We start from the raw sequence: 66,418 nt of genomic DNA, 5'->3' as shown, positions 1-66,418 counted from the left end.
TACCTCATATTGAGTTGGTGGGCACAGGCACCCTGCTTTGCCCTGGGCATCAGAGAGACGCAAAGTCGGGGACCCTGCTCTGGGGGAGGGGATCAACTTCCTCTGGCTGGGCAGTTTGTTTTATCCCGTGGACTTTCACCGCAGTCCCAGCTCAACCTGCAGCTCCCTGCAGGACAGGCGGGCTGTCCCCCAGAAGGCTTTGGAGCCTTGCCTGGCTCATTCTCAAACTGGCCACCCTGCTGGGCCCCTTCTCTCCTACGTGAGCCTTCTTAGCAGGGAAGCAGCATAATGTGGTAAAATGAACTTGAGCTTTGCACACAGCCAACCATGTGTTCCAACCCCAGCTCTCCCACTGCCTGGCTCTGTGTCCTTTCAAGAGCCTTGATTTTGTTATCATTAAAATGAGTTGCATTAGCTACTGACACAGTTGGGGGTATTGAATAAAACCATCTATGCAAAGCCCATAGAGCCAGTAGGAGCTTAGGTCTGAAAGCAAGCAGGGTCTAAGGGACATGTCTTGAAGCTGTGTTTTCATACTGTTTGTAATATAAAGAAATATCAATAGCTTATATCAAAGATGGGCATGTGCAGTCCTTGGTACCTCCTCTGTCAGCCATAGAGTAGTTTTTTCTTCTTTTTAATGACTTGTCCCACCTTGATCCCCCCAATCATCTGCCTTCACGGGTCTACCTGCCCCCCCAACTCCCGCCGGCCATGGGAAGGAAGACAGCGTGACAACGGGAAATGCTAGGTCAGGGACCCTGGATGGGTTTTTTTTTTTTTTTTTGATATGTCTCTAGGTTGCTTTTTAAAGATTTTATTTATTTACTTTTAGAGAGAGGGAAAGGAAAGGAGAGAGAGAGGGAGAGAAACATTGAAGTGTGAGAGAAACACTGATTGGTTGCCTCTCACATGCCCCCAACTGGGGACCTGGCCCCAAACCCAGGTCCCCTTGACTTGGTTCGCGCAGGCTGGAGGCTCAGTCCACTGAGCCACACCAGCCAGGCTTGGATTTTAATGTGAACCTTGTTGCCCCTTAGCTGCAGAATCTTGGGCAACTTGTTTCAACAATCTAGTCTTCAGTTCCATATCCATAAAATTAGGTCTTCCTTCATGAAATAATAGGAAATACAAATCTCAGTCTTTATGTGTCTGTCTGCCCCTCATTTCTGATACAGAGGTCTTAAAACCCTTGTAAATAGGGTACTAGGAGACTCTTTTGTTCTAACATTTAGTCTTTGATCCCAGTTCCTGAGACGGATGTAAGGCCTTTCTAACTTCCTGAGTGACAGGGGTGTCTTCTGTTCTAATGAGGTGACTCTTGGATCCTGGATGGGGGCTAGTCCTCAGAAAGATGAAGCCATGGTCAGAAGCTGGAATGCACAGCTCCTTCCACCCATGCTCCTTTCTCTGGAGAGGGCCGGGGGCTGAAAACGAAGTTAATAATCAACCACGTCGACATGAAACTACCACAAGAATTCTAATAGTATGGCATTTGGAGAGCTACATCTGCTTGCTGGGAGGGTGCACCTTCAGCCCCACAGACACAGAAGCTCCCGCTTTATTATATACTTTATTTTTTAAAAAGATTTTATTTATTTTTTTAGAGAGAGGGGAAGGGAGGGAGAAAGACATCAATGTGTGGTTGCCTCTCACACACCCCCAACTGGGGACCTGGCCTGCAACCCAGGCATGTGCCCTGACTGGGAATTGAACAGGGCACCCTCAGGTCCGCAGGCCAGTGCTCAATCCATTGAGCCACACCGGCTAGGGTGTGGCTCATAAGTAAATATAATACTTATTATAAAGTATTATATACTTTATAATTAACCGGTAAACATGTTCCCTAATTTCTGCGAGCCCTTCTTGCAAGTCATTGAACCCAAAGAGGTGGTCGTGGGAACCCTGCCTTAGAGCTAGTTGGTCAGAAGTACAGGTGCCTGAAGTGGGGGTAGTCTCGTGGGACTGAGCCCCTAACCAGGGGGTCAGCTGTTAACTCCAGGGAAATAGCGTCAAAACTGAATCGAATTGTGCGACACCCAGCTGGCGTCAGATAATTTCTCTCTGTGAACTGTCAGAAGTGTTTTGAGCGTGGCAGCACTTTGATTTCACGATTCTGGGCAAATGCAAGGTTTCTTCACCTTGGGAAGAGACTGGGGGTTCTTTGTTTGAAGGCACACATGACATACCCCTCAGTGCACTGTGAGTGTGGAGGAGAGCCTCACCGGGGTGTGCAGAGTGGAGGCCTGCTGCCTGCGTGAACTCCCCTCAGTTCACGTCCTGGAGGTGAGGTTGACCTTTATTTTATACTGCTCACCAGCAATCCAAAGGGTGGCCAGAAGGTTCCTGTGCTGCTATTGGCAGTGCCCTCCTGGGATGCTCTAAGGTGAGAGGGGAAGTGGAGCTTCGAGGTTCACACTGGTGAGACCACCGAAAACTCTGTGCCAAATCCAGGAGAATCCGGAATTCCATAGTGCCAGGGAAAACCACAACTTTCAGACCGAGATCAGACCTCACCAGCTCTCCCACCTGGGAGGTAACATCTAACTAGAAAACCACCCTGCTGCCAACTTAGCCCCAGTCACTTTCTTTGAAGCTGACAAGCTGCAAACCCAGAAGCTAGTAGGGAAGAGTCCACAAGGGGGCCAGAAGGGGGGGGCCAGAATAGGGGGGCAGAATGGGGTACCAAAATGACCATCCCACATTTGCCAATAAACTTGAGAGCGGGCTGCGGGACAATGGAAGAAATGCCAATCCTGGAATTCTTACCCTTGTGTGTTCCCAGCCCCTGCTCCTTGCAGTATGGGAAGCTCTTCAGCAGCAGATAGGTAGTTTCCCAGCCACATTGTTGGGAGCACCCAGAGTAAATCACTTCCTTCTCCACCCCTGGGAAAAACATCTCCCCCTTGCTTGGATCATAATTCAAACAACCTGCCTCCAGCAAACTGAGACTGAGGTTAAGTATGGAGCACACCAGCACCCATGGTCTGAGCCCCAGCAATGTATGAGCAGTGAAAAGATAGGAGGAGGTGACTCTGGGGTAACGCAGTGCCTACTTCAGACAAACTTGATCCTGCAAACCCAGGAAGAGTACATTTGCATTCCTCTAAGCCTAAATGATTGTTTTAAGGAAAAATGCAAAAAAGAATTTAAAGTATGATTTTATTCATAAGATTTACATATAACTATACTGTAGCAAGTGTCGCTTTCTCATTAAAAGTAGAATATATACAGTGATTTTTGTAAAAACCACAGGGCAAGGTGATGAGATAAGTATTAGGACAGAAAGCCTCCCTGTAGAGTAGGGCGTCGACAAGCGTTTTGTGCAAAAGGCCAGACAGCCAGTATTTTAGACTTTTTGGACCATAAATCTCTGTCACAGTTACTCAGCTCTGTCCTTGTGACACAAAAGCAGCCATAGACATCACATTAGTGAGTGGATGTAGCTGTGTTCCAATAAAACTTTATTTATAAACACTGAAATTTGAATTTCATATCATTTTAACATATCATGAACTATTATTCTGCTTTTCTGTTTGTTTCTGCAACCATTACACAATTTAAACACCATTCTTAGCTCTCAGGTTGTACAACAACAGCTGGTGGGTTAATGTGGCCCACAGGCAATTCTTTCTTCGGTTTAGGAAATTTCCGAGGCATAAATGCACTGAGGGTAAAGCTTTGTTTCTGGTTAATGTAACCCTTTCCCTGTGGCTCTGGTACTTTAAAATAAGACAAGTGGGCAAGGAAAAGGAAAGCCAAAGGAATGCAACTTCAGGAAAGTCAAAATTCAGATTATTAACACACGAATTTCAAGAATAAGGGAAAATGTTTTGAAGAAGGTCCTTAACTGCCACCTTGTAAACAACTATTGACTTTGCCTTCAGGGGGAATAAGTTCACCTCCATCCAATTCAGCAGACTTTTACTGACTTCTATAACCATATATTCTAGGAACACACCAAGTGCAAAGATGATGAAAATAGCCCCTGCCCTCTCTCGGGCCGGGGCGGGGGGAATTGCCATTAAATAATGAAGGGTCCTTCCCATTTAGTAAGAGGAGTCAATCATTCATTGACCAAACATTTTTGAGCACTTACTACATGGTAGGTCCCGGGTTAGGTGCCAGATGTTCCCAGATCAATACATTCTGAAGATTTAAGTGGTTTCCTTTCTCACCTTCCCTTTGTTATCTGATCTTGAGGGGAAAACAGAGGCACAGAGGGTCAAGATGGAATATCAAAGAGGAAAACCAATGTCTTAGCAGGGCTGGGACTGGGGTGAGGTGAGTGAGGTCTCTGGGTACAAAGGTTAAGCAGGCATTCAGGTGCAAGTACCTGCATGACCTTGAGAATGAACACCTTAAATTTTGTAATTAGTGCTTTGCTGGCCTCTCTCTGGTTCTGGCTGGTGTCTTAGCTCCTCCCAAGTCCTGCTGTGGTGCTGGGAGGGCTAGAGTGGGCATTTGTGGGTTTGGGGTATCTTCCTAAGATGTCCCTACTTCCTGGTGAGGAATGACTTCTTTTTCACTGTCTAGTCTTCTGGAACTCTCTGGGCCTCACGCTCCCAGAACCTAGGCTGGTGAGGGCATCGCATGCTCCCTCCCTGGACTGGGACTCCTGAGCTGGATGAGCTGGTTTCTGTTTCTTCCCGCCACCCATGGGACAGCCCCAGTCTCCCTGAGTGGTGGCAGTGTCACATACCACATCAGCCCTCCCCCGGGAGCCTTGCTGCTCCAAGCGAGGCCAGGAGACCAGCAGGCCAGCACGGATGGGAGCTGGGGAGAAATGCGGAACTGCATCCTGGCCCCCACCGTGGTTGGAATTTGCATTTCGACAAGAATCCAGGCACTCGAGTGCTCACTCAAGTGTGGGAAGTTCAGATCTACACCCTTTGCCCACCGTCCCACCGCTGTATCTCCATCGCTGCTGCCCCCGAGCTCCACAACCACAGGATCCTGGCAGAGTGACCATCCCTGGAAATACATGACTTGCTGGAACCCAAGGAAACTCAGGCCTGGCTCTGCCCTTCCCAGGTGGGCCTCACGCCCTGGGGACACCTCAGGCACATTCCACCTGGTCACTAGCTGATGGCTGAAGCTAAAATAGAGGGAAAAATTAGGCACTGAATTTAGAAGATAGTAACAGCACCGCCCTTCGAAAAAGTCTCTCTGCAGAGAAGCCCCTTCTCTTAAAAGGTTTGGGCAGTGGAAGCAGGAGACTTAGGCGTCTACTCCAAAGCGTAAAGTTTCCCCACAAAGTCCCTCGGGCTACGATGGGATGGTCGTGGCTCCCTTTTTTCTTTTCTTTTTTCTTTTTGAAGAGAAGGGACCTGCTTTGTCTTCCTTTGAGAACAAGCCAGGAGTGAAGAAAGGGCATTGACAACACTAATACACACTGACAGCCTGCCATATGCCAGGCCCTGGATGTGTTTTGCCTTTTATTCTTTAACAACCATAAAGGACAGGCTTTTGCAGAGAGGGAACCTGGGATTCAGAGAGGCCACATAACTTGTCTCAAACTCCCCGAGTGTTAGCTGGGGAGCACCGGCGATTAAACCCAGGTTTCATCAGCGCTGCAGACTCACAAACACACAGGAAACATAACTCGTAGGATGTAACTGGTGCTGTGGACGTGGATGGATGTGTGTTGGTGAAAGCTGGGGTGAGGTCCTCAGGAGGGTCTGGGGCAGGGTGAGGGGCTTACCGAGGCGCCCAGCACTTTGCGGGGGTGGGCCTTGGCGCTGATGGGACAGGCAGACTGCTCAAGACACGCTTCACACGTTTGTAACTCAAAATAAAAATTAAAAATTCCCTATAAAATAAGGGGAAGTAGACCATGGATATTCAGATTTTTCCAGTGATGACTTCCTCAATATGTTTTTGGGAAATATAAAATAATAAATTCTATTATTTTTTTCTCATTCTTTTGGGTATCCTGCTCTTGCTGATGCACTCAGTACACTGCCCTGTAGGACCCATCATAATGCCAGCTGTGAGGCTGAGGGATGCCCGCCCAGCTACGTGGAGGTGGTGCCGGGACCCTCTTCCTGGAAGTGCAGGGGGGTGCGGTGCAGTCAGGAGGCGGGGAGGCGGAAAACTCCAGTGAGTCCCTGCTCTGAGGATTTCTGGAGCGCCTGCTATCCCCATTCCTGGGCTCTGAGTCAAGAATGTAATCGAAGCCTCAGGACAATAGAGTGTGAAAGGAAAGATGTTCCCTGGTGTCGGATACCCTGACCAACCAGACCCGAAAGCACACAGCAGGTGCCTGGCTTTTGTTCCTGGTGTTGGCTGGGTCCCTGTGCCTGGCCCCACACCCCAAACCTCTCTAGACAAAAGCCTCAGCTGCAAAGCTGGGCTCCTGCCGTGTCCAGGTCCCGCTCTGGCTGACAGTGGCCTGCTTCCTCCTGCTGATCCCTTGCCCAAGGCTGAAGGTTCCAGGGCAGGAGCACATTCCAAAAGAAGAAATCATGAAGCAGGCCCTCAGGTGCTAAGGATTTCACAGGAGGAAGACAAGGATATTGTCATTATCTGAAGAAAACTTCAAGTGCCCTAGGTAACTTTCCTGGGTCTGGGAATAGGATCAACAACCAGGTGAGCTGGGGTTTCATAGTGTCATCGAGAAGTCCCCAGGAAACCAAACCCAGAGGCCAACCCCCATCATGCCCTGGTGGGGACACAGGACCTGGGCACTCCAACCAGATGCCAGAAGGAGGCAGCTCCCAGACAGCTGGTGATGGCGGGTCATTACCTCTGTCATTCAGAGTCTGCTCAGGTCCCGCCCCACTGGCCTCCTTGTGGTCTCAGGAGGAAGATCCCACTGGGCTCTCCGGCCCTGAACCATCCTGATTCGAACATCAGAGGCAGCTCTGAAGGAGCAAAGAGAGCACCACATGGCAACCTCACGAGTGAGTATGGAAGTGACAAAGGGCAGCCTTTCCTTTGTAGCCTGGGGAGGAGTGGTCTAAGGGCCAATTTCAAGGACGGGGGACTCAGGTGTGTTGAAATCATTCCACCACTGGGAGTTTGCTGTGTCCGGTGCTCTGCTGACAGCTTTACATGCAGCAGCACCATGCCCTGAATGCAGGTCCTGTTTCTCATCACCCCCATGTTGCTGATGGAGTAAGGAAGGTAAGTAGCTCACTCAAAGTCAGGTCACCGGTGAGTGGCAGAGGTGGCTTTCAAATTCTGGTCTTATTGCAAAGCCTGGGATTTTAACCACTGCCTTAGACTGTGAGCAGTTTAAGCTTCTTGTATCTTCTCTTCCTTCTCTCACTGTTCACTACCACTAATTAAGGATCTTCCCAAAACTGAGGCAAGAAGGGCCCTGGAGTGCCTCTGAGCCCACACACCCATTATTCACTTTTACCTGCTCTGGGTCAAGACATGAGGTACAGGAGAGAGCTGGGCAGCTGCTGGGAAAGCATCTCTTCAAGTTCAAGTCTGTGTGTTTTGGTGGTGGAAGGGGGTAGGCAGAGCAACAGAGATAACATACTAGATTTCTTAGAGGCCTCTATTCCAACTAGTTCGGGGGAAGTATTTTGTTTCTCTTTTTAAAGAACCCAAAGCCTGGAAGTCAACTGGGTTATCGGTCCAGGCTGGAGCAGGAATCACTACAGAATTGAAGAGCTTAGCATGGTACAGGGCGGGGCAGAAGTAGGTCTACAGTTGTGGGTAAGTGAAACACAGGGTTTATTTTTGTATTATTATTTATTCATTATTATAGTATTTTCCATACAAATAGCTGTAAACTTACTTTTGCCCCACTCAGTATTTAGGGTATGCCTACACTTAAAAGGAAGAGCTTTTTTAAAAAAAAGTATATGTTTTCATTTCCTACGCATCAGAACATATTCGAATTACAAAGAATTCACATCAGTTCTAGTTATGAAAGCAACAAACCAGAAGTAATTCAAATGATCAAAAATGGAAGAATAATACTCTCTGGTTTCTCTTCAGATCGTATAAATCTTTGTTTTGGCCTTTTACAAAAACAGAAGGATAGATTGTGGCACAGTAACCGGGTGGAATATCACATAATGATACCACGAGGACTAACTTGGCAACATAGGAAGGGGCTTATGCAAAAGTTTTCAAACAAAAAACCAAGTTTCCATAAAAAGCTCGGCACACAGGCAAAATACATGGAAAGATTTTAAGTGGTGGAGAGATTACGAGTGACCTTGTACTCTGCAGATTTTCTTTATTGTTTTTGTAATGCTTTGTGACAAAAAAATGAAAATATATACAATTATACGGTGGCTTGTACCTTATGTGTACGTTTTGGCCTATTTACTTTGAAACTGTACACCAAATGTGGCAAAGAGCTTCTCATTTGAACTTGCAAAGGGCTGCATGAAATGTACGTCTTCCTTTAAGGTACAACACACACCTATTGCTTTTACACAAATTGGAATTAATCCTTCAAGTCAGTCTTTTTCCCCCAGATTTGACAATGCCATGTTCACCAGTAATACTTTCCCTTTCTTGGGTGGGGACCCAAACTAGAAAAGCAGAACTCACAACCCCCAGCAGTTCCTATCACACGGTCATGAAACCTGACTCTCTCTGGCACACCGCCTTACTTTTCATCTTCCCTGGAAGGCTGGAAAATGCAGGGCTCCGAGCCCATTAGGAAGGCTGAAGTCTGGCAACCCCAGCAGGTCAGGCCACTGTCTTCTCTAAGGACCACAAGAGCAAACACCAGGGCAACTCCCTGGAAGAAGTGTTAGTAGTAACTCTCATTCCCTCCCGACCTCCCTAATGGAGTGGGAAGCAGACTATAGTCTCTAAGGGTCTATGCAACTCTTTATTTATACTCTTTGTTGTGAAGGTTGAGAGATGCTCTAGGATAGAAGCAAAGGAAGGCCAAAAATTAAAAAAAAAAATTCAAAGGCATAAAACAAGGGGTGGACAGGGGGTAAGAGGGGAGAATTTTTGAGTCCATGAGAAGAAACCTACAATAAAGAACCAAAAGCCTGGTGACTATGGAGAAAGCCTGGTGACTACTTCTCTTAAATAGAGAAACCAAACTAGCAGAGATCCTGTTTCTAAGGTTTGATAGGTAAGGGTGAGTTGGGAACTGCCTGTGGCTGGGGACACTCCCCCGATGGTGGGTGGTTAGTAATCTTCCAGGAAGGAGGCGCAGGGTGTTCAGTGTGCTCCTGTTCCTCTCAATTTGCCCTGCAGTCGTATCCTGTTATTTGTTAATGTGTGTACATTCTTCCTCCAGATCACAGACTCCTTAGGGGCACTCCTGTGTGCTTTTCTACATTGCCCTGTATCCACCATGTCTTCATTTCCACATATGCTCTAGTGACTAGAAGACAATATGAAAGCCCTCCCTGTGTATAAGAGGAAGTGAGCAGAACAAGACGTTACAGAAGCAATTTTCAATTGGCATGCCACAAACATTGGTGTGCCACAAGAATTTTTAAACCATGCAGTACCTGACTATTCAGTCAGGGGCACTGACCTCTTTTCCCTTAGACTGTCAAATTAAAAAAAGGACAACAGCCAACGCAACAATACCCACCCAGTGTGGATGCCCTGTCTTGAACCATAAATATATAGGTCATATAACAGAGTCGCATCTTATTGGTCATGTGACATAATGAGGTTGCATTAGATTGGTTAATGATTTTTTAAAATAGGGAAGGCAGAGAGGGAAAGAAACATAGATATGCAAGAGAAACACTGATTGGCTGCACAGCCCCAGCTGGGCACCTGGCCTGCAACCCGGGCGTGTGTGTGCCCTAACGGGAACTGAACTGGCAATCTTTTTTTGGTTTGTAGGCCAGTGCTCGATCCACTGAGCCATACCAGCTGGGGCTGACTGGTTAATTCTTTTTTTTAAAGATTTTATTTATTTATCTTTAGAGAGGAAGGGAAGGAGAGAAGGAGAGAAATATCAATGTATGGTTGCCTCCAATGAGTCCCCTGCTGGGAACTGGCCTGCAACCCAGGCATATGCCCTGACTGGGAATCGAACCGTGATCGTGTGGTTCGCAGGCCCGCGCTCAATCTACTGAGCTACACCAGCCAGGGTGCTGACTGGTTAATTCTCAATACCAGAAATCCTTATATACAAGTATAGGCACCTAAGTTTTGGAGCAAAAAGAGCAGATAATTACTATTATTATTATTTTTTGTAAATCAGTAAAAATATAAATTTTTTTTTTCTTGCTGTGAAGAATTTTACTAATTAGTTTATGTGTGCCATGAGAGGAAAAAGGTTGAAAATCACTGGGTTAGAGTAATAAAAAAATATATAGCTGGAAGGGAAGGAGAGAGTAACAACAGAAATAGTGGACATTCCAGATACAAACTTTCAAGTACAGGATTAGTGTTTGAAGAGATGTGAGTTGTTTTTCTAGGATTTGAGACTAGCAACACTTCACTGAGGCACATTTACTTTATACTTAGTACATTTCTATTCCTGGGCAAATTATCCTACCTTGTTTCTTTTTAATTGCTTGGGACTGTGCTAACATGGACAATCTTGGAGTGTTCTAGAAAGGAGTGCTCTCCGAGACACAGCAGGAAGACAAATTGCAGAATGGCAACCTTGAAGTCGAGTGACCCAATGATTAATCATGCCCTGGCTGGGTTCTGAGACACAGACATGCCAGCCATCCCTACGAAGCCACCTTAAACACACACAAACAACCCTAGTGCCTGGGTGCCCGTTCACCTGTCTAACAGGCCGGTCACTGGGTTTTTAGCAACAATGCCGAACCATTCTGGGTCAGGTAAGGGATTCAGAAGAGGCCTCCCCAGGATGCGCCAATTTGGCACGTAAATTATTTTGAACTGAAGGTCATTGAGACCCTGTGGGCTCACGAAAAGCTTGTACCTCTCCCTTAAAGAATGTAAACTTGGGCCTTGCCCATAACAAGAGTGATTTCCAGAAATCACTTTTTCTGACCTGTTTACAGAGCAGGGCCAACGCCTAGTTACTGAACACCTGCGTTTCTTGCTGTCTGCAAACCACCCTTCTCCCCTCCGAAGCTCTGAAGCAGCTGATGGCATCCTTCCTCGGTCACACATACTTCGTTTTAACCTTCTATCCCCGAATCGCTCACGTACGTGAGGTTCCTTATATGAATGAATATATGCAACTACATTTGGTTATTTTCACTTGTTAATCTGTCTCATGCAGATGAGCTGAAAGAAACTTCAAGCTTCCTCCTCCAGAGCCCTTAGACCACAGCATGATCCAAGTAGTTACTTGGCCGTTTGTTTTATTGGGACACATGGCTTCCACAGAAGCGGGCCTGGGGTGGGACGGGGGGCTGGTGTGGGCTGCGGCCAGTATATCAGGCTCTTATTTCACTGCAAGTACCTGGGAGTTTAATATCTGATTTATGAGTGTAGGCAGCAAGTTCCACTGGAAAGAGTTCCGAATCCGGAGTGTTTCCTGAGTTGAAAGTAGATCAGGATTCTGCATCCTCCCATCCCCATCCCCACATGGCAGCCACCCAGAGGAGCTGACTCTTCCAGGCTCCCCGTCCGGCCAGGACCCTTGGGATACAGAATGAAGAATCATCTATCCCTCAGACCCTCTGTCTCACACACACAGGGCTTTTTACCGTCTGCCACTAGCTTTCCTCTGGAGACAGCAGATCCAGAGGCAGTCCAGCCAGGTGGTTCCTTAAGAATGCGGGAGGGCTGAACCACCCTCATCTGCATCTGCGCAAGGCCAGCGAGCAGGATGCTGGGTTCTGTCTCTCTCACTAAGCAACACGTCCCAATGCAGTTCACAGATGGAGCAACAGAAACTAATTTCCAAGGGCCAGTGCTTTGCTTAAAAATGAAATTCGAATCTATTACTCTGAGATATTCTTCACGTCCCGTGTACAGGTGATTAGTGACTGTTACTACTACTTCAGCACCTGTCTGGGCCACTTGTCCTATGAGCAAACGTATTTTGACTGTCTTTTATACGTGGGGTACCCTTACAATGCAATGAGTGGCCTCTGGAGATTTTCCTTTTAAAAGGAAAAAAAGCTACTTTCAGTTTCCCCAGGGACCCAATACAGTAGGAGAAAGGCTCAGGGCTGAGCAGAGAGGGAATAGAGGAAGAGGAAAAGGCACGCCTGCACACCTCGCCTCACCTTGTTTCCTCCTCAGCCCTGTGAAGGAGCGCACAGGCACGTGAAGAGGAAAAACATCTGTCTCCTCTAAGGACAAAGAAATTGCTACTCAAAGGGTAAAGTTAATTGACCAGATGTGTGGGACACACAGTGAGCGGTGGAGCAGGATTCAAAGCTGGCCCCTCTGCTTCCCAAGCCTCGCCCTGGCTGCCTGCCCCATGGGAGCTGAAGTCCATGGGGTGGACCCAGCTAGCTGAATGACCTTGAGCAAGCCACTAGACATCTCTACATCCTGATGAGTATGAGCCTTCTTCCCGCTCTGAATCAGCATTTCGGTTAGGGCATCAGCCCTGGCAGGCCCTGATAAGGCCTTGACTCAGCTCTTTGCTCTCCATGGCCTTGGTAACAGATGGAAATAAAACTCACAGGCAGCAGGAACCAGTTTCACCCTATGGGTCGATACCCATTGGTCAAAAATGTGGCCAAAGTTGCATCCCTATTAGTGAGAGCCCAGCACAGCTTCATTAACTGTTTGACACAGAGAATTCATGACTTCTGCTGGAGACCCGTGGCCCTGAAAACCTTCAACGTCAGAAAGTGTATATAATGCAAGGAGCACTTCTTGCACCACCGGACATTTCTTTCTAAACCCGCCTCCAATTCCAGAAATGATGGCTCCCCGAGCACCCCAGGACTTTTTTTTTAGTAGAGAATTCATATTTCTTTTTCGGACTGCAGATTGAAAAAAATCACATTTACAAATTGTGTTGCCAAGTAGAAAAAATGGCTAACATACACTCAAATATTTAAGTAAAAAAGATATCCCCCTTCCCCCCGGGAAAAAAAAAAGAAAAAAATCAGGCCCAAATTATTCAGCACACCAGCGCACACTACGGGTATCTCTAGGAGCAGAAAGTAGGGCAGCTGTTCTCTTCAATGTCAGCCTCCTAAAGTTCAGACTGTGTGCACAGAGTACTTGTCTTTCACCTTAATAACAGAGTGTAAAACTCTAATCAGAAATGCAAATGGAAAATACTTATATTCTCCTCAGCCGTTCTCTGCAGAGTCCCACCATCCTTTATGATGAACAAGGCAACTTTTCCAGCTGTTCGTTCTGAAATCTGGGCCTGCCGAGTTTCAGCAATGGAATTCAGAGTATGAATCTTGAATTCTTTCTCTGTACTTCAGTTTCCTAACTGGAGCTCTAATCAGCCTCCAGCCTCAGAGCTGCCACACGGAAGAACCCCAATCTCTCCCCCACAACCTCCCAAAACTGCGTTTTGTTTATCACACAGGGTCAGACCCAAGGTGTGTGTCTTGTGGAGACGGGGTGCTCTCCCTCTTCTATATATCAGAAAGATCAGGCATCAATTCTTTGAAATGGCATGACATTTCATTGATTTCTCCTAATCCCTGGGACTCAAGGAGGACATTAACCCACCCACTTGCAATCACCATCAGCTATGAGCTGGCTTAACCTACATCTTTCCAGTTTCCTCCTCTCCCAGCTACGCCTGCTGCTTCATCTGTTTCTACCTGCATGGCCGTTGTTTTGCTTCTGCTGAGAAAACATCTGAAACAAGCAGAGCAAGCATCCAAGCAGGGCTTTGCTGCCACACAGGACTGAGTGGGGAACCCAATCCCGCTCCTTGCGAGCTATGGAACTGAGCAGGTTCACTCTGCCTCCCTGAGCCCGCCAGTGAAAAGGAGATGGGCGTGACCCTGAAATAGCACTCTCAGGTACCTACTATGGGTTCTGGCCTATGGTGTCTGAGCACAGCATTCATAACCACCCTCCTTTGGGCCCAAGTTGGTGTCCTCCCAGCTTCAACAAGTGGAACACTGCACACCCTCTGTGCAGTGCCACGTGCCGCATTACAGAGCTTATACATTCGAATCCCACAGCAATCACCCGAGAGTGAGGTACTAACCTCCCCCTTTTACAGATGAAGAATCTCAGGTTCAGGGATCTGATGGGCCAGGCAGCCAGGAAAGCCGAAGCCAGGTGTGGCTCCCGAAGTGAAAGGGCACTGGGTTTAGGAAAGGCCCAGGACTAGGCAGGCTAAGCATTTGTCCGATGAGGACTGGCAGGGGTGAGGCCAGGGTGGTGAAGATGTGGGAAGGTTGATACCTTCCTCTCTGCCCTACACTCTTTCTGTGGAAACTACTTGATTGAAGGGCCTGGAAGAGCCATTCCAGAGATATTTGATACTTTTCAGTGAAAATATTACCCATGCATCCAAATGGAGTTTTCCTTTATTTCTATTCCACCATGTTTGCTTTTCATAAGGATGTCCGTCCTCCCCATCCACACCGCCCCCCCCCCCGCCCCGCAGCACAAATTTGGCCACCTAACATTGTTTGGAATCTTTTTCTATTTGCTTAAAGTCTTCAAGAGTAACCTATGGTATTTTCAGTTTCCAAGTCTGAAAAAATGAGCATGTATCGGAATTTCGAACTCACTGTCAGAAAGCAGGAAATCACCAAGTCTCTGGAAGCAATACCTCTACGTCGACTCGCACGACTGGGGAACGGTGCAGGTTTGGGGCCTTTACTCACAGTATGTTGACATGTGGATGCTACTGCTGAAGACTCAGAAAACCATACAAGTACTGCAAAAGGCTCTACATCTGTGCAGATATACGCCAATAATGGGGACGAAGGCTTTGGGAAAGAGTGTTTTCAGGGTGGTGGTAACCTGAACAGACCAAAGGGCATGCTGCTTTGGAGGCTTCTGGGGAGACTGCTGCACAAGACACAGTTTTCCCCTGAACTTGGGAGATGCTGTTTTAAGAAACCATTCATGAGGGCAGGTAGGTTAATCACACGATCTAAAGTTCACAAAGTAAAAACATACAAATGACACCAACTTTAGAAAATGTCCTACAATGTGCATTTTATTCCATACAATTATACAATGTTTATATATACAGGAGTTCCCCCCTTATCCATGGCTTCACGGTCCTCGGTTTCAGTTAACTGCAGTCAACCATGGTTGGAAACATGAAAAATTTCAGAAATAAGCAATTCCTAAGCTTTAAATTGCGCCCTGTTCTGAGTAGTGTGATGAAATCTCGAGTTGTCCCATTCTGTCCTGCCCAGGACGTGAACCCTCCCTTTGTCCAGCCTCGCCATCTCCACACTTAGTAGCCCTCTTGGTTATCAGACCCACTGTCTTAGTCTCCCAGTACTTGTGTTCAAGTAACCCTTATTTTTTAATGGCCCCAAGTGCAAGACTCGTGATGCTGGCAATTCAGATATGCCAAGGAGAAGCTGGAATGCACCCCCTTTGAGTGAAAAAGCATGTGTGCATAGGAGAAAACACACAGTAACTAAGGTTCAGTATCATCTGTGGTTTCAGGCATAAGCTGGGGGGGTCTTATGATGTATTCCCTGGGGATAAAAGGGGCTACTGTAGCTGTAACTCCTAAATGTTTTTTATCAGTTTAGTGTAGTGCCTAAATTTTCACTGTAACATGGAGACATGAAAGGAGTGGAAATCCACACGGAATGCTTTCCTGTGAGTTGAAATGAGCTCCAGGGGTGGCAACTGGAAGGAAACAAAAGTCGTAAACAAGCCGTGTGGCTAACATACCCTGGGCTTTAGGGAACTCAGACACATAGAATCCATAGTCTCATCTCGTAGTAAAACCCAAGAGAAAGTAGGTTAGTGTTGGACAGATTTCTAAATTGTACAATATTGAACAAAGACCACAGTGGGACCTTCTGTTTAAAGTAGCACCAAATCCACACCTGACTGCTTCCAACAGTCATCTTATCTTCCTGCTGAATGTACTGTTGGCACTTTGAGTGGAAATCTTTCTGCTTTGGTGAGGATTCCTGGATTGACTAAGCGTACTGTGTTGCTAAACCCTCTACAAAGTGTGGCAATGTCAACCTGGGGAAATGGCACATGTAAATCATCGTCGCTCCGACATGGGCTTGCCTTTGTGTGTGTGTGTGTGTGTGTTTCCCTCACCCCAATGTCGCTGGCATTTTGCGGAGGTTTCTGTGACAGTGGTAAAAGTAAATAAAAATGCATTTAAGGGGTTTCATGGTAAGCACGGTGTTGAAAAACAAAATAAAACAAACAAACAACAAAAACATGAAAGAATGTGGTCGCAGCTAAGGAGGTTTTCACATGTTGTTTAACTCCAGTAAAGTCTGATCCAACATCTGATGCATACTAAGGTTTTCTTCTTTGGCATGAGCCACTTTCTCTGTGGTGGGATTAGAAAATCAAGTCATGAATAGCTGCGCTTTGGACACGACGACCGTTTGTACATTCAGGCAGGCAACATCGATCACAAACACAGGATGAGACGATCAGGACTAGGCATGCTTGTCAGGCATCACTCATTTCTAGACAAGGACCTACAGAGAAGGCAGCTGCCTCTGGCCCGAAGGAACCACAGGCACAGCGGGTTCTCACGGAGCAGTCAGGCGAACCCTCACCAACACTGCACTCAGAGGGTAAGAGGCAGATGGGTTGGGTGAAGGTTCCCTGGTCGTGCGCAGTGGGAACAGGGAGAGGTGCCGGCAGCGCGGGAGTTAATGACAGCGGACACTTCGGGGTTACAGGCAGTTACCGGTCTGGGAGTTGTGCGGTAACACAATCTCACAGAAAACAGAGATGCCGTAAGTAGGTTTTCTGACAACTTTTCAAATAATTTATTTCTGTTGCTTATTAAAAAAATTATCAACATGTTTCATGCACACTTCAGTAGGACATTCTCTTACTATTCTTAACAGTGGTCTATTTGTTATCAGCATGACATTCTCACCAGATTCTTACAACACTGTCAGACTGAATAAAAGCATACCTTCCAGACAATCGGGGACTTCTGACATGAGCTCCTGTTCTCAAAGGCGATTTTGCCCAAGCATAGGTACATTTAGTCATATTTCGAACACTATACCAGGTATTAAGAAGGTAGGAATAGGCATATGTAATAGGAATATATATATTATATATTATACCCTATATATATAGTTATATATAATATATATATATATATATATAGTTATACAGAAACACACCCCTCTGCTTTGGCTTTCTAACTTAAAGTAGGACTCAGTTCTCTGTAGGAAATAGAAAACTTTTTTTTGAGATCTTCGTTATATACCAGCTCAAACAAGAGGACCTGCTGTAGCAAAGAGGAGTGCTATATTGTCACAAATATTTATTCATATACATAATGATTATATTTTACCATAAAAGTTATTTGGGGATTAGAGAGAACTGAATTATTCCAGATAGAAGAGGAAAATGCAGACGAGGCCAGCCTTTCGGCTGAGTCCTTTCATGTACATTTCTGCAGAACCCTATAGTTGAAGGTGTAACAGTCTTAGATTTCCTGACCATGGGCTCCATTCCTAGAATTCAGCCCAAGTTCTTTCCCACTTAAGTTTAATCCTCATTCAGGGCCAGCTTTAGTTGGTTAGTTAGGCGGCGGTTTTGCTCAAGTTGCTGGTAGAGTTGATCTGTACAGGTCAGCAAGCAGGTTAGCAGGAAAGAGGCAGAAGAAGAGAAGTTAGCTAGACTTGGAGAGAAGAAGTTGATAGAACACAGAGATACCTCCGACACTGGTTACTTGCTGAATGGGTTACCCGTACCCCACAGTCATCTGTCCTGTGCCCGGGAAGGTCGATGGAAAAGGTCTGGCAGACTTAGGAACAGCCAAGACTTCTCTCTCTTGGTGGGAGGGGATGGGAAGGAAAGGAAAGGGAGCAACAGGGTACAAAGAGGAGAGAGAGTGGGTGTCCCTCTTGCACCTCATGACCACCACTGCATGAATTTGGTCGAGTGCAGTTTCTGGCAACAGCCCGAGGAACCCAGGCAGGGCTGGAGGTGGGCCCAGCATGCCATCTACTCCTGGCTAGCGCTCAGTGGAGACTGACAGTGAAGCTTCAACCTGCCCACTTGTGCTCGCCCCTTCCTAGAACCCTTTTCATCCTCATTCTGGGGCTGACTTTCCTTTCAGGTGGTACCAAGAGGGGGTGGCTACCCCTGCTGCCTGAACACTTCCTGAAATGCAGAACTAAGCTCCCCGTCCCTGTGCCCCAATCACCAAGATACAGGGTGGAGATTCTGAATGCTCATCCAGTTTTGATACAGGTGTGTGTTGTCCTATTCAGAACAGCAAGAGAACAGGCACTTATCTCCACTGACTGAAAATTTACCTTTACTTCCTGAAGATGGCATGTACGTTTGGAACCAGATGCATGCATATAGAATGAATAAAACCTCAAACCTCCACATGGAGACGAGCGTGACATAAATTTTACACATTGGCATGCAATCTACTCAAATAGCAACGAAGCCAGACACAAGAATCAGTCTGCATCCGAAGGTCCAGGGGACACCCACACAATGAAAAAGCCGGGAACCTACTACAAAAACCTGGAGGACACAAGATTGTGTTGAGTCATGATGACACCCTGAATCCAGAAATTCTACTTAATGATCTTGAAAAGCTGATCCTACTGCTGGGGAAAATGAAAATGTCCAGCCTCTAGTCCCTAGGTCTATTGGGAAACTTATCAATTCTAACTTTCTCTAATAAATGGTGGGAGATGGGGAAGATGCTCTATTCATTGTGCTTTCTAGCTTGAGATATCTTCTGTTTTGTCTTCTCTGCTCATCCAAATTTTCTGAATATTTGAAACTCTGGCCAAATGTCACCTTCTCCAGGGAGCTCCCAGTCAGAAATTTCTTATCTTTCTCTCTGACTCTGAACACATACTGTTTATTAGACTCACTTCACTCCTCTATCTTCCCACCTGATGGTGAAGAGCATTTCTGATTCATCTCTTTACCATATCCTGACCACCTTCCACAGTATCTTGTGTATGGTAGATGCCTGGGGGTTTCAAAATCAAAACCCTGCTAGCCCATCCACACTCTCACATGGGGAAGGACGGCCAAGGGCAGGCGGACTGTCTGTTTGCTGAGCCAACGTTAAGCCAAGCTGGGATGGAAGAACTTTGGAGAAACCCTGGATCAATGTGAACTCAGCTTAAATGATCAGCTGTCCCTACCCCCATCCTCCTTGCGACTTGTTCCACTTCAGCTGCCATGGAGCTGGAAGGCCTGGGTGAGGGCAGGAACCAGAATTGGTTCTACACGTGAGTACCTTCCCCTCTTGTGCCACCTCCCAGATGTCTGGGGCCTCTAGTGCTCAGACTCAGCAGTGCTTTGGGTTTGGTCCAAGTGCTTTTGGTTCGTAGTATGGCCTGGTACTACGAACCAGAAGCCTAAGCTCTCACAACTTCTTGGTGAAACCAACTTACTATTTATCCTTTTGTGTACCCATACCTTCCTGGGCTATTCCAGGTTTGCCTTCCCAATCTATCAGTAGATAGATTTCCCCTGCAGAACATATAGGAAGGGCAAAGGTCTCTGGGAGGGTTTCAAAGCAACAGACGTGCCTTCAGATTCCCTGAGCACGTGCTCAGCAGAACTTGCGGACTTGTCCTTTTGTCTGCTGCAGGAAGCAGGGTCACTCAGAAAGGCCCACTTCTGTTACTCTGAATTTTAAAAAGCACAGGGCAGGAGTCACAGCCAAAAGCCTTAGGAAAAGGAAAACATGAAATCACAGAAGTCTTGATACTCTCCAGGGAGAGACACTGTCCAGAATCTAAATTTTAAAAAGCCTACTGTACCATTACTGAAGTACTTTGTGGCCCTCTTAAATACGTAGTATCTGCACTGAAGTCTCTGTAGAGAACTGGTATTTCAGTTTGTCCAAATTTACCCGAGTATTAACAGCAGTATATCAAACCTCATAGGCTAACAAAACTACACTCAAACAGACAGAGATCACTGGTATTTAAAACACAAGAGAAATACAGCCAGACTGCGGAGGATAGAGAAATGCTGGGAATTAGGAAACAAAAGTCCACATCATTATGAAGTTCTACAGTGTTTTTTAATTACTTGATTGCTGTTTTTGAAGGGAATAGTGAAGCCCAAATAAAATGTAATTGTATTCTGAACAATTTCCACTATTTTTATAGGAAAAAGAATCAGTGTTAATGACTATACTTTAAAAGTGCCCACAAATTTAAAAACAGCTCTTATTGCAGAGACTGCGTGTGTACAACCCTCCTAAAAAACGTGATGTACTCGAGAGCACAAAAGTCTCAACCTGAACGTAATCGCATTTAGAAAACTTGAGATGTTATTTCAGGATCCAAATGAAGGCGGCTAAGAATACTTTTAAGAGGCTTTAACTATTCCTTGTGCTGTAAAAGGAGGGTCAACTACAGCCTCCACTTACATACTTTGATCCAGTCCTTTTTCACCTTCCCCAACACGGAGATTCCCGGCAATGTGGGATGGCTGCGGAGACTTCATCACGAGCCTTCCATGAGTCAGCCGCGCCCTCTGAGGCAGGGCCACCTAACTACCAACAGAGAGGGCTCACCACATCCCCACCAAACCTCTGGCAGAGGAAGACACTGCCCCAGCTGCACCTCCTGACTCCCAACAAGAAGTGCGTCCTGGGCAGAGGTTCTAGCGCAGCCGCATCCCAGAACCATCACAGTCCCTAAAATCCCACGGACGTCCCGGGCCTCACTCTAACCTCTGGAAACAAAAAGTCTTGGGAGGGGCCCAGGCATGAGTATTTTCTTTCAGAAGTTCCACCAGGAACTACTGCCTTAGGAACTCTTGACATTAATGTACAATGTTCAGAATGCAAAATAAATAATAGAATAAAATGAAAAAGCAGAGCCAAAAATGAACCCTCGCATGTGTGAAGCATATTTGTGTTTATTCAGTGTTGAAACTAAAATGTGAAGTAAAAAGAATAGCAAACAGAAATAGCTTACACAGTGTTTATTTTACACTGAAATGAAGCGCTTCTGGACAACAGGAAGCGCGCTGTGCGCCTGGCCCTAGGGCAGGGTGCGAAAGGAAAGAACCAGGGTCAGCTGGAGGAGAGACAGACGGCAGAGCTCAGAGAGGTGGGACATCCAGCTTGATGAAGGGGTCTTGGGAGGAGTGAAGCAAAGAAACTTATCTGCATGAAGAGAAAAGGTGGGAGAAAAAGAGAAAAAAGTGGCACAATGGAAAAAAGGAGAACCAGACTGAGAGATGAGAGCAGCACCGGAAACGGAGGCGAGACGCGGACATGCAAACCTGCTGCCAGCTGCGCCTACGGGAGGTCGACCCCTGCCCGCCCGGGGCTGGGCCTGAGGCCTCGCATGGCCCCTGGGAAAGGGTCCATTTTAAGAAAACCCATGACCAGAATTTAAACTCAAATTCTGAGCTAAATCCATCTTTTAGAATAATCACTCACTTGATGATTCAAATTTTCCCCACAAAATCACCACATTTACAGTCTGATGGAAAAGACCTTGGGAGAGAGATAATCTGACCCACCCTCCAATTTACACAGGAGGGAAGAGAGGATGAAATTCTCTATGGTTTCCATGGTGACTCACATCTCTGAGGGTAACGGGGAGATTCTGTAAACTGTAAGGCAGCAGGCACATGCCACACCCTTCAAGCTACTATTTTTTCGGCACGGGTGAAATTAAATTTCCAGAGTACCTGGAATTCAGTGCCAGAACATTATGATGTAGGAGAACCCTCTGTGAAACATTCCAGGTTAGAATTTAAAGAGGCAGAACAAGTTTGCATTTAGGTTCGGTTAGTAATGTGTAAATTAGTTGTATGTGTTCAAGGTTCTCATGAAAACAAGGCCATTTACTCCATTTACTACCCAGTAAAAGCTGGGCCACTCGCTCCCAGAACTCATATTGTAATTATTTATGTCCCACTTCTTTGACACAAATTGTGGTGTTTTAGTTCCTTTGATAGAACCAGAAAAGCAAAGGCTTGGTTACTCAGCAGAGGGTTCACGTCTCTCTATAATTCTTAACAGTGAGGAAGAGATGACAGTTTACAGCTAAGCTACACTGGATCAATTTCCTTTCCCTCAGGCCCTCTGCAATCCGACACTTCAGGGCTCCTAAATTTATATTTCTTTTTGGAAGGTGATACTTTATTTAATTAAATCTCAGGAAATTAATTTTTAGTACTTCTTTGGGAAGTTCCTGTACAACTGCATGGCCTTCTAATTTTACTTGAACCCAGTTTAATTTCCTGAACGCATAGTGCTCAAGAGATTCATATACCAGTTCGGTGCTTGGTGGGGATGGTCTAGCTTAGAGATGGAGCAATGAATGGATTCTGAAGGGAAAGTGATCTGTACGGACAGACTTAATCGACTTGGCCTTTCTATTAGTAGAATGTGAAAAAACCCAACGACTACCCTAGGTTACGCAGAGAGAGTAAGCAGAGAGCTGTAAAGATGGAGATTCTGGAGGCACAGGAGGGAGCAGTGTTGAGTTTTATCACATTAGCATGAGCGCACGGGTGTGAGCAGGCAGGGTGGATGCACATTTACATGGAAGTCATATCGTTGAGAGCGTGGTCCAGCTCCTCGCTGATGGCTTTGTACTTCAGTTTCTGAGCATACAGCTCGTCTATGACCAGGAAGTGGAAGGCAGAGGTGCAAGGACATGGAGAGTGACCAAGAGATGGAGGGTGAGTGAGGGTGGCGCGGCGCCATCCCGACACAGCAGCAAGAAAAGGGCAATGCAGGAAGGAAGTGGTGCCGCAGCAGGTGGCCAATGCAGGAGGCGTGCGTTTTGTTTTTAAATGAATTGAAACAAAAACAAAAAGAACAAAACCCATTAGAAAATAAACCAAGGAGGACGCAATATGAAAATCATAACAAATATGGTAAGTATATCGGTAACTATGGTAAGCCCTAAACAAAAACCACAGGAGGATGTCTCCTGGGTGCGTGACAGAATGTCTTTCTTTTCTAGAGCTGTCTTTTAATTACACTGGAGTCGCCAGCCAACTGCAACTATAAACAGTGGAAAAAATATACAAGGGCAGTGTTTTGGAAGAACAGTTCGTGACTACAGTCTATAACCCTTATCTGGCTCCACCTTCAAACCACTGACTTCCTGACCAGACTAGACCACTGGGACATGGACTTCTCTGTGCCCTGTATGCTGCTCATGGTCTTCACATTCCAGCTGCCCTGCTGGTGGCCCAGAAGGCCTGACAAGTGAGGAGAGCCACACTTTTCATGGTGCTGCTGTGCCAAGTCTGCAATCTACTGTTTGTGGTAATGGCTTCACACTTGGCTGTGGCAGGACAGACTGTTTCACAGCCATTTGTTACTCTCTCCTCTCTACGAGTTCAGTGATCGTCTGCACTGACCTCCAGTCCCTTCTCCAGCTCCTTCTGCCTTGGACGTGTGTATTTTATATATTTTGTTCATTCTTTCTTTTTATTGCTGATCTTCACAAGACTTTGAGCTCAACATTCAGGATTTGAGACACAGTGGGTGTTACAATAAAACCTACATATCTTAGGGGACAAATGCTTAAATCTGGAATTGCAGTATCCGGCCCCCACTCCTCCTTCAGTAAGTACACAGAGCACTTCGAGATAACTAACGACAAACTCCCAACCCCTCACACTGATTTCACACTTGGAAGAAGATGGGTTGTATCTAAGGAGAAATCCACACCATTCTGATAAGTAAGAGGTATCACTAATAAGAAAATATACTGGAGTCATTCTCACCTACAACCACCTTACCCACAATGAAAAATAACCTTGCCACACACCTGAGAATGTGAGGCAACACTGGGTGGCATCTGCCATATAAAAAAAAACACGTGCCCGCCTGGTGGCTGAGAGTGAGTTGGTGAGCAAAGGACTCAGGTCCAAGAGTTGAAGAGCCACAGAATGAAACCCCAAGGACAGACAGGAGGAATGTGCAAGAGCAAAGGAATGTATCAGGGTGAGTGCACTTGGATGAGACCATCGTTTTGCCAATACTCAAACATAAGGATCGAATGAAAAACACAACTCAAGACCTTACCTTCTAGGTCATCAATGCTCTTCTCCAATTTTGTTACTGACCTCTCTGCAAACTCAGCCCGAGTCTCAGCCTGCAATGATTCGATTTGTTTTGGTCAACACTGGGATGTCTTAGATTTCCACAGGGAAAACGAGAAAACGGAAATCAAAATGGGTTTGAAACTACTTGTCAGTCAGTCACTACAGGGAGGGGTGGTGGCTTGCACAGCTGGGAACGATGGGACTATCTCTGAATATTCCTGAGATGCGGTGTCACAACTTTGAAATGAAAAAGCCCTGGGCTGCTCCATAAAACAAATGCATTTATAATCCAGGTGGCTCTGCCCAAAGCATTCAGAACATTACCTCCTTCAGCTTGTCAGAAAGGACCTTGATCTCTTCTTCATATTTGTCTTCCTTCTGAGAGTACTGTAATTAGAAAGAATGTTCCAGATGTCAGAGCACAGCTCACTTTATACTCATGTCTTCTGATACAAAGAAAGTGCCAGCCCAGCAAACAGATGTTGGGGATCTCTCGGGAGGTAATGGAGCCTCCGGGATCAAATGGCACACGACAATGCAGTCTCTGTTTTCCTGCCTATTGTTTTACATGGGATGAGAACAAGATAACATCCACTTGGCACTTGGTTCAAATTAAATTGTTACAGATGACTCATATACTCAACATAAAACATATTCTCTACTAAAAAAAAAAAGAACCTGTTATTCAGTAACCATCACAAAATCACCGCAACACGATGCCATTTACTAAAATGCCCAATGGACTTAGGGCTTTCAGCAGGAGGGCCTCAGGAGAGGAAATGCGGTGACTTTTGAGCAGCTTGGAAAGACGCCTTCCCCCACACCATGCTCCTGGCCTACCTTCTCAGCCTGAGCCTCCAGTGACTTCAAGTTGTTCGTCACAGTTTTCAACTCTTCTTCAAGCTCGGCACATTTGCTAATGTTTTCGATCAGAGGCAGAAAGGGTGGGAGACAAGCCAAAGGAAGGAGGAGAGAAAAAGGAGAGGGATGGGAACACATGAAAACCAAGTCCTAGAGAACAAGGGGCTGCCTCAAAGTAGCCAAATCATCAGGCAGTGAAGCGCTCGATTTTGCCGTGGACAATGCCCTCCAACCTTATAAAAGCAGAAAGGCAGGGTGACAAACTCCAACAACTTTGAAATGTGATAATTTGGCTCCTTTTTTGGCTGCACCAAAGAGCATTTACGAAGGAAAAACAAAGGAGTATAAAGAACCCAAAGAAAGCACTTAAAGCAAGATATAAGACAGCAGAGGGCGCAGTGAAGGTGCAGTTGTTACACCAAACGAACCAGTAGGTAGTGGAAGCTGAAAGACGTCTGGGCTGGAGTTTTTAGTTAAACCTAAAAACCACACATGAGCCATCAGTACCTTATCCTCTGCAGCCATTAATGCTTTCAAGGTCTGATCCATTATTCTTAATTGTTCTTCCAGCTGTCGAACTTGGCTGTTAGTGAACACAGGAAATGCACAAGGCCATTCTCAAAATCAGTGTGCAGGTAAGGCATGCAGTGATACACGCATTCACACACAGATACCCCACACATGTCCTCCATGTTCTAGACTCATGGCTCATCAATGTCAAATGAGCACACAAGGAGCCCGGAGCTGAAACAGGTCAATGTGCAGCTGCCAGAAGGTCATGCCGTTTAGTCACTGTTCTGCAGCACCCCACACACAGCATCCTGGCGCCGGGCCTGCTTACCCTTCTGAGAGCTCGGCCCGCTCCTCTGCACGTTCCAGGTCACTCTCAATGATGACCAGCTTACGGGCCACCTGCAGCAGGCCAAACACAACACACACAAACACTGTGGGCTTGCCAGGTTTGAGTAAGGGGGTGTTGGGGTGGGGATTGCATCCATCAGTCTCCAGAAGATCTTGTCTACAAAGAAGATGATCCTGTTTCTTGTGGACTGGAGATGCTTCTCTCCATCAGGAGTGCCAATGGAGAGGAGACCAAAGACCCAGAATGGCTAGTTATGGATGGACAGTCTCATTTAAGTGTGACCCATGGGAAGTCTGTATAATTACATAGCAGCCAAACCAAAGTGTGGAAGAAGGGAGGAATATGAAATTCACAACCTCAAAAATAGCAGTATGATGAGACACGATGCATTTTATGCCAAAAGGTAGAAGCTGCCAAGAATACACTGTATACTTCAATCTCCTTTTTGTGGTGAAGATTAAAAATGCCAACAGAATAGCAAGAGAACCTAACAGGAAATGAGCTGGTGAGATGACTAAGGACGTCAGCTCTGTATTCAGCGAAAGAACTAACAAGAGAAAGGATCCTCTGATCCCTTTCAAAATTAGTGGGCATAATGTGATCTGGAATAATAATGATAGTCATAATAAAAAGGAGAGTCATGCTGTTTCAAAACAGCCATGGTACAATGAGGGCAAAACTTAAACCTTAACAGCTATGTTGCTCTGCTGTCACAGGAAGCTGTTTCCATGGGGACATGATTTAACGGCAGACCTATGTTGATAATGGAATTCTACCACCTTGGAGCGAGAGGAGGGCAAATTGAAAATGTCCTCCGTGAATCAATCACCTACGCCAAGTGCATGGCCCATGGTAGGCGAATTACTCCGAGAACTGCTTGCACAGTGCCCGACAGGCTCCTTCCACAGACACAGGGGCCCAACTCTTCCTTCCCTGAGCCAAATACCCTTTGTCCTAGTCTTTTGGGGGTTGGGGGAGGGGCAGGAGAAGCAGCTTTGGTCTTTCCCAGTGTTTATTGATTGGCTTCAGGATGAAGCTTGGGATCCCTTAGCCAGACCAAAAAGAACCATGTTCCTCAAAGGAACTCTGCTTCTCCAAACCACCCATTTCTGCTGAAGAAGCTGACTGTTTCACTTAAGAACGCAAGGCAGTATACCCTGCTCCACCCGCCCACCCACCCCGGCCACTGGTGGGGTTCCACAAGGCTTTGGGCCCTAGGATCTGACCTCTTCATACTTGCGGTCAGCATCTTCAGCAATGTGCTTGGCCTCTTTCAGTTGGATCTCCTGGATTTCCATTTTCTCCTCATCCTTTTGGGCTCGACTTTCAATGACTTTCATGCCTCTGAAAAGGAAGACAAGCAACAAGACCCAAGATGCAGAGCGGACCTCCGCAAACCCACATAAGGCACTGCAGAAGTTTGTGAGGCTTAGTGTCACTGGCAGATCAAAGCAGAGCACAGAGCTACTTTTATTTTCCAAGCCATGAAGCAAGAGTTTCCAATGCTGAAGGCAGAAAGATATACACTTCTGTGCCTTGCAAATGAAACCTCACACTCCCAGCACCAGTGAAACTGTCCAGGAATCTAATGTGAAATAAAAGACATCATGTCAGAATCCTGCTTGAAAGTGGGCAGCAGGGAGACAGGAGAGCCAACACGCTTTACTTGCTACATAAATAGTAGGATATCTTTTCCTGGTGGGCAGCTCCAGCTTGAAAATGGACCAAAGTTCGAACAAAAGCATATTTATCTTTGTATACTTCCTACCACAAAGAAGGTGGTTGTTCTTACCTCATCAGCCACAAACGTAAATACCAGATTGAACCATATGAAATTGCTGGTATTTGACCATGCCAGACCTGTACAAACAGCAGTTTCCTATGGGTCAACCTAACACTTTAGATAAGAAACTGAGTTTTGCCTTCAATGGAACTCTTTAACAACAGAGGGGCTGAGAGGGCTGATACCATCTTCTGTGCCGACATGTATGTTTGGATCCTATCGCATGGTATTAAGTTTGGGGCAATGTTAAGTGATTTATAATATATTACAGACCGATGGTGTAACAATTTATGTTAAAATGGGATTCATGACCAAAATCTAAGTAGGCAGTAACATAAATAAGCCATTATTTTTTGATGAAGCACTGCAGTGTTTTAGGAGACTTGAGTTCTAGCCTGGGCCCAGCCATAAGCTGGCTGGGAGAGACCCTGGGCAGGCCACACCAGTCTCTGGGCCCCAATGTTCTCACTGGAAAATCAGGGACTAAGAGTAAATGATCTTGCAATTCCTTTTTACTACAAAGTCTAACATTGCCAGATTCAGATCGCCTTTTGGGTTCATTACCAAGTATATATCAGGAAGAAGTCGGCCACAAAACCACTGGTATGTGTACACTGCTAGAGATGAGTCATCTTCAAGTAATTCCAAAACTCTTGGTTAGAGAAGAAACAATAATGAGTTATGAGCTGACAACATCAGCTAGAAAGCTTCTTTAATCCTCAAGTCTGAAATCATTCTTTATCCTCGGTGGCAGGGAGCAGAAAGTCACTCGAAGATGGAGAAATGAACAAAATCACTGATGGCATTCACCTGCCCAGCTCACAGCAGAGACCTACACATCCTGCGTCCTGAGCCACCACACACACTGCTCTGCCGCCCCTTGTGCAGCTGAACTCCCTCTAGCATCATGGAGTCTTTCTAGGAGTGTCCCTGTGCGATGTGAGTATGTTAACGTCAACAGTTGGGCGTAAGAGAAAATGCCTTCTAGAGTAAGCAAAGTTGTGCAGGTCTACACGGCTACGGTTTGCCTTTACTGCCACAGAGCTCCACCTCGGCGCAATAAGTCCGGGAGAGCCAGGCTGCAGTGGGGGCAGGCTCGGCAGACGCAAGTGCCTGCCTGCATTTACGTGTATGTGTGTCTTACTAGCATTACAAAGTCCAAAACCATTTACTTTCGCAGATCACATTTCTGTTTTATGTGTGTTTGTTGGGCTATTTGACAATGACAGCCCATTTTCATCTAAGTCTAAGCCTCCATGGTATGCTTTAAAACAGTTATCTTTTAAAAAATACGCAATTGCTTCAGGGTCAGCAGGGATGGAGGAACCGTTATGCACCCCTAGAACTTCTGGTCTGTCTCCCTCGTTGGACAGTGGGCTCTATGAGGACAGGAATAGGATCTTTTTCTTCTTTGTAACGTCTTCTTCTTTGGGGTTTAAAGCCCTCATGTGCTTTGTCTAAAAGCACCCATGTTAAATGAACAAAACCAATAAATCAACCACTATTGTTAAATGAACAAAATCAATAGTTACACTTGGGATCAAATAAGGAAATGATCCCACTAAGGAACTGCAAAACTCTTAAAGCCCAAGATCAGAGAAGCCCTCCTGCTCCACCAAGAGGAAAGGCCTACGCTAGGAAGTGGGCCGAGTGAAGCGCCCTTACCTCTCGCTCTCATCTGCTGCCTTCTCAGCCTCTTCCAGCTTCTGCAAAGCTGTCGCCAGACGCTCCTGGGCTCGATCCAACTCTTCCTCAACCAGCTGGATGCGTCTGTTCAGAGAAGCTACGTCGGCTTCAGCCTAGGCAGAGAGAGTGAAAGGCATTTTAGAGCTGGGGGAAGTGAGAGCAGCGCTTTAGAGAAGTGGCCGAGACGCAAACACTGATTTCACATAGGAAGCCTGGGCCTGTGATGAGCTCCCCTTAAAGGCATCAGAAGCCCTGGTCAGCTTTGGAGTTCTCCGGTCCGTTCACACATTTATTTATATAGAGAATGTCCATATTTGTGTATACGCAAATCCATAAATACCATTCTCGTTGGAAAGATGAGCCATTACCAAATGCTCTCTCGCGTAGTCCTTTTCTCCCACAGATTTCAGCACACTGGCTTTACCTCACTGCAGCCACCTGACCCACTGGGGGCCTGAAGTGTGGGCAGGGACAGCATGGCTCATCCAGGCTCAGCCACGGAAGGCAAGGGCGGTCCAGCCAGAACTCAGATTCTGGAGTCTCAATTCTTCTTTCTCCAGACCATTTTTCTCAAGGGGCTTCATAAAGGAAGTAAAATATTTCAAAACTCAGGGGTTCTAACACACATACCATACAGACACAACTAAATCCAGTAACCCTCGCCCTGCCTGCTTTCCGGTGACTCTGGAACACGGTGACACAAATTTCCCAAGTGTTTCCGACAAAGCCTACTGGAATGTCTAAGTCAAGGTTACTATAAGAAAAGTTTCAGACTCTTTATGAGAAAAGCAGTACAGACACTGTTTTTATTTGTATCCATCTCCGAAATAAGATGTTTCTTTTCTGGGGATGTGATGATTACCTGCTGTTGTAAGCATTGTTACTATGGGCCTCAAAACACTGGGGAGACGGAGAGTCTGTTAGATACATTTGCCCCGGTAGCTGTTTAAATATTATGCCCTCAAGTGAGATAAGGAATTTATCAATCAGGTTCTGTTTCTTCATCCTCATCCACTTTGAACATCTAGTTATCTGGGGTGATGTGGTTTTCACGACATACGGAGAGTTTTCTAAAAATCACAGTGCACACTTTGGGACCTAGGCTAGTTCTCTATCTACATCCCTTTCTTCTTTACTCAACCGCAAGCTTCTTATGTGCAGGGAATCTTGGTTCTTTGCACAGCGTATGAGCTCAGTAAATGTCTACTGAGTAAAATGAGTAAAACCAAGCTAATTTAAATAAAAGCAACTTTCTTAGCTCAACTTTCTTATCAGGACCATCCTGATACATCCAGTCTGAAGTGCACATACAGTTTAGAGGGAGGCTGTGAGGATGACCTTGAGTCAGAGGAATTACAAGTACCTTCAGCTCTTTGCTCAACTGTGCCAAGTTTTATTCGGGAAAGGGAAGTGATTAGGGCATTTGGTGAAGGATGCTTTATAAAAAACACTCAAATACATTTTTATCTTGTCAAAAGTGAACTATGTAGTAAAAACTGGTTGACGGAGGCGGGGGGGGGGGAACTGGATCTGAGGGGCACAGTTCACAGCTGGACTAGCCCCCCCGAAGGAAATCATCACTGATGCACCGTGAGGAACGGGCCCCACTGAGTCTGACTGGCAGGCGGCGGGTAGTTTTTTTGGAGGAGGGGTGACTGGAATAGGAATAATGTATTTCTTCATTACAGGGAACTGTCTTTTTAAAGTCTTTAGCCCTATTTTTAAAAACTGGAAGGAATATACATTAAGTATACTTTGGGGCCAGGTCAGCTTTCTTCACTTTTCTGTTTTTCCCATGTCCAGTATAATTCAATTCTTTTACAAATGGGAGAAACACATAAGCAACTCTGAAGGTTAAAAACAAAAATGAAGAGCAAAAACCAACCAGCCAACCCTCGATAGAGTGTGTAGATCATATATACAAAAGTACCCCCCTTTCTGTCCTTATTATTATTAATATAAAGGCAAGTATCCTGTTACAGGTGGTGTGGCCAGAGAAATATCAACACTATTTTTTAAACTATTTTTTTGTAGCCACCACATTATTATGTCCCTCCTCTGCTTTCAGTCTGGGTCCCAGCCTCCAGGACTTTGTGCCCATAGAAAGGAGAGTGCTTGTGATCTGGGAACAGAAACTTCTGGGTGACAGGCCAGGCTAGGTCAGCTTCCCACACAGCTGGGGCACCAGAGTGTAAGGGCACAGGCCCGCACATTTGTTTCCGCCTCTGCACACAAGATCCCCCAACCCGAGATGCCCCCTATCAATCTGTATCATCCTTCTTATTCTACCCCCCCACCCCCAATTTGTTCCTTTAGTTTTGGACACTGTTTTTATAAATGTCACTACCTCTTTTCTCCCAGGAACACTTTGTAGGATCTCGTACTTCCTGACATTACGGGTTGTAACCTATGGAATGCCAGCCAATGCAGCCGCATAAAGGGCACAGAGCAATGACTGGGAGTGGAGATAGCGGCCAGCGCTGGCGCACACAGAGACCTCTAGGTGGTCTGCAAAACAGAGGCTTCAACTGATCAGCTGGAAGGACGAGCTAAACAGCTAGCTAGGCATCTTCCAGCAGTCCCCACAACTGGCTGAGTGTCAGAACCCACTAGGAGATATGTATTAAAAATACAAACTTCCAGCCCCCATCCCTAGAGCCTCTGATTCAGGCCAGAGGGGAGGGCAAGAATGTTCACAATAAATAAGCAACCGGTTCCATTCCTGCGCCGTCCCCCGCCCACCACCTAAAAGCTGGCGAATCCTGTGGGAACGGGAACCACTCTCTAGCTCTTCCTGCAGAAGAAAATAGGAGGAGGGTGGGGTCTTCGACCCAGCATGCTGAAGTACACCCAGGTCAGCAGCTGTCAGTGGGAGACAGGACTCAAATCCAGGTGGTCTAGCTCCTTGCGTGCTGGCTCTGTCTCTTCCCTCACGGCCTCTGGAACCTCAGGGAAGACCTGAACTGGTGGTTCTCTCCCTTGGAGGCTTTGCTCTTTCTAAGTCATGGGGGGGGGGACGGTCCTCTACATCCGTCCCCACCCACACACATGGCCTTTAGTGACAGATACTAGCCAGGACTAGGAGAACAAGTCCTGGTTACTGTTTTAAGTAGTGGCCACTAAACAAGACCTCTCGATCCCTTTTGAAATAAGTTGTGGAATAAAATTGAAAACCGTCAAGTAACACTCCTAATAGCTCACACAGGGACACAGGGTTCTTGCTCTCAAACCCAGAAGCCAGTGCCCGCTGCCCCAGAGGTTTCAGAGCAGCACAAAGGTACCTGCAGGTCACCTCTGTCCAGGGTACAGCTAACTTTGTAAGGGCCCCCTGGGAAAAACCTGGGATCTCGCTGGCTTCTCAGGCCCTACTACCCTGGTCTGATTGCTATTTTGTTTGGTTCCCTAGAATTGATCTTTCTTTCTCTTATTTTCCCTTTTTTTTGGACGAGGGATAGAATTATGTTCTGTGTTCAAAAGGTCCACATAACTTACCTTCACTAGCTTTCACTGCCACTATGGGCTTTCTAAGTTCTGAGTTAGACACTGTCTAAGGTTCCTTCCATTACCGCACCTGGGCAGTCTGCTTAAGACTTCACCTGCTGTTGCCTCTGCCAGTACAAGCCCGCAGCCACTTGACCATCTGTCATTTACAAAGCAGATATAAATAACAAGGCCTTGGGGAAGGGTCAAGACCCCAGATGCAAATTATTTCCGGGCATGGAAATTACCCTTAGTGTGCTGGGTTAGCTGCTCTAACAGCAGCCCTTGTGTTGATGCTGCTGGCGAGTCTTTCAGTTTGGGATGCTACTTTCTTTTATTTCAAAAGTGCTATTGTAACCCAGCATGTAATGAGCTACTCGGAAGCGAGACTGCTACATTAGCAAAGGCTACCAACTGTCCTCCTGTAGTTTTGTCGTCATACAACTGCCAGGAACCCCGCACTGCACTTGCCAAGTACCTCAGAGTTAGTTGCACACTCAGTCTTGTCTCCTCTGTGCCGCCCCCTGGCCCCGCCCCCCAAGATATTAGCTGGGCGGGCACATCACTTCCCCTCCCCCGGCCACTCCAACAAGGTACTACACTGCATTCAAGGGCATGCCTGACCTAATATAGCAAAATATTATCCCCAAATCAGATTTTAAAGAAAACTCTTACAAGACCTGTATTTTCAGGGCATCCAGATGTTTTAGCCAACACAACTAACACAAAAGTTAAAAATATCAATAAAGAATTAACTGTAGGAGAATATTATTACACCCTAAAAATCTGGAATATGTTTTCAAAGTCCTGCCTGAACCAGAGTGCAGCAAGGGATGATCAAAGGTCAGGCCTTTTTATCCCAGGCAAACTGAAGTTACACAGGAGTTTCACCCGGCTTGCTGTGTCAGACCAAGTGACTAGAGCCAAGTTAAACTTCTGCCCTTATATGGTAAGGAAAGGGGGGGAAACACTGATGACATTAAGGGGCACTCCCATGGATCACAGATAAACACAACCTCCTCTATCGGTGCCAAGGCCTGTAATTTACGAGGCATGTTTGTATAACGAGGGAGAACGGACGTGAGCGGGGCATTGTCGTGTCTCTGCCCTCCCTACATATGAGAGCAGAAACTGAGAAACCATTCCAGTCACTGCCCCCCTGGGGGTGCCAGTGTGTACACAAAATGCACCCTCAGTTTCCTCGTCTTGGAAATGTCTGCCAGCTCTGAAGAAGGAAAGGGCTCGGAATTTTGTAAATCGGTTATTTCTACGATTTAATATAGTTACCAATGAAGAACCTTCAGGTGGCAATTTTAAAGTCTCCTTGTTCGCTGGGTAGTATCTGGAAAGGAGGAAGGACTGACTCCCCCTTGCTACTTGTTCCTTTGATGAGAAAACCCAGCAAACAGAACGCTCTTGAGTCACAACAGGTAGCAGCAACCATTACATCAAGCCAAGCAGCTACATTCCAACAATTTGAAGGGCCCATACACCTTGGAAAAGCAAACCAGCAGGAAATAAGGAATGGCTTATTTTTCCAAGGTAAGTGCTGGTGTAACAGTGCCAACTAATTACAGCCTCTCTAAATGTCTGAGAATTTGAATTTAAGCCCAACTCTCCACTCAAGTAATTCTTCTTCTTCTTCTTTTTTTTTCTTGCAGTGGTTAAGGCTTTGTCCCTAAACCTCCACTTTCACTGCCAAGAGAAACTGACTACCAGCTTAACTCACAGCTATGTCTGACCAAGAAACCACCTTGCATCAGCTATCTTTAAGTTCCAGTTTCAGAGGTGAGGAATCACTCTCAATCAGAAATTCAATGGCTTGACCCAGTCCTCAAGTTGTTATCTTAAAAGGTTCTGTGTCTAATCACCCAGACAGACTGTTTTCAAAAATTACTTAAATAACTGAAGCTATTTAAGCCACTCTTACTGTAAAGCATTGAAAAGAATGAAGGCATCACCTTTAGCAAACTGGCACAGGAAGATCACTTATAAAGAACACACAGAAAAGGTGAGTATAAAAGTAACAATGTGCCCTTCATACGATTTATCTTGTGTCTAACATCAATCACTAGGCCAGGAGTCAATAAAAGGCTCTCTTGTACAGGACCACACATTCCCTTTCTTAGCAGGGTGAGGGGAGTTCTACTGATTTCTACCACCAAGTACTGCGTCAACCCTCCCAACATTCCTTTTCCGTTGCCCATGTCCTTGGAGTCTCCAAGTACCAAAAAAAGAGAAAAATTGTATTAAAAGCATTTAAATGTATCGGTTTTTTTGAACTGATTTTTTAACATTTTTAAAAAAATTTATTTATCTTTAGAGGGGAAGGGAAAGAGAGAGGGGGAGAAATATCAATGTATGGTTGCCTCCCATGCGTCCGCCGCTGGTAACTGGCCTGCAACCCAGGCATGTGCCCTGACTGGGAATCGAACCGCAATCCTCTGGTTCACAGGCCCGCGCTCAATCTACTGAGCTACACCAGCCAGGGCTTAAATGTACTGTTTTAAGATACAATGCAATGAGCAGGCTCTTTCCAAGACCCTCTGATAGGTGGGGAGTTGAAGGTGAAAGAGCGATGAGCTCTGGGCTGTGTCATTTTAACACTGGCTGACACACAGCACCCGCCCTGTGGTGCCCAGAAGCACTGCAATTCCTCTATACACACGAACTCCTTGCACCCTCACAACAGGCAGGTGCCGGGATTATCTCCATTTACAACGAGGGAACTGAGAGACTAGGGAGGTAATTAGTCCAAGGTCTCACAGGTTATAAGCAGTGGAAGATTCAAATCTGGGCCCTGAGCTTTTGTTCTTACCCATCCATTAGTTCTCATGGTTCGAGGACAGCTGCTAGCCAGCCAGAGAGGCAGCTGGAACCAATTCACAGCCCAGTTAAATTCAGAGACATCCACGGGACCATTTCTAATGAGTCCTCTAGAGATAACTGTCTTTTGCTTACTGATTTTGATTCCTGTCTGTATTTTACCTGAAATTTCCTCTAGTTAGGCCTTCCTCATAGGTGGGGTTGTTTGCTTTTATGTATTTTATGCAAAACAAGTCTTGTAGTTTTTGCAGCCAGCCTTGTAGTTTTTGCAGCCAGCTGTACACTTAACCAACAACGATTTACTCAACTGAGAATAGGCCGGTATTAAGCACAGCTGGACACCATATTATCACGTGTCATAAAATTCCCAAGGTGTTATGAATATCCTGATAAAATACACACACTCACTCACTCACCAATCAACAAACAGCAAATGCCTAAACTACCTGAGATCCTGTTCCTGTTTGCTGGATACATTTGCCTTAGCAGAAAGAAGGCAAGCCAGGCATTACATTCAACATGGGGGAGGGGGAAACCGGCAAGAGACTACACCCAATAATCACTAACATTTAGCCAACTTTCCCCAAGATTTAGTAACAGAGGAATATCTATCTGTATTAAAAAAACTGGGTGGTTAGAGAAAGGGAAAGGTCAAAGGGCCACCAACTACACGAGCCAGAACCAGGCGTTGTTAATGCCTCAAGCATCACAGAGAAACAGGCTTCCAGAAAACCAAGGGTCAACGGGGATGGTGGAGGTTAGCATCCCCGGGTCCCAAAGCCCAGAAGGGCCTCAGACTTGACCTGTGGGCGCCCGTTCGCAAAGGAAGGGATTTCCCTCTATCCTTCCCACCGTCAAGTAAATAATGCCAGCAGCGCAAAGTGCACATCCCGGAGCACCCGGGGCACTCGGGCCAAACGCAAACACCCCAGAAATGGAGCCCTTTCTGGGAAAAGCTGCTTCCAGACCCTTCTCAACACCACTCCTGCTTCCTTCCTCTTGGAGCTTTTAGGTTAGACCCGAGAGCTGGAATGGAGGAACAGAGAAAAATAGGGAGGGCCCCTACGCAAAGTCCGACACCAGCAGCCCAGGTGCGCACCGGGGCGTGGGGGCAGGGACAGGTGGGCTCCAAAGGGCTCTGCGGCGCGCGGTGGGGCCGATTAGGGAGGAGGCGCTTCTGGGTGGGGAGCTGGGGTGGGTGATGGGTGGATCCCTTACGGTTTCCCTGAGCTTCCTCTCGTAGTCCAGCTCGCGCTGCAAGCTGCCTGCGCGCTCCTCCGCGGCATCCGCCTGCTCTTGCAGGCTCCGGATCTTCCTCCGCACCGCCTCCAGCGAGCTGCTCCCCGCCATGGTGCGAGGTGGCGGCGGGAGGGCTACGATGGGAGAGGCCGGCTGCGGCGCCTCTCGAACGCCCGGCCGCCCCGCCCAGACCTCGCCGCACGACGGCGGCGCCCCCTGCGGCCCAGGACCAGCCCGGAAGTCGCGGTCTCCCGGGCAGCGCAGGAGAACCGCAGGCGAGTGCGCGAGCGCCAGGGGCGGGCACAGCCGGCGAAGACGGGCGCGCGCCGAGGACCCCGGGAATTTGCAAACCGCGGGAGGTGCTGCGCATGCTCGCTGAAAAGGGGATGGTAGGCGTTGGAGGCGCACTACAGACCTCTAGGCGGATTGGGTGGGCCCTGCAGGAAAGGAGGCCACCGCTCCAGGGATTTTACTTCAATTCCCACCGCCCCTCCCCGGCTTCAAGACGTCCAGCGGTAACGGGCCTGGTTGCCAAGGGGTACAGTGCCGCCTATTGGCGGCGGGCGCTCCTCTCCGGATCCCGTATTCCCAGGCTCAAAAGGGAGACCTGAGCTAGGGGTTTGAGGCCTTAATGTATCCCAAAGTGACTGTCTGTTCCTCCTTGTGAAGAACCCCAGAATACACGACTCTAACAATAATAGCCTCTTCAAAACTCACGAAGTGAAAACCACTAACATATTACAAAACGATTAAACCTATTCTAAATGCAGTCTTCTTAGATTAGAATCTGGCTCCTAGTTTTTTCCTGGCTGTGTGACTTTGGACAAATAGCTTGATTGCTTTGGGCTTCTGTGAAAGTGGCGTTAATGGCAGTACTTTTCTCACTGAGCTGATGTGAAGGTTTTGCAATAATTAATATAAAGCACTTAGCTTGTACATACGTTTGTTAAGAACTCAGATGATAACTTTAGTTAAAATATAGGCTGATACTATTTTAAGAGCCAGGTTGGGGCCCATAATGAGCTATTTATCCCAGCCTCTCTGGGGCTCAGTTTCCTGTCCATAAAAACAGCCATCTCAAGGGTCCCTTCTGGTCACAACCTTCTCTGATTTTAGATTAACCTCCGAGACCATCTGGAATTTGACCAATTCTGGGACCGATTGGCTTGCTTTTAAAAGGCACACCAAGGAAGGCTATGGAACCCTACGAGAGCATCTGGGTACAGCTGGACGAAAACCACCATGGACACAATCTCTGGGAACTGGCCTCTGCAAATTTGCCCCTTGGGCTGTGTTTTTAAATGCCTGCTAAGTCTCCCAACTTTCAATTCTCACCTTTCTCGAAAGAGGCCCTTCAAGTCAGTTCCTGAATGGAATAAGTGTGGGAATAATGAAGAAAAAGAAAACAAACCTGACATCCCTTTCCTCCTCCAGAGCCCTAACCAAGAACCTCCTTAGCCTCCTGACTCATTTTCTATGGATTTTTTCACAGCCTCTACCGAGATGTCCCAAACCCCGACATGGGCCCTCTTATCCTGTAGGTGGAGCCTGCGGCTTTGTTTCCACACAGTTCATCTGGTCTGGAGGGAGGTTACAACACCTCCCCTAAAGGAGTACAGACCATGGGCCTCCAACGTTGATGAGGAGGGGGGAATGAATGTCTGAGAGCCTCCAGGAGGAGCCTGGGAAACTGCTGGACTTGCAAGTGCTTTAAGCAGACAACTAAGGTTCTGTCTTTTCAACTGCCTCAGAAAGTCCGTTTCAGGTGAATTAATTTTCATGCTGATGTCATTATACAAGTGAGTAGGACAGTTCTCAGCCTTGGCTGCACATTGGAATCACCTGGGTATTTTTAAAAAATACTAATGCCTGGGTTCCGCTCCCAGAGGTTCTGATTTAATTGGCCTGGATTTGGGGTTTTTAAAACTCCCTAGGTGATTCTGCTTAGATCGGGTTGAGAATCACTGATTTAGAAATCAAAGACCTACAGGGAATAAGCATCAGATACATACAGTTATTGGGGCAGAGGTCGAGGGCCAGAGCCTTCTACCCCTTTCAGCCTCACTCTGGTGGAATGGCTACAAAATATTCAAAACAAAACCACTGGTGATGCTGCCCGATGAATTACCTCTTTTTAAGCTAGGCAGAGCCCACTTCTGAAATAGGATGTGTAAGTATGGGTAAATTAGAAAAATGTCCTCAGTAGTAGTAATAGTGCAAAAATATCAAACTGCTTTACAGGTCTTAACTAGGGATGGACAAGGTAATGACACTGAAATGTCCTAGTCATAGATGTCATATAATACCATCTCAGGGAGCTGACCTCTCTCCCACCTCCCCCTTTCTCTAGAGACATCTAGTCCCTGCTTCAGAATCACTCTAAATACGGCATTTCTTCACAAACTTTTTCAGCATCCCTACAGGTAGGTTCCAAACAACCTAAAATGTCTTAAAGGGGATGCCGGCCAATTTATACTACCAAAATAAATAAATACATAAATAATAAAAGAATCAAAACAGGGTTGCAAAAATCTCCCTCCCCTGCTGGCCCTGCCCTGCCTCCCCCCCACCCCCCCCTCGCTTTAAATATCCTCTCTCCCACTTCTGGCCCACCTCATTCCTAAGGCTCCCTTAAACAGCTTTTCAATGAAGACCTGTAGCACTACATGGTCCCCAAAATTATCATCTATTTTTCCGTAAGAACTGTAGTATCTTTCCCCCCTTCTCTTGCCTTCAGCTTTCCTGAGCTATTTTAAAATTCTCTGCATTCTTTACCTTATAAGGAATATCTCTCCTTGATCTATCAGCGGCTCTTTTGAAAAAGCTAAATAAACGTCCTGCTGGAGAATTTTNTCTCTCCCACTTCTGGCCCACCTCATTCCTAGGCTCCCTTAAACAGCTTTTCAATGAAGACCTGTAGCACTACATGGTCCCCAAAATTATCATCTATTTTTCTGTAAGAACTGTAGTATCTTTCCCCCCTTCTCTTGCCTTCAGCTTTCCTGAGCTATTTTAAAATTCTCTGCATTCTTTACCTTATAAGGAATATCTCTCCTTGATCTATCAGCGGCTCTTTTGAAAAAGCTAAATAAACGTCCTGCTGGAGAATTTTGGGGAGACAGACATCCTCCATTTAGTCTTATACGCAGCAGACATCTGATCTACATTATACAAAGCAGACAGTTATGTGTTCTCTGGCTCTTTTCTAAAGCCAGGTAGTTTGTAATTTAAATATTTTAGTTAAATCAGTGCTTCCCTGAACCCCCTTTCTAGAAATCTTGATTTTCACTGAAAAAAAAAATTTTGTCAGCTTCTAAATGTCCCAAGTCTGGATTTTCACTCCAAAGCACACTTGGAGATGACATTACAAGCCTTTTTCATACCACAAAAAGCCTTTCCTGATTTCAAGACCCAAGACTCTCCAGCCATTTGCATTTTACTTTCAGACAAAACAGTCTACCAGTTCAACTTCTGGGCATAGCTTTTCCCTGGTGCTCACACATTCTTGGAATAGTTCCCAAGGAATTCTTTCCTAATTGGGCCTCTAGGCTTAATTAGCTTCTAGAATGGAATCCAACGGTGTGACAAGAAGTCCTTTGGAAATCTAATGCGTAGCTTGACTTATGCAGCAGAAGGGGCAAGCTCCTCGGCTAGAAAGAGTCCTCCAAAGGGCAGTGAACAGAATGCTGGTTGAGCTTTTAGTGTGTGTACCACCCCTGAAACTGCCTGGTGGTTGTCCGAGGCTGACAGGTGGGGGTGGGGAGAGCAGGAGGGGCCGGGGGCAGCCAGCTCACTCTACCATATAAAGCACTGAGCTATATATAGTCCCCAGCTTACTTTTTGGACGTAGTGCCCTTAGTCTGCAGACCCAAGCAAGTATCATCTTCCCAGGCAGATCCTAAGGGCTGAATTAAGGCTTTCTTGGTGAGAAAGGAAGCCTCGAGGGCCGCACCATCCAGCTCAGCCTTCTAAGTAAGAGTAGCTCCAACTACTCCTTCAGTCTAGAGGCCAGGCCCCCTGGACCCTGACTAGACCCACCACTGAAAACCAGGCCTTTCTACCCACCAGAGTTGGCAGAAGGAAAGAAAGTGAAGAAATTAGGCATTCTGCCTGCACAAACCTTGGTGAGGACACTTCAGAGGTTTTCTGCCACATGGGAGGCAAGGTTCACCCTAGCATCCAATTTCAGCTGCTCTGTCCTCCCAGTTTCTCACCCTCCGCCCCCGCCCCGGGGGTGGGGGTAGAGAAGGAGAAAAAGAGAGAGGAGTGGATGAAATATGAATGAATGTGTGCCGAAGCCATCGGGGGCAGACTCCAGTGCTCTGGGCCAGGGCAGGGCTATGTGCAGGTGTCCAGACGGAGGAAGCGACCCTCCTCCACTGCTCTCTGGCCCCTGTGGTGACTCCAGAGTGGCGATGCGACGCGGCAGGAGGTGAGGGAGGCAATGTGTGCATGCACTTACGTCGGTGGCCTTTTTCTCCGCCAGCTCCAGCTTCTCCTGGGCATCTTTAAGAGCCTCGGAGTATTTGTCCAGTTCATCTTCGGTGCCCTTGAGTTTCTTTTGCAGCGACACCAGCTCATCTTCCAGCTGGGAGTTGGCCGTGGGGGATGGGGAGTGGGGGTGCAGCAGGCAGCGTGATCCCGCAGGGGAGGGGTGTGGGTGCACAGAACCAAAAGGACAGGGACAGCGGGACAGACAGAGGGACAGACAGGGAGGGAGAGAGAGAGACAGAGAGAGAGAGAGAGAGAGACAGAGTTAGCCATCCGTGAGCTGAGCCGCGCGATGCCCGGGTACCTTGGCGGCGGTCTCATTGGCGGCCAGGAGGCTGTCCTCCGCCTTGTGCAGCTCCTCCAGCACCCGGTCCCGCTCGTCCTCCGACGCCCGCAGCAGTTTCTCCTTTGCCGCGATGTCCTCCTCCAGCTGGGGGGCAGAGGCGGGCGGGCGCGGGCAGCCGGCACGGACCGGGTGTGAGACACACACACACAACACATGGGCGCCGGGTTGGCTGGGGCCCCTCCGGCACGGGGTGGTGCCGAGTTGGGGTTCGAGGGTCCCCAGGTAACCTCTCGCCGGGGCTGGAGGCACACGGTGGCCCACCCTGTACCCCGACCTCCCCCAGGACGAGACTCCTGCCGAGACTCCTGCCGGGGTCTCAGCGGGCTTAAGTCCGCAACTTGGTGCAGAAAAACGCCCCTCTCTTCCTGGCCTTTGGGCCGTACTCTCTATTCCAGCCCATCTTTGTTCTTAGGGGAAAACTCCATGACCCTCACCCCCACTCCCCAGCCTCCGTCCCAGTTGAAGGGTGTATTCTCCCCAGGCAAATGAGGCCAGAAGAACGTATGGCACTTTCTGGACTTCAATCCCTTCAACCACCCCCCCTCGCCCCCGCCCCATCCTCACCCCGACGGATCCAGAGAATCAAGTGCCTCTAGGGCTTGAATGGACTTCGAGGGCTCTGGGAACCAGGGAAGGCGGGTTCCCATCCTCAGACGGGACCAAAAAGTTAGAATAAGCCTGAGTCTGGCTCTTTCCCTCCAGCCCTCGCAGACGCGGGTCCCTGGCCATGCTGGGAAGGGGGTGGCTCCCCCAGTCTCCTTGGTGAGGGGCTGGGAAGGGGTGTCAGCCCCGGTCCCAAGGCTCGGGGACACCCAGGTGGGCAGGCGGAGCGCCGGCGCCCAGTGGGCGCAGCGGGAGGTGCAGACCTGCTTGCTCCTGTCCTCCGCCGCCTTCTTATCGGCCTCCGCCTGCTCCGCTCGATCCAAGGCGTTCTCCTTGTCGAGCTTCAGCATCTGCATCTTCTTCTTGATGGCGTCCATGGTGGCGGCGGCGAGGGGCCCGAGGGCGGCGGCGAGAGCGGCGAAGCGCGAGCGCGGTGGGGCGGCCGAGCCGGAGTGCGAGCGCGGAGCCGCCTGCTGCTCCCAGATATGTACTTTCCCAAGGGGACGACCGCATTCCTCAAGACAGCCAATACTTTTTTGGAAAAGCTTTTTTCCCCTGCCCCCTTTCCCCTCTCCTCCCTCCGCCCCCTGCGCCCTCCCCGCTCCTCCCGCGGGGGCTGCTCGCCCATTCGCTGCCGCCTGCCGGCCTCCCAGTTGACGGTGGATTTGACTATATATGGGGACCGGAGCCGCCGAGGCGGCGGTCGGCCCGGCCGCCCAGTTTCCAAACCCGCACGCCAGTGAGAGGGCGTCGGGGTTTCGCTGGGGCCGAGCTGGGGGCCAGGGACGAACCTCTGCCCTCTGCGCTCTCTCCCCCGGGAGCCAGCGCCCCGCCATCAGGGTCACCAGCGGAGCCCGCCCGAGTCACAGGAGTCCGTGGGAGCGGAACAGGTGGTGGGTGCGCGGGACCCCAGACCACCCAGCATCGGGCCCCCGAGGTCCCCAGCAGCCGCCGCCGCACCCGGCGCCCAGACCAGCCGCTCAGGGCATCCGCCCAGCGCTTCCCAAGCAGCATTCAGCTTGCCAGGTGTCATTCCAGGCGCTCACCTTCCGGAAACTAAACTGGAGCAGAGAAAGGGAGAGCTGAGAGCAGGATCTGGGGGCCAAGGCTGAGACTTTCTCCGCTGGTGCCGGCCGGAGTGTCGGGAATCTATCTGCTGCGTGCCCCTCCTCTCAGGAAAGGCTAGTTAGATACTTTAGGGACGCAGGACCCAGGTAGCTTCGTTCTGTGTGTGCCTATGCAGTGCTTTGGTAAAGGGTAGGGTAGGTGGGTGGGTGAAGTTGAAGATGAAAGAACATTGACTGTAGACCCAGGCAACCTGGTCTCTGAGCTCCGTCCCTGGCAGCCTCCCATAGGAGGAGTTATCCTCCGTGGGGCAGTTTCCTCGTCTTTAAATCCAGAAGGTAGATGATCCCCGAGGTGCCTCCAGATCTAACTTTTTACAGCTTTTCTTGCACTGATTTTAGGGATTTGGCCTCTTGCCGTGTTAGACACTCAGGTACCAGGTTGCCAAAACGTGGGATAAATATTAACCCGGCTAAGTCATTGTATCCACAGTCTTAACTCTGAGGAGGGAGCAGGCCCAGCTCTGTGTAGTGATCTCAGCTTGGAGGCAACAGGACTTCCCTTACATCTCTTGCTCCTCCCAGCCCCCAGTGGGGCAAAGCCTGCTCTTTTCAGAGCTCTGGTGGGAGGGGAAGAAAGGGAGCTGGACAAGGCCCTGCCTGAGACTGGTGGACTGCAGTGTTGGTGAGGGTCTTGTTAATAATCCCCACAGAATAATTCACAACCTGTACTACATGGATACCGAATATTCCCTGGACGGTATCTGAGCAGATTAGGCAGGCCAAACAACTTGTAAGTCCTTCAGAGAAAGATCAAGTTCCTCTCCAGGATTTTTATCAGGTTTCTTCCACTAGCCCAACTGCCCAGGAGGGAAAAATATACCCTGACCTAATGGTCAGAACAGTAGATCTGTGTGCACAGGGGCTGCATGGCATTGAAACTCACTGGAACCCTTTAATCACCATATGACAACCCAACCACTGGACCACTGACAAAGTTCAAGGCCTACGAGCAATATACAGATGTGTGGACCACAAGGAGCTGATTGCCCAGCCTGGAGCTCAGCACAGAGGGCAAGAGTGGGACCTCAAGGGTCCCTCTGGGATCAGAACCTGGCCTAGCCTCTTCCTTGCAATGTGGCCTTAGCGGTGTTACAACCTCTTTTGTAAAGTAGGTGTAAAAATTCATCCCTCTTAAAGTTGTTACAAGGAAAATTAAATAAAGAATGAAAAGCATTTTGTCTAGCACATAGCAAAATGCTCAGTAAATTCTGGCCTGCTTGGGTGGCAGAGGGTCATTTCTCTTCTCTGGGTTTTAGTTTTCTCATCTATGAAACGAGGTAACTAAACTAGAGAAACTCTTGGAGGGACCATACATTACTGCCTTTTCTTCACTATGCTGAACGTAGCAGAGGGACCCGTTCAAGTCTCTTTAAGTGAACAGGCTCTACAGACAGTTCATCAAACACACCATTGGTGAGCACCTGCTACAGGAGCCATATATTGCAGTTGCCCAGCTGATGGACCATGACTCAAGGACAGATCCACAGGCTAAACAGGGACCTAGTATTGTGGCCTGTCAGGCAGAGATGGACTGGGACCCTCTTTCACCGCAGTTTAAACTAAAGGATGTGGAAAGTGTGGGTCATGAGCTGAGGCTGCAGAAACAAAAAGGGTTTGCAGTCCTGGGCTAGAGATGCCTGTGGAGGAGTGGTTCGGGCCATTCAGAGATGGTTAGATCTCCTCTCCATCAGGGCCTGGGTAGGACTGCATATCTCCACCCACCCTTCCCCAGTGAAGTTTGGTATGGTCATTTGATTTACTTTGGCCAAGGAAATGTGAGCAGAGATGATTTATGGTGGACACTTAGAGAGCACATGCCTCACCACGTTTATTTTTAAGGTTGTTGCTGCTCTGTCATTCTGGGTTCCCAAGTGGCTACGATCAGCAGAACATCCTTTTCTCCCCTCAACTAACCATCAGCGGACATGTAGCAAGAGAGAGCTATAAACCTTTGCTATTTTAGGTCACCGAAATCTGGGGGTTGCTTGTTACTGAAGCATTAACTAGCTTTTCCTGACTAATATACCACAATAGGCCATGCACCAACTAAGCTACGGGGAAGCAGAGAAGCCTGGTTATGAAAGAAGGAGAATGGAGCAGACACAGCAAGATAAACAGAAGCACCATTGAGAGAAAAACTGGCAGACTATGATCACATTTCAGTTCTAGGGGTTCTTATAATAACCCATTTCCTTCCTGAGGTGACAGGAGAGCGTCTGTGTTCCATGGGAGCCTGCACAACGTCCTTGGCCCTGAGGTTCTGTGTGCACATGAAGAATGCTTGTGGAATTTCCAGGAGATCGCTCCTAGTGCTTGGCATTTAGTCATTTCTCAATAAATGATTGTTGAGTGATTGTTTATTGGCTATCAGCCATCAAATAAATAGGAGAAACACACCAGTGTCTGGGAAGGAAAGATTTAAGAACTAGGCTCAAAAGACTATTTCAATTAAAAATACAGGGTCTATGTTTTATTTTCTGAAGAATGAACACAAATACTGTGACAGGGTGGGACGAATGTCCCATCAATGTGTACTGAACGCCTTCCGTGTGCCAGGCATTGCACTGGACTTCACGGGATCCGGAAGGTGGATAAGACACATGATTTTTTTTCTCTAGGAAAAGTGTTTGTCTATATAGGTTGTGGGGTAAAACTTTCCCTCTGGGGGTCATTTAATGTGTATTTCCAACCACATTCCCATTGTCCCAAATGCTGCCTGGGCTCCCCCGTAGCTGTAGGGATCCCACAGCTCAGGTGCCCTAGCAGAACTGTAACAGTCCATGTGCTGCCCTCCCCCATGTGCAAACACCCAGGCCTGCCGCGCTCCATTTCCCCGTATCTGTGTAGAAAAGAGTCAGCACTCACTGGAACGTGTACTTCGAGGTTGTTGATTCAATCTGAAAAAAAAAAAAAGCAGAACATAACAAAAAGCTCCTTATAGGATAGTCACACCTTGTTTAACAGCAAGAGCTCTACCTGTGCTGGTGACCTCCCTAGAGTCAACAGTATTGACTCAGGCAATTCAGGGAAAGTGAAGAATCTATAATTAGACCGGAGACAATCGCTTCTCTGCTGGATTCTGGAATGCAGCCTGTTATGCTCAGGGCTCCTTGGCCCACGGAGCAAGATACAGCATGTTCTCCTCCTATACAATACGAGAGAGTTTTCCGTCTCAGGGATTTGTGATACTACCATCAGAACCCCAGGAAAATGTGCCCTGCTTCCAGGGAGGGCTTGGCACTCCGGGAAAGGATGTGGCACTCCACTTCAGGCCACTGCGGATGCCTTTCTCCATTGCTTAGTGACGCCCAGCTTGTTTTCACTCAGCTGTGCGGCCCTGAGTACACTTGCTACCTGGGCAGTTGGCACAGGCAAATGGTTCTCCCAGTCCCAAAAAGGCGGTGATTTTTCCGGCCTGACATCTCATAATTTTTAAAGAGATTTTATTATTTTTATTTTTAGAGAGAGGGGAAAGGAAGGAGAACGAGAGGGAGAGAAACATTGGAGTGTGAGAGATACACTGGTGGGTTGCCTCCCACAAACCTCTGACCGGACGCCCCCAACCATGGCCTTGGCCCACAACCCAGACGTGTACTCTGTCTGACCAGGAATCACACTGGCAACCTCTCACTTTGCAGATGAGACTCAACCAACTGAGCTGCGCTGGTCAGGGCTGGCATCTCATCTTCTGTCCTTCAACCACAGCAACTATGTGGAGATTCAATCAGGCCGACGTGTGGCCTCGAGAATGGCAATGTTGCCTATGTGTGTAAAGTTTAAAAACCACTTTCAAGTTCATTATCACCTCACAACCTCTTATGACAGCACCAGGATGAGTGCAATATTCCAACTTTATAAATTAGGAAACTAAGAGCAGTAACTGGCTCAAGGTCCCCCAGCTGAGAGGTGGCAGTCGAGGGACAAGAGTGGGGGTGTCCCAGGTCCCACAGCATCCCCACCCCAGGCTTCACAGTGCAGCATCTGAGCCAGGCTCGGGGGCCACATCCAAACTTTGAAATGGTTTTCATCATTACTTCCCAGCAAACCCTGCATTCTTTTCGTATTGGAGGCCACCTGTTCATTTTTATGTTTTTATACTTGGTTCTCAAGTTTCCAGTGATGTCCTTAACAGGAACACATGTAAACGTGACCTCTGCAGACTGCTGAGTGGTGAGCAGAGCTGTGTGGACCGTGAAACCTGATGCAAAAACGCCCGTGGAGGCGGGCAAGCCGGGTGCCTGCTGATGCCCACTCGCTGCTCCTCTGGGCTCTAGGGGAGGCACTGTGTGGGGGAAATTCAATATGGTGATTTCTGATATTTTGGCCCTGCACCCATACCATTCCTGATGCCAAAAGCTTAATTTTCAGTTGCTGCTACTTGGTTTGGAGGACTGTGGGTGGGCCCAGGTTACTGAAAACAGGCAATGGGCCCCCTTGTTTTTTGTAAAGACCCCCAGTCGGCTGACCAGCAAAACCTTTCTTCCCAACTACCTTCTACCGGGACCCAGGCCTCACCCTAAGAGAGGCTGTTTTCTTTTTCTTAATTGTTAAATGTATTGGAGGCAATAACATTGGTTGATAACATTATATGATTTTCAGGTGTATGAAATTCTAATTTGACATCTGTGTACGCTCCTGTACGCACATCACCCGAAGTCTAGTTTCCTCTGTGACCATGTATGTGTGCCCACTTTGAGCTCCTCCCTTTTCCCCTGGGGACCACCGCCGTCTGTATCTACTGTTTCCTGATTTGGTGGAAATTGCTGTTTCTCCATAGAAAGGCTTCTTTGAGTATGTTTTCCCCAGAGGACTCTTTCTCCCTCAGCAGCTTCAGCAGAGATGGGAGTGAGGCCTTTCTCACTGTGTGAGTCAGAGGAGACTGTCCGGTCTTTTTTCCAAGGCCCTACTGCTCAAGGAGGGAGCTCCGGGCCACCGGCAGAGTTCCAGAAGGGGCTGGGTATTTTTAGCGTGGCCTTCTTTCCTTACCAGCACCTGCCATGGTCTGTAACCCAAGGGGCTACTTAAATGCCAGCGAGATGACTGAGGACAAGGCAGCCTGAGCTAACATCCCAAAATACCACCCAAGGGACGCTTTTCTTGAGGGAGTCATCTCATTACTAGCTCTGTTCCTTTTCTTATTCTTAGTTCCCCCCAAACCGTGGGGCTGGTTTGGATCCTGGCTGAGAGGTGTGGCATCTGCTGTGGGAAGAGGTTGGAGAAAACCTCTTGGTCTGTGTCCCTCGATGCCAGATAATTTTGTTACATGGATTCTGCTCTTGGCTCCCCAGCTCAGTCTTCCCCTCTACTGCCCATGCCAGATGGAAGCAACCAGAGAGTATCTATGCAGCTTTCCCTGAAGCAACAGCTTCTCTTGATACCCATAAAAATACATGCAGAGGAGAAACAGAGTCCAGCAAACGGTCTAGCTCAGATGATGGTAGTGGGGATGCAGATGTCTTTCTCTTGGCGGATGTAACTCATTGAACTCACTATCCTCTGACGGTGGGACAAGCTGGAAATAGAAATATGTTCTGGAGAAGCCCGACACATTTGCAGAGGGCAGATGCACCATGGGTCATGAAGGATAAGGAGAGCGTCTCAGGATGTCTCTAATCCTGGCGCTTGACATCAGCCCCTCTTATCCGTCGCATTCCTCGGTGCTGCTGTCAGACGTACAGCGCCGGGCTGGTGCATTCTGGGGCCCGCCTGCTGTGGAAATTTTTATGTGCCGCTGGTAATTTTCTCTGGCTACTCTGAATTCTCCCAATGCCCTGAAAGCCTTGGCTATGAAGTTAGCGGCTTATTTCAAAAGGGAATGAAGCAGAACTTGGACATTTAAATGGGTTTTGTGCCCTTTAATGTGGTCAGTTCTCATTGAGTGAAGTGGAAAATGCAAGCAGTAAGTCATACAGTGATACAAGGTAGTAAAAATTGTATGTGTGATATAGAATACATATTGTATACAGGTATAATGTATATGTATACGCACACAAACAAAAAATTTGAAAAGTTACACATCAATCTCTCAGTCCACTTCCTCTGGGGATGTAGGAAGGGAAAAGGAATTGAATATGGTGGTCAAAGGAAAGTATGGCCATATCTTTCAGGCTAAATTTGCATAAGTAGAATATTTTTATGAATTCTATAATAAAAGTTCTGGAGAGCTTGTATTTGTCTGAAGTTCACTTTGGTGTGTACACTACTCAAAGCCACATAGCAATTAAAGACCAATTAAAAAATAAAGTGTTTGGTTTCCTCTAGGGCACCTTTTGGTTTTTTTTCAAGTACCTATTATTTGCCAGGTTATGCCATTGGGCACCGGATATTTAACAAGCACCCCAGCATTCTGGCCTTCCATGAGATCTTTATTTCTGAGTCACTGCCTATGGCAAACTCAAAATGCTAAGCCACTGACTGGAATTGCCTCACTGCTGTGCTACAGCTTGCCCAGTGAAATTAGTTTCCTTGCTTTGCTGTCCTGTGTTTGCACCAAAAGCAACAGGCACCCAGATCAATCCCTCTATCAGATTTATGGCACCTGCTTCCTGCGAACGAATGGATGTTTCCCAAGTGCCTACCAGCCGACCTTTGACTCGTGAGACAAAGTTAGAAAAAAATGTGCTGGAGTCCAAGGGAATAGAAGCTGCAAGTGTGGAGCTCAAAAACACTTTTGGAAATACACTAAAATAAAAAAACCCATACAGCCAAATATTGATTACAGTTTTCTTAGATGATAGAATTATGAGGCGTTTCTGAAAACCTTTTTGTGGTTTCCAAAGTTTCAAAAATGAACGTGTTTTACTATCATAATAATAAATTAATAAACATTCAAAAGCTCCTTTAACCATCAACAACAATGTAAATACGAGGCCTCCCAAGAAGACAATTTTGAAAGAGAGAGGCCCATGGCTCTGAATTAACCATTAGGTCATATTCTGCATGTTCCCTATTTCACAATCATGGGCTGTTTGTGTGGATGTCTTAATGCCTCTCCCAGCACGAACACTCCTTGAGTATTGCCCACTCCTCACCAGAACCCAGCTTGGGATTTCCACAGGACTTACACCACAAGTAACAACAGCAGTGGACTCTCACTAAACCAGGCCTGAACAGGACTATGAGTTGACCCTGATTTAGACGGGCTCACCTTCCTGACCACTAGACTGCATCGGTCCCCCTGGTGCTTGATGGGAATAGACCTACACCAGGTGTTTATTGAGTAAACAGATATTCCACATGTACAGTCAAAGTCAGTTGTATAGAAAGCAGATTTCTAAAATGTTATTTGAAATTGCATTAAACCCATGTAAATCTGTAGGAAGAAAGCTAATAAAATATGTGCAAGGCCTCTGTACTCAAAACTGTCACATATTATTCAATAAAATTAAAGGAGACCCAAATACAGAGAGTGACCACATTCCTACATTGGAAGCCTCAATATTGCGAAGATGTCATTTCTCCCTAAATTAAATCCATATTCAATTAATCTAAAAAAATTACAGTTGTAATATATTGTAGTTACATATTGTTAATAGCAATAGGAAAGCCAGCAGCCAGAGAAGAGAGAAGGCAGAGGTCACTCCAGCCTGTTTTCCTCTCCTTCTCTCACCCTCAGCCTTGAGTCTGAGCAAGAACAGTGAGCTCCTACTGTGAATGCTGTGCTTTTCCCGGGTGTGAGGTCAGTGCAGCAGCTGTTACTCACGTCCTTCTCTCCCCCGGGGAAGCCCTGTGGTTTGTGACTTCTCAGGCATCCACAAACTCAGGGTGGGTTTGCCCCTCAGCGTCATCCCTTCTTGGTGCTTGCCAAGCTGGTGAACCTGGGCACCTGAGTATTTCCAGAGACCAAGGGAAACCCTGAGAAGTAACAGCATAGTCCCTGAACACACCTGGTCCAGTGCAAGGCCAGGCCACATTCGAGCCCTCCTGTCCAACTCAACAGGCAAGTGGATCCAGGATCAGAAGTCAACATCAGGGTGTAGATTGCCTTGTTTGAGGGTAAAGATGCCTTCTTAAGCTTTGGAGTCACCCAGGCTAGAGCCTGAGTAGGCCCTTAATCTCTCCCATCCTCTTTCTCCTTCTGTAAACTGAAGACAATAATACCCACCTCATAGAATTGCTAGGAGGATTAAGTGTGATACCAGAATCACTGCATCTGCCACTTTTCTAATAACATTTGGGAGAATAATCTGCAAATTAATTAGAGCATGAATGAGATTTCAGAGCATGAATGAGATTCAGGAAAATATGTCAGGGCAGCTGATGGTGATGGGGAGAACTGCATGAGGCCCCAAGGTGCCTACTTTGAAGGGCACTAAGGCAGCATTGTCCTGTGTACAATGTTTCTTGTATCTTATTTCTTTTTCAATATATGTCTCTGTTTTTCATATTACATAGCTGGATACCTTCTGGACAGACCTTGTATGTCTTCAGTATAATCCACTGATGAATGAAACCAAACGTTCTTTGTCTTGTATTTCACAAAGAAGAATCAAGGATACACACTTCTGTTTGTACAGTTTTGGGGAGTTGGAAAGTGCTATTTTGAAAGTATAGGCTTTGAAATTAGAACAACTCAATTTGCCATTTATTAGCTGTGTGGCATTAGCCAAATCACTAACCCTCTCTGTGCCTCAGTTTCCTCATCTGAAAAATGAGAATAAATAATAGTACCCATTTCATCAGGTTGTTGAAATAATTGAGCTATTTAACAAATGTAAATCACAATGCCTTCCATGTAGAAAGGCTCAATAAATATCGCTTTCATAATTATTATGACTTTGTCAAAAGGTCCAAAGCAGGAGAACGTGTGCACACACACGCGTGTGTTTGTGGGTCTATGTATAAAAACATAAGCCCAAACCATCATCACCACACCATTTGGGGTTGTCTTCTGGGCAATGAGCTCTTTTCTACCCCAAACTCTCTTCCCAGAGCACGGCTGCTCTTCTGTGAGTCGATCCCCTGATCCCTATTCTCTTCTGGGCCACATTAAATTTTTATTTTAAGCAGATATCTCTTCTGTAAAAATTCTAGGGAGGTGGGAGCTTGAGGTTCTGCCAGGATTGTATCAGGTGGGCTCTGGGGTCAAGTTAAGACCTGACCCTTGTTTATTTTTAAACTTTTTATTGACAGGTACCATGCACATGGCGATGTACACACATCTATCATGCACATATGGCTCACGGAGTTTTGAAAATGCAATAGACCCATGTAACCAGCACCCACAGTGAGAATCAGAACATTCCAGAGGCCTCCTATGACTCCAATGATATACTATCTCCCTAAGAGGAACTACCCTGTCTCCTATTTTTGAACTTTGTATAAATCTGGTCCCTGATTTTGAACAGCTCATTGCACATTAGTTTCTCTCCCCAATATATACTGTGATTAGGTCGCCATCTGTTTTTGGTTATTAATTCAAGTGTCAACAACCTTTTTCCAGCAGCAGCCGTGTGCAAGGCACTGTGTTAATTAAGTAAAGCAATGAGATAAAAGAAGTTTGGTGTCTTGGGTGAGTGTGTTTTGAAAGCTTTTTCACATGGAGCCACCTCCTTCCACTGTTTCTCTCTGGAATGAGGTCCAAGTCTCCCGTATTCTCTCTCTTGTCAGGCTTCCATTCTGTGGCTCACGTGTGAAATTGAGTCTCCCTGGGTAAAGACCCCAACCGAAACCTACCAGTGTATCTGATTTCCAATTCCCCAATCCCAGGAGGGAGTATATGGACTGGCCTGGCTTGGTTCACTCTTGGTCATGTCAACTATGGCTGGAGGGATAAGAACACATGATGCCAGAAGGCTATGTATCCCCAAACTCCACCCTACAAATGAGGGGTGCTGCTGAGGAAAGGGTGAGGCATGGCTTGAGGCTGTCAGCAAGGACTGTGGTCCACATTGGCCCCTTGCAGCTCTGTGGTTTCCTTTTCTTTTCAGAGTCAATCCTTGACCTAAAGTCTAAACTGACTTAGCCACCCTCTGCACCAAACGTGAACTGAAGTAGTTAGATAATAAATATGGCTCCTGGAGGACTAGGGACAATGCTCCCCAAACTGCCATTAGAGGGGCATTTCCGACTCACATGCAACAGCCAGCCACTTGGGATGGTCATTCTTTCGCTTTGCTCTGAGAATCAGCTGTGGTTTTATAGATGTTCATACTCTGTCTGCAGTTTCTCCCTCCGAGGGAGCAGTGTGTTCCACCACCGCACAGACCTGGCCCCTGAAAACTGATTTCCTGGACTCAGGGACCACCAGCTGTTTGTGACTGTGATGATTGCAGAGCGCTGGAATCCCTGCCTGGATTCCAAAGGTCACCCTGAATCCTGCACAACCTTGTGGTTGGAGTGAAGAAGAGCTGATCCTGGGTCCACAGTCTCAGCTCTGCATATTCTGTGTGGGGCAGAGGCAGAGGCAGGGGCCTGGGCTCGGTTTGCTTCCCATCTGTGAGCCCAGTTAATTCTTACTGCAAATCCAAGAGGGAGACACTATCGCTTCTCCTTGTTCTTATGAAAGTAACATCTGAGTCAGAGGGCGGTTAAGTGAGACACAAGCAAAGCCCATGGTCGTCAACAAAGTGCTTTCCTCCTCGTTATTTCATTTATTGCATGAGAAACCCCATGTCATGGACGAGGTTCCTGATTTCACACAGTGGTGGAGGTTGGACACAGACTGGGAACTCTTGACTCCAATCCCCTAAGGCAGACCCACAAATAATTGTAATACGAAGTAGATGGTAAAGAATGCCTTCAGATTATCCAGGTGAAATTCTGTGGTATTTCAGAGACTGGTGAGCTCATCTACAGATGGAGGAAGCTGAGAAAGAACCGAAGGAGGAGGTGATTTTTTAGAGCTATTTCTGGTAGATGGGCGGTATTGGACAAGCATAAGTGGACGGGAAGGGCATTGTAGGGGGGTTCGATGATGCGAGCCAAAGCCTGGGAGGCAGAGGATTCGGGAAATAGTAGGAAGTCTCTGATGTACTGGGGAGACTGGTGGGCAGACTGGGAGATGAGACTGGAAAGCCAGGGTGCCTCTCACCGGGGCCACGGTCATTGTCTCCTCGATAGGTCGGGGTAGATGGGATGGTAGGATGACAACCCACAGGTGGGAGCCTGTGACCTCTGAATCCCCCAACCGAGTTTCTTCACCTTCACTGGGTACCTATGGGTAGGGACAGGGTGGGGGTGGAGGTGGCACCATATTATTTACACATGCTGGGAGAATTTACACGTTCTTCTCTAAAAGAAGGAACAATAAAACTTTTATAGACTCTTACGGAGTCAGTTGCTCTGTAAGGTGAAGTGTGTGTGTGTTGATAACTTTGCAGGTCAGAGCAGGAAGGGAGCAAGCCAGGCAGGGGGTAACAGCTGGGCACGGCGTCCTCTGGCCCCGCGTTAGTTCCACCGCTGCAGGCGTGGCTTACGGGAGGGCAGTGTCTCTCTCTGAGCCTCGGTGTCCTCAGCTACGGAATGGGAGAGTATAATAGCCCCCACTTGAGATCGCTGCGGGAGTCCAAGAGATGTGCCAGTGTGTCTGGTGACATTACTTTCATTGTTATTTATACCATTATTTTTAAAGGATTTTATTTATTTATTTTTAGAGAGAGGAGGAAGGAGAAAGATGGGGAGAAACATCAGTGTGTGAAAGACACATTGATCGGTTGCTTCTCCTACACTCCCAACTGGCCCTCAACCCAGGCATGTGCCCTGACTGAGAATTGAACCAGTGACCCTTTGGTTCACAGGCAGGTGCTCAATCTACTGAGCCACACCAGCCAGGGGTATTTTGCACTATTATTAAACTTTCTTGTGGGTGCATACCTTCCCAACTAGAAAATAAGTCTTTAGCATAGAGGCCGTGCCATCGATTTCTTTGTCTTTAGCAGTGCCAAGCAAACATGCAACAAATTGTTTCAACAAACAAAATAGATGAATTCTTAGCAATGTATATTTGCTTATGGCACCAAGCAGTCCCTGGGTGTCGTTCTTTTGGAGCCTCGCTTTCGTTCCTGAAACTATAATGAGCCAGATCTCGGTGAGCTGAAAGCAGCAGGGTGAGTGCCGCTCACCCTGATATTCAACAACACAACTGCACGGAGCCCCTGTTGTGCTCTGGCCAGGAGCGAGCTCTGCAACATTGGTCCTTCTGCTTTAAAGAAGTAGATTGTTTTAGAATCAAGAACATGCAGTATGTTTAGGTGACCATAAATTAATGGTGTTGAGTTTTAATAACAATCAAGTTATTGAAAAAAAAAGAGGGTCGTGTCCTTCCTGCTGCAGCAGGCACAGCAGCAGGCACAGCAGCAGGCACAGCAGCAGCGTGGTGTTAATGCTCCCTTGAGCTTCCCTGGAGAGGGCAGCCAGGCCCCCTGTTCCTGAGTCCCGCCTGCTTGCTCTGGGGGGTGGGGTGGAGGCCTGGTGATGAACAGCTTTTGTGTGTGTGTGTGTGTGATTCCAGGAGTGAGAGGAAAAGCTCCTGGGATTTTTCTGGGAAGGTCAAGACCCAGCTGGAAGGAAGGGTTGGTTGCCCTAGGGGAGAAAGGATCAGAGACTTGGAGCCTGGGGGAGGGAGAGGATGGGAGACCCTCATCCGTCCTGAGGGTGGCAGGACCCAGGGTGGGTGGGATGGCTGCCTGGATCCCTAAGGACCATGGCACAAACCCCACACCTAGGAAGCTCTGGATCGGCCCCACGGCTGAACCTGGCAGGGTGGTCGTGGGCGTGTTTGTGGAGCAATCCATCTCTGAATGGACTCCACAGTATGGACCAGGGACTCCAGCAGGGGCCATGGTGGACCACACCTAGAGGACTTGCCTCTGTTTCTGATGAGTCATGAAAGCCCCAGAGAGAGGACGAGAGAGCCACAAGAAACAACCAGCGTGGGACTTCATACTGGGCTTGTTTTGTGAGGAACTGGAGCCCGATTTGATCTGATTCAGAAACATTTCCAATAGTAACAATTCTTACAGTTCAAGTGAGGCACAAAGGTGCGCGCCAGTCCCGCCAACAGGGAGGAGCCCTGTGCAGAGAAATGGCTGTAGAAAAACTCTCCCAGGGCCCGAGCGTGGTGTGTTGAGGGTGGCGGGAGGGGGCAGAGGTTGGCATGGAAGACTCGGTGCCGGTCTGCTTAATCTTCGGGTGATACCCATTTTGGAGAATTTACTTTGGGGACGAATGCCTGGAAGATTTGTCTTTGGTATATTTGAAAAACTAGGAGATGCCACAGATGGTTTCTACAGTGTTAGGAGGAATTTGGATTTGAATTTGTCATTTCATGTTGTTATACTTTTGCGGTTATGGTATCAGCTTTAGGACAGGCGAGGGTATTTTGGGAAGCGATGCCTTATTTGGGAAGTGACGGTCTTATTTTGGTCACTTGGTGTTTTGTTCCCATTTGCTTATCCCCAGAGCTCCTGTGCTAAGTCCTTTTCTCAATGCAGTTTCCTGCCTGGACTCCCTGTTGGAAATTTCACAGTTGGGATCATCAGTAGATTTTAATTGCCACTTGATTTGGCGACATCGCTTCTATCCCCAGTAGCCCAGACACCACAAAAGGGAAAACTGTAACGATACAGTTTAGGAGAGAGAGCTTCCCCTAGGATTTTGATTTAGAAGGATAGTGATACAGCACCCTCATCCCAAATCAACATCAGTTCAGACTTCGGAGTCAGAAATCTTGGAGGTGAGTCTGGTGAGAGCTTATCAGTGGGAGGGGTGCCCAGCCAAGTGCTTGGTGAGGGGCAAGGCTGTTCCTTAGGGCAGCAGCTTAAGGACGCTTTGGCAGACCTAGCAGGAAAAATCACACTGGGGAGGAGGTCAAAGCTGAAACCAAGGGGCCCATAGCAGGTGTCAAATCCAAAAGGCTCAGGCAGAAGAGGGGGAGCAGAGTTGGAGAAGGAGGTTGGGCTGCAGAATCAGGACCAGATGTGTGAAGGGACTCAGGTACTAGGGCACCCTTGACACCTAGTGACTGGGTCACTCTGCCGAGGAAAGCGCTGGTCCTTAGGGGCTAGCTGGGAGGAGCACTCAACAGAGTCCCCAAGAATCTACAGGCTCACCTTCATGTCTGTCTGCTTTTCTGAACTGCCTTGCTGTCTAGACTCGACTATGACTGACTGCATCCACCTATCTGCCTGAGACTCCATCTCAAAGTGGCCGGAGAGAAGGATGCAGAGAGAAAATACAAGCGTTCCCCTGGCCACCAATCACTAACAAGAACAAAAAAACCAATTTTGATAGATCAGAGGTTGACATCAGCAAGCATTGCAACTCATGGCTCGGTTTATGCCTCCTTGCCTCCCTCCATTCTGGGAGGGAGGTCTGCTAGAGACAGATCTAACAGTGCGCACGGGCCAGAGCCCTCTTCCAAGTTGCAGACGGGTCTGACTTCTGCCACTCCTCCCTCCACTGCACTGGATGGGGCCTCTTCAGCTGTCTCCTCTGTGCATTGTGTTGTGCTCTGGGCTCCTGGTCAAGCGAGATCTTAGACACAATGGAAGAGGCCTGGAGCTGCAGTTCTTCTGGCCCTCACTGTGTCAGCCGGGCCACTGGTCCTCGCTAGGCCCCTCAGCTCCACCTGGGCCTGAGTTCCAGGCGGGGACTTCTGGCTTGTTTACCATTTCTGCCTTGATTCTCTAAGCCTCCCAGACCGGGGTCCTCTCTCTCACCCCACCATGCTCCCACCCAGCAGTCATCTCTTGGTCCGAAGTCTTGCCCTTGAGTACCTGTCCTTTGCCCTTCCCTCAAATTATGCTTGACCAATACTTTGCTCCCTTCAGTCCAGACTCTCCAGCCTGGATCTGCCCAAATGTCATGCTCTGAAGAGCCACTGGGGTGTCCACTGGTTGTCCCCAATCCTTCCTTCAGCCAGCCTGTCACTGAGACCATCCTTGACTGCCTGCCGTGCCTTGACGGGTCTCTCCGTGTCTTGGCCAACCTTGTGTACCTATCCCCTGCCCTTTAAGCCTTAGCTGGGCTCAGAGGCTCTAAAATCTAACAGCCAACTAGTAATTCCTTCTGGAGCACTGACTATATGGTTGGTGGTACGGGAGCAAGTTTCCTCAAGTATTGATAAATGACAACTGACAGGCAGCAAACATCAGTTTGTAGCAATCTGAGACCAAATGTGGAATCATCTTGATTTATCCTTTTGGAAGAATTATTTGACCAAATGGATTACTTATCTAACACTGCATAACAAATTACCTTAAAGCAAAAATTTATTATCCCACATTTTCTATGGGCCAAGTTTTTAGCTTGGCAACCGTGGCTTGGGGTTGCCAAGCTAAAAACTGACACCAAGATGTCAGCTGGACCGCGGTGATCGGGAGTACGCTTGTGCCGGAGGACTTACGTACGGAGTGAGGCACACCTGGCGGCTGCTGCTGGGTGCTGAGAGGGCACCACATTGCTCCCTACCAGGCTTTACTTGGCTACCTGAGTGTCCCCGTGACATTGTGGCTGGCTTGCTCTTAGAGCAAGTAATTTCAGAGACCAAGGATGAAGCGACAATGTCTTTTATGACCTAACCTTGGAAGTCACAGACTGTCATTTCTGCCATGTTCTCTTGGTTGCAGAGGTCGAATTCAATGTGGTAGGTACAACGTAAGGGTGCAGACTATAGGAGGTCAGGATTGTTAGGCACCGTCTTGGAGACTGATCACCACACAAGGAACCATTCACCTTAAAGACCAGGAAGAAAATCAGTTTTATACATTAAAAAGATAATATTTGTTTAATGTTTTATCGCCAATGTTGGAACATTGCTTAACATATAGAAGGTGCTCAGTAAGCATCGAATGCATGACAAAAGTGAATGCAAGATTGAGTGAACAATATAGATTCCTTTCAGGGAACGCAATGTAATTTATCAAGACTTATCCAGATCTTATACAATGTGATCCTCACCTCTGTGAGGTAGATAGGTAGAGTGTTGTTAATACTACTATATAAGTATCAGTAGTATTATTGATACTGCTTTATTTCAATCATGTAAAGCATTGCGTGAAGTCACTCAGCCCTGAGTCTGATGTTCCTTCCCCCATGGTCCACTCATGTCCCACAACCATGGTGTAATGGTTGTGGCTTTGTCCATGCCCGCAGGCTGTGAGGCGGCCGACTTAAGTGGGGGTGAAATGACCTTGGGAGTCCCTTTGATGGTGTACAGGGTGGATTTACTGTGAACCTAGTGACACGTGAGGCCTCTCACTTTCAGGGGCCTTCCTAGAGCAATTGCAAACCCTTTTGCAAGTGAGAACCATTTATCCGTGACTTCATTCAGCAAACTGAAACAAATTCTAGAAGAAGGTAACCAGCTGTTCAACAACCTTCACAGTCACTCCTGACAATGCAGCTGGAAGTGTCTGTAGCAACATCAGCCTGTTCTCGGAGTAGGTGCCATGTGTGGCTGGTTCCCTGAACTCCCCCGGAAACCTCTGTTCCCAGGAACTTCTGTTCCCAGGAACCTCTGTTCCGGTGATAATTGAAGTTGTTGACAGTTTCAGTGTTTTCAACAGTTACATTGTCTCTTTTTAGGTCTGTCTCGTAGGTGGATTAATTTAAATATAGATACTAACTAGGATTTTTCCCTAAGGAAGCTAATTTTTCTTCAGTTAAGTAACAGAAAATTCAGATAAAAGTTAGATTATGAAATTGATGACATGGACATAAATTATTCTGATATCAAGAAGCAAATTATAATAAGAGATTTTAGTGTCAAAAGTGGTAATTCATTAAGATAATAAATGCATTGAAGATAATAAATAGGTTCTGGGCTGTAGATAATCTCATCTCTAGGGAGGGGGCTTATCTGGGGAAGGGGAGGCTTCCTGCAGAAGTTACGCCTCCTTCTCAGCCCCGGGGCCTGTGGGGTGCAGCTCCTTGCAGCCATGGCCAGGCAGGGGCCTCCATGAGCTGGGGCTCCCACAGGCTCACGACCACCCAGCTCCTCCTATGACCCAGGCGACCCAGTCTCTCACTAATGAGCCAGTTGGGAATTCTTAGGCATGAGCAAATAAAGGAACCCAGGAGAAAAAATTCCGTATTTATTTAAAATAAATATTTGTTCCCCCTGAGTCCTCTATCCATTTTCACTTTCAGAAGAATCTTTGTCTCTGGATTAGTCCAGCTGAGGTTATTTTTCTTACCATCTGTAAGGGGGGGGGGTTCCACTTTTCCAACAAGAAAATAACCCTTGGGCCAAAGGAACTGTGAAAATGTTTAGTCTCCAGAAAGGCATGCAGACTCTCCCTGCAGCTCCACTTTGCAGAGTGCCATCGTGTCATTTGGCCTCCCTTGCCTTTCCTTTGCACGCCCAGCACCAAGCCTTTGGCCTCTACAATTTATGACAACTGTTCTTTGGGGTGTTGTGGAGAGATTTGTGGGGATGGAGAGGGGGTGCTGCTGGAATGCCACACAATTGTCCAAACAGGTGGCGTGGGTGGTTAACAGACACCATGCCTGGAGCCTGGAGAGCTGGCTCTAGTGTCAGTTTTTTGGCTAGGTGACCATGGGCTGGTTATTTCCTTGCCTCATGCCTCAGTGTCCTTAGTTATAAAGAGTATGATGAACTAAATGACCTCCTTTCCAGGTTTAATGATTTACATGAGTTACCCTGGAAGGGGGCAAGGTGAGGCCAGGCTCAGGAGGACAAGGACCAGGCTCAGGAGGACAGTGGCTAAAGCCATCAGTTAAAGCAGACCAGGAAACCAGGTGAATAGTTATGTACCTGGAGACAGTCGAGAGCCAAGGTCAAAGCAAGACAAAGCGAGGCACCGAGCAGTATACACAGCAGCAGCCGAAACGGCTTGTCACTGAGGCCCCTCCAGTCCCAGCCAGGATGCCTTTCACATGCCTGCTGCTGAGCCAGGTGCCACTGCAGAGGCTCCACACCTGGCCAACCCACTGTTTGCTCAGGAAGGGTCACAGTGGGGATACATGAGTGTGGCTGGAGTGGGGAGCCAACCCACCCAATGGGTGCACGTGACTACACACTTACCCAGTCAAATATGTGAAACAACCCATTGAAATGGAATGACAAAATAGAAAGTGTAATGAGTTCTGATCAACTTTAGAAATCAACATGACTTAGATAAAAATTAATTCTTCAAAAATGTAATTAAGTCTCTAAAATATTTTATAGAAACAAAACTAGGCACCATTCTGCCTTTCAGTGTCCTCCTGTGGTTGACATAAAGAATTAGCATTGTGCTTCCACTATGGTACGGAAACGCCTGAAAATGCAATCTAAAAGTATTATGGTCTGTTTGCTATTGTAAAATATTCCCTAGTCACAACGTGCAACTGTCGTGAACGCTGAATTAGTGTTTGATTGTCTCCAGAACCACACATAGGAACACAGAAGTGAGAAACAGGCATTCAGCATTATTGGAAAAGGACAGTTCATTTTGCACAACTGTCGCACTGATCTCTGGGAGGAGGAATATTCATTCATTGATTTGTCTTTGTTCTTCTCTAAGTTGTCTGCTGCTCTAATCCTGTTCACCCTCTGAGGGAAGGAGATCATTTCCAACATGGGCGGCAGCACAACCCCCAAAGCTTCGTGACATTTGGATACAGTTTCCTATTGATCCGCAGACACAGGGCAAGGCACGTGGAGCAGCGTTTCCCTGGGGCCTACGCGGTGTTGCTCCTGAGAGCAGGTGGTTGTGGCTAATGGGCTGCGCTCTGGATTCTGAGCGACAGAAGCACTCTCATGGTCTTCCATACAGTGACTTACTTTGCGCTAGTGATATGTGATCCCTAGCGAAACAAGGGCTCCAAGAAGGGGTTCCTTTGCCTAGAGCTTGCCCAGATGATGGCCGACTCAATCAATAGACACCAGGGTAGGTACAGGATGGCTTAAGGTTTCAGAGTAGAAATTAAGTTGAACCATAAAGTTCTTAAAAATTCTGTTTATTTATTTTTAGAGAAGGGGAAGGGAGGGAATCATTGATGTGTGAGAGAAACATCAATCGGCTGCCTTTCACATGCCCCCATCCGGGGACCTGGCCCACAGCCCAGCCATGTGCCCCCACTGGGAATTGAACCAGTGACCTTTCAGTCTGCGGGACGACTCCCAGCCAACTGAGCCACACCAGCCAGGGTTGAAGGTCTATTGTTGAATGTTCCTTGGTGCAGCTTTCAGTAACCTCTCTTCCTCCCCTATAGACAGAAATAATTACCATCCTTTGACCACTCCTATATAGGTATTTTTATTACAAATACCACATTGTAATGTATAATTTAAAAGCTGTGTTAATATTTGCTTCCCCGATGAGGTTAAAAACTTGGGTCAAGTTGGCAGTGCTTTGGAGCCAGACACTCCTGAGTCTGAATCCTGGTCTCACCACTTTTCAGGTGGGTGACTTTGGAAGTTTCTTAAAATGCCTACCTCTCAGTTACTTATCTGAAAATGGGGGTAGACATACTGCCCTCTCATACGGTTATTCCGAGGCTTACTTAGGATAGTATGTGTAAAACGATCAGCACAGTGTTAGCTGTTGTCGTTATTCTGTTGTTAATCACTCATTAGGTATGCAAACCAAACCATCTCCGTGTCCTGCCCCATGATGCTGACACGCGGGTCCTCCAGGCAGTGCACACAAGGGCACATGCAAGGGTGTTGTAGGGAGGCATTACCATCAAGTCCATTTCTAACCTACAAGGGACACTAAGCGTGTGGAGGGCCTGCGCATCTTTGAGCCAACTGGGAGGGAGGAAGGGTTAAGGAATCCACCTGAACTGAAAGAATCCTGCAGCAAATGCGATGTTGGTCTGCAGTTGTCATTCTCCCGGAGTGTGACGCTCTCTGGCACATATTTCCTGTACTAATGGGGTGGTGGTGATGGCTCTGTGTGGAAGCAGCTCTCGTCAAAAGCTCCGGAGCCGGCGATGGGGTGTAACCCGAGACCTTGCTCCAGCAGGCCTGAAATCTCAGCTGAGACAGCACCAGCTTTCTGAGCAGTGGGCTTGCTGAAGCTCCGCTCTGCTTCTGAGGTGCCCTGTCTCTGCAACGTGAATAAGCGCCAAGGCTCTCATGGGCTGGTGCGTTCCTGCCAGCAGATTTTGTTAACCATCCTGGCCCAGAGAGGTGCCTCTGCTTTCCATTGCCCACTGACCACAACGTTTGCTACTCTGGGTCCTGGAAAGCAGGGTCTGTGGCCTGTGTTCTATGTCGTCAATGTGACAGCTAGTTGACAGACATCGTAAGCTCTGATTCCTCTCTAGACAATGGGCCAGGTGTGCAGGGGCAGGAAAAGTGTAAGAAGGCTCTTCACTCCAGCAGCTTACAATCTGGTTGGGGAAAATGTGGATGGTACTCAGCTGTTAGTGTATTAAATGCATTCCTGTGTCAAATGAATGCTTTGGAGGGCAAAGAAGGGACCTTTAGAGTTGACTGAAATGTTCAACAAGGAATTCTCAGAACAAGCGAGGTTTCTTGACATTTTAGGATGACCCCCTGACCCCGCAGTTCCCATTTATCTGCAGTGCTCACGCAAGCAGCAGAGGTGCCCTCACTCAATTGCCAGGATTTGGTGCGGGGGGTGGAGGAGGGGTGTCAGACTCTTGCACACACTGGGATGAGAGTGTAGATTCTTAGAGCAGCCTGGGATGAGGTTTGCAAATCACTTCTCACAAATACCCTAGGCTCAGGGCCAACCCTTAGAGAAGGGGAAACACCATGGCACAGCTTCCCCCAGCTCAAAGAAGGGATCGGAGAAAACAGACCTGCTGGGTTGGGGCTGAAGCCAGCCGTCAGCACCAGCAGTGACTCGGCAGCCATGGAAGTGATCTACCTCAGAACCACATTTTCCAGCCCCAGTCAGGCCTTCAGGTGACTGCAGCCCCAGCCAATGTCTTGACCTTGTGAAAGACCCCACTCCTAGATTCCTGACCCACAGTACCTGTGAGAGGAAATAACTGCGTGTCGCTTTAAGGCACCAAGTTTTGGGGGACAGTTTGTTACACAGCAACAGATAACTAATGCAGGAGGGTAGACAGCTATTGGCTTGCGTGTTGGGCTGGGTGAGATCCCCCTTGACGTTTCTACTCCCTGTTCTCTTGGAAAGTCCTCCATCTTCAGAAAGAGCAAAGAGGAGCCAGAAGTGTCCCTCTGTCCTCTGTTGCACTGGGGACAGAGGATGGACAACCAATGCTGCCCCTTTGGCTCGAAGCAGTGCTAGCTAACAATGCGGTCACCATTTCCGCAAGGAAACAGCACACTTTTCCTTAGAAGGCCAGAGAGTGTTTACAAAACCAGGTGAGTGCTCCACGGGCCTAGTGTGCTAATCCCTGGGTTATACAAAAGGGGAAACACAATACAGGGAGGTCGGTGGCCAGACAGGCTCGGAGGGCCAGAAGGAAGCTCGCTACGGAGGGGAGGCTGTTTCTGAACGGCCTCACCCGGGGCCCCACCACTGTCTCACCTTTGCCCCAGGAGGCCAAGAGATTTAGCACTCCTTGCCAATGCCACTGTACATGAAGAATAGATAAGGGAGCTGGGAGCTCCGGGTGTGCTGACAGGCAGGGCACCCGTCAGGGATGTTACACAGGAAATGGCACACCTGCTGGAAGGTCCTGTTCAGTGCTGAGAAAAACTCTGTGCCAAGTGCTGTTCCAGTGGTTATTGCTTTCACACACACTACCTCCTTTTTTCCCCCCTCACCTCCAATTATTGTGTGGGAAATTAGTCCAAAATGGCTCACTCACATGGCTGGCAAGTTGGTTCCTGTCCGCAGGTGTCTCTCCGTGAGGCTGCTTGAGTGTTCTCACAGCATGGCAACCAGTTCCCCCCATAGCTGTTTACCGCGGAGACAGAGGGGGGAGCTGCAGTGCCCCTACGGCCTGACCTTGGAAGTCACATGCCAACCCTCCCCCCTGTATCCTACTGTTCATGTAGGTCACCCCCGATCCAGTGAGCAGAATGGGAGGACGCAGGACGACTGGGTAGCATGTGGGTCCTGAGGCTAGTGTCTCGCTGGGAACAGCCACTGTGAAAGCCCACCCGCTGAGGTTTGGCTGTTGTGTGAGGAGGAGCAAATGCAAGAGACTCTGTCACCTGCTTGCTCAGATCTGTATAGGTGACTTGTTTTTCCAGGCCCTCAGCCTTGAGGGGTTTAAGGCTTACGTACCAACGGCTGTGGTTTTTAGCTACATGTGATCACAACTTTGCATTATGGGGGTTCCAATCCCACTATCCTTGTTGCTCTGCCATTTCTAGGCATCTGGAGTAAATGTTTGCTATTCTGTTTGGCTCCCCATTATCGCAGCGTCTTCCTAGAGGGATTTCCCATGTGTAAGTCTTGGTGGGGACAAGTTCCTTCCCGGTTCTTTAGTCTTTCTGCCAGTATTTGGTTTCCCCTCTGTCTCTCCAATAAGCCCCTTTGCCGTTTAAATTCACTATTCAGTTCTGTGGCTTGCAACCAGGACACCCTGCTGGCCCCGCATCTCCCCAGGAATTAAACTCAGAGGAAGCTTATTTGGCAGAAAAGCCACCATATCTCTGCTGTCTGCTGCCACCAAAGGAGAACAAAGACTTCAGAATCCAAGAGACCTGGGTTTAAAACCCAGCCCTTCCAGTTTTATGCAACAAGCTAACTTTCAACAAGTTATTTAACACCTCTGAACTAGAGGAACTTCACCTGTAAAAGGAGGAAACTAACATCTTGCAGGATTGCTATGAGGAGTAGCACATAGCACTGTCCCTGACACAGAGTAGGTGCTTTATGACTGCTCTTACATAATAAATAATAATGGTGATATCAATGATGGACACGTACTGTGGTTCCTCCTTACGTGAGCCCCTTCCAGGGTTTCTTGAGGAGGCAAAGTTAATCCCATTTGATGGCAAGTCTTTTAAACTACCTTGAATGGCCTGGACCCTTGCTAATAATTACTCTTTAGAATTCTCAAAGTTGGCCTTATTTGTGGAGTTGAACAGAATCTTCCAGTAAAGAACTTGCTGCAAGTCTCCCAGGGACTAATCTAGAGCATGAATAAGAGACACCCCCACTCCCATCTGCAGTTCTCTGCAACGGGAACTCTCTGGCCTGCCCTGAGGTCCTACAGCATCCAGGAGGGACGTGCTACTT

At 47.5% G+C, this 66,418-nt stretch overlaps 1 protein-coding gene across 21 annotated transcripts; it reads right to left on the bottom strand.

Annotated features, from left to right (window-relative positions):
* Positions 1-14,962: 14,962 nt before the first annotated feature.
* TPM1 (tropomyosin 1) lies at positions 14,963-42,677 on the bottom strand. Of its 21 annotated transcripts, none has more exons than XM_037054061.1 (10): positions 42,471-42,677; positions 41,563-41,688; positions 41,230-41,355; positions 29,202-29,335; positions 26,980-27,097; positions 25,733-25,803; positions 24,871-24,946; positions 24,355-24,417; positions 24,011-24,080; positions 14,963-16,312 (listed from the first exon to the last, which is right to left on the bottom strand). In XM_037054061.1, exons 1-10 carry the CDS (start codon positions 42,582-42,584, stop codon positions 16,230-16,232), a joined length of 981 nt encoding a protein of 326 aa, XP_036909956.1. In that variant the 5' UTR covers positions 42,585-42,677; the 3' UTR covers positions 14,963-16,229. The 21 variants fall into 21 exon arrangements, with proteins under 21 accessions (XP_036909956.1, XP_036909945.1, XP_036909943.1 ...); XM_037054046.1 differs by lacking the exons at positions 14,963-16,312; positions 24,871-24,946; positions 41,563-41,688 and adding exons at positions 21,034-21,118; positions 22,511-22,589; positions 25,399-25,474; XM_037054041.1 differs by lacking the exons at positions 14,963-16,312; positions 41,563-41,688 and adding exons at positions 21,034-21,118; positions 22,511-22,589 and having other exon boundaries at positions 42,471-42,675.
* Between the last annotated feature and the right edge of the window lie 23,741 nt (positions 42,678-66,418).

The sequence above is a fragment of the Sturnira hondurensis genome, unplaced genomic scaffold (genome assembly GCF_014824575.4).
Source record: "Sturnira hondurensis isolate 20B ecotype Veracruz unplaced genomic scaffold, ASM1482457v3 Scaffold0008196, whole genome shotgun sequence".
NCBI lineage: Eukaryota > Metazoa > Chordata > Mammalia > Chiroptera > Phyllostomidae > Sturnira > Sturnira hondurensis.
The sequence above is the reverse complement of the archived record's forward strand: the minus strand, read 5'-3'. Positions and strand labels throughout refer to the sequence as shown.

What these genes read in the sequence shown, in the direction of transcription:
- TPM1 (XM_037054061.1), bottom strand. Translation starts at nt 42,584, where the DNA reads ATGGACGCCATCAAGAAGAAGATGCAGATGCTGAAGCTCGACAAGGAG. An exon ending in GCAGCAGATGAGAGCGAGAG is followed by an intron (nt 27,098 to 29,201) that starts GTAAGGGCGCTT and finishes CTTCCTTTTCAG; the next exon opens with AGGCATGAAAGTCATTGAAA. An exon ending in TTTCTGACAAGCTGAAGGAG is followed by an intron (nt 24,081 to 24,354) that starts GTAATGTTCTGA and finishes GAATCATTGCAG; the next exon opens with GCTGAGACTCGGGCTGAGTT.